Source organism: Perissodus microlepis, chromosome 4, assembly GCF_051167445.1.
Source record: "Perissodus microlepis isolate ML-2025 ecotype Zambia chromosome 4, ASM5116744v1, whole genome shotgun sequence".
Lineage (NCBI taxonomy): Eukaryota > Metazoa > Chordata > Actinopteri > Cichliformes > Cichlidae > Perissodus > Perissodus microlepis.
In genome coordinates this window covers 9,410,262-9,461,736 of record NC_140464.1, presented here as the reverse complement: position 1 = coordinate 9,461,736, position 51,475 = coordinate 9,410,262, and the positions used below count along the sequence as shown (strand labels likewise).

The 51,475-nt window shown below is 37.3% G+C and overlaps 3 protein-coding genes across 10 annotated transcripts; 1 reads left to right on the top strand and 2 right to left on the bottom strand.

Annotated features, from left to right (window-relative positions):
* Window positions 1-891: 891 nt before the first annotated feature.
* On the top strand, window positions 892-11,547 carry mafk (MAF bZIP transcription factor K). Of its 3 annotated transcripts, none has more exons than XM_084925494.1 (3): window positions 892-1,075; window positions 6,946-7,022; window positions 7,102-11,547. In XM_084925494.1, exons 2-3 carry the CDS (start codon window positions 6,978-6,980, stop codon window positions 7,537-7,539), a joined length of 483 nt encoding a protein of 160 aa, XP_084781620.1. In that variant the 5' UTR covers window positions 892-1,075; window positions 6,946-6,977; the 3' UTR covers window positions 7,540-11,547. The 3 variants fall into 3 exon arrangements, with proteins under 3 accessions (XP_084781620.1, XP_084781619.1, XP_084781621.1); XM_084925493.1 differs by having other exon boundaries at window positions 894-1,070; XM_084925495.1 differs by lacking the exon at window positions 892-1,075 and adding an exon at window positions 1,082-6,644.
* A 110-nt stretch (window positions 11,548-11,657) lies between these two features.
* tmem184a (transmembrane protein 184a) lies at window positions 11,658-31,515 on the bottom strand. Of its 5 annotated transcripts, XM_084925491.1 has the most exons (10): window positions 30,320-31,515; window positions 30,156-30,228; window positions 29,738-29,944; window positions 21,963-22,128; window positions 20,963-21,053; window positions 19,263-19,338; window positions 16,257-16,348; window positions 14,865-15,034; window positions 14,577-14,774; window positions 11,658-13,106 (listed from the first exon to the last, which is right to left on the bottom strand). In XM_084925491.1, the coding sequence occupies exons 3-10, from the start codon at window positions 29,942-29,944 to the stop codon at window positions 12,877-12,879; spliced, it is 1,230 nt and encodes a 409-aa protein (XP_084781617.1). In that variant the 5' UTR covers window positions 30,156-30,228; window positions 30,320-31,515; the 3' UTR covers window positions 11,658-12,876. The 5 variants fall into 5 exon arrangements, with proteins under 5 accessions (XP_084781617.1, XP_084781616.1, XP_084781615.1 ...); XM_084925490.1 differs by having other exon boundaries at window positions 30,156-31,515; XM_084925489.1 differs by having other exon boundaries at window positions 29,738-30,228.
* A 2,643-nt stretch (window positions 31,516-34,158) lies between these two features.
* On the bottom strand, window positions 34,159-36,557 carry psmg3 (proteasome (prosome, macropain) assembly chaperone 3). Of its 2 annotated transcripts, none has more exons than XM_084925497.1 (3): window positions 36,385-36,557; window positions 35,316-35,538; window positions 34,159-34,695 (listed from the first exon to the last, which is right to left on the bottom strand). In XM_084925497.1, the coding sequence occupies exons 2-3, from the start codon at window positions 35,526-35,528 to the stop codon at window positions 34,543-34,545; spliced, it is 366 nt and encodes a 121-aa protein (XP_084781623.1). In that variant the 5' UTR covers window positions 35,529-35,538; window positions 36,385-36,557; the 3' UTR covers window positions 34,159-34,542. The 2 variants fall into 2 exon arrangements, with proteins under 2 accessions (XP_084781623.1, XP_084781622.1); XM_084925496.1 differs by having other exon boundaries at window positions 36,416-36,557.
* Between the last annotated feature and the right edge of the window lie 14,918 nt (window positions 36,558-51,475).

The window sequence follows — 51,475 nt, the reverse complement described above, 5'->3', positions numbered from 1 at the left end:
TAAACCAATAAATAACCACAAATGGCTGAGTATGCACTTTAATAAAACCAACCAAAATCTACATATTTGGATGGCTTTGGATCCAGATGTTCACTTTTCCCAGGGTTTTACTGCATTGTTTCTAACAAATGCAACTTAAAAACTTTCTGCTGGTCCAACCAGCAAAAAAAAAAGAAAAGAAAAGAAAAGAAAAGTTTTCAGCAATTTCAGCTGCCCAGCTCAAAGTGTTTTCTAGTGTCAGCACACTGCATCTGACTATAACAGGCACCATAGTTCAGGTCAAAGCTGAGATCTTCTAATATCATATAGCTGCAGAGGAAAAGCCATACAAGTAGAGGCCATAAAAGGCTACTGACTTAACATATTTACATTCAGTACTTAATTACCCAGAATAACCTGTGACGCTATTGGCAGTAGTGCAGTTAAATTAAGAGAAATCCTGGGACTGCTGAGCTACTACACCACATACTTTCCTCAGGAATGGAATGCTGCTGCTGCTCCTCAAGTCTGAGGGAGGAGGTCGCTGTTTTCCCTCACTCAAAGGTATTTTTTGAATACCTTGTAGTGGAGAGCTGACTCAAAAATATAGGAGGAGGAGGAGGAGAGGGAGGAGGGGGTGGTGAGCATAGTTAGAGAGCAACAGGTTTATGACTTCCTTTAGAAATCTGAAGTTTTTCTTGGCTAATGCTGGCAACTGAGCTGACTTTGTGCAGATTAGTTTTGTAAAGTAAGCAAAAGCAGTCGCCAGCAGTATCTGTCTTCTATTTATGGCCTCCCCCAGGCCTCCCCCCTCCCCACCCCACCTCCCCAGACTGACGTCAGCACAAAGTTATTTTCATGAATGGAGGGGGCGGTCACGAGGAATCAGTGACGTGAGTGCTTGCGGAAGCAGAGCGTGGAATGTTGGTACATTGTTGTTGTTTTGTAGTTAATTTAGTACGAGGATACGCCGCTGCCCGTCTGTGCTGGACGCTTTTTACCAACTTTGTCAACTTACTTCACCGGTTGTCGAGGAAACATACTTTGACAGTTTTACACACTCCGGTCCACAGATATCTGCGTCCACAGAGGTGAGGTTGTATTTTTTTTAATTATTTATTTTTTTGGGGAAGATGTTTTGACATTCCTTTCTAAATTACTCGAGTTCTCACGGTGACATAGTGGCGCACGCAAACAGGCTTGTGTTGTGCATCCTCTTCGTAGGATAAGTTTTGATCCCAGTTATGAAAGCTCATGTTGATTTCGTAGATTTGTTTCTTTCGGGCGGACACGTGTTGTGCTGGAGATACATAATACAGTGCTTCAAAAGTGGCGCAGACCTCCGAGCAGTCGCATATAGGAAGTTAGAAATTGTATGAAAATATGTAAAAGGGGGAAACAAACGTGTGTTTTGCCGCTTTCCTGCGATTTGAAATAGTTCTTTGAAAATAACAGCGGTGATTATGACACTGACTGAATGCGGTCCCTTTAAAAAAATTATAGCTAATAAATTTTATAAACTGTATAACGAGCGAGGAGACGTTTTCGACCAGCATTGTGGGAGGGAAGAAAAATAAGACGATAAAAATCACACTATTTCTTCGCACTTCTCATTAAAAGTAAAGCTAAAGTTACATAATGTGTTACAAAATATGTTTATATACTATTACTAAGCACGCCTGAACCTCTAAGGTTTTAGATTATAACTTTTTCTAGAACGAAAAAAACCCAAACCCCCAAAATTGCATTTTTTTTCTCCACATGTGTGTTTATTTATAGCATTTCTGTGACTTGAATGAGATTTTCGGAAAATGGAAGTGAAATAAACTTCCTCACTTTCCTATTGAAACAAATCCATGTACAACATTTTTCACATCCTCCTTAATTTTCGCGCTCTTCCCCAGCTCATGGCAGCGAGGTTGATAGCGGGTGCTATAATGCAGAATACCAGCCTGCTTTTGACATTGGAATCGACACGTGGTCTGCATTTTTAGACATGTGGGACAAAGGGCACGATGTGGAGTGGAGGTAGACCACCAGGGTTGACTAGCCTACAAAGAAGAAACAGCAGAAGGAACCCATATTTCCACAAACGATGAATCACTTTAGAGAGACTTTATCTTATCGCTGTGTTTAGCTATAATTCCTGCTCTGCATAACTCTTAATGAATTGGGTAAAGATAAGAAAACCTTGAATTACAATGACTAATTGAATTTTTGACCATGGCTCCAAAATAGCTCACAATTATCTTCTTTGCAGTCTTGTATGTCCACCTTTCAGTTTGCCCTTTGCCATTTACTTAAGAACTTGTGATTAATATATGGAAAATATTTGTGTCTGAGTAACTTGTTCCGCTTAGATGGTCACAGGTTGATGTCTTGAGGGGGGGGCTTTATGATTCACTGTTGTTTCTGGTGGGTGCACACTGACTTTCAGTCTGAAGCAGTAGGAGCAGGGTGTGCTCCTGTCATGAGGTTAACATGTGGTTCAATCACCAAAGTGATGATATCTTTTTTGGATGGAGAAGTTACAGCAGCTGACTCATCATACCAGTATGGGACAGTGGGGGGGGAGAGAAATTCCCCTGAAGATACAGCATGTTGTCAAATTGTCTTCCCTTTGTTTCTCATTTTGCCGGACAGTGGTGATGGATGAAAGCAGTGCAGAATGCGAGACCGTTTTTGTGGTGGAGTATTGTGAAAGTGAAATGTTTGTGGTTAGCAATGCTATGACTCACAGAGAACACGTTGGCTGTGATGTGTTTTGCTCCTCTTACTGGAAAAAAGATGTCAAGTTTTGATTACTGACTGAGGAAGCCAGTGATTTTTATTTGCAGCCGAACATGCCAGCCAGAGTGGACACAGGCAATAAGAGGCGATTGTTTGAACAGGTCTGCCTTGCATCTGTCAAACGTGACTCCCTGGCAGTTATGTAGCATTTGAGATTGTTCCCTCTGCCACCGGCAGCAACTTGTATCAAGTCTTTTCTGTCAGAAAGACTGGATCTCAAACCACTGCTTTCACCTCATTATGGTCAGAGGTGTGGCAAGTGTCAGAGGTACTCCTGTAATTATATTGCCGGATTGTGTTGCTGGGAATTCTCTGTTGATTCCTGATGGAGCTGGATGCAACTCTCGATTCTGTTGTGATTCAAACTCAAATCAAATCATTCGAAACGTTTGCTCAACCTGTCCTGAAAGAACATTATTGAAATCTTTAGGACTATTATTAGCAGTGACTGAATATTAATATGTCTTATTTTATTCACTAATTATTAGTTATAATTAAAAAAAGGACCGATGTGTCCACTTTTCATTCTTTACATCGTTCTGAAAACCAGTGTCCATGACTGGGAGAATATCTTCTCACAGATATTCGGTGAGATCTCCTCCCTTTCCGCAAGAAAGTTCCGCTGGTCATGCCAACCATTTCTGAAGTTCTCTGTACTTTTCCTTCCTCTCCCTGAAACAACGGGATTTTCCAGGAAATGTCAGATCAGGAGGGTGTGATTCCCTGCTGCTGGTTGTCGCTTTTACCAGTAAACAGCATGACTCACTGCTCAGCTATGCTCTCCATTTCCTTCACATAATATCCCACCAAATGTGCTGCGCTGGAGAAAGAGCAGAGTGCTGCGTGCCTCAGTCTGTGAAGAAATCTCTCCACCCCCCACCCCTTAGAAAAGTGCAAGAAATGCAAGCGCTTTCTCATGAAGACTAAAGTTGAATGTCAAGAGCAGCATTAAGTCTGCTCTGCGCTGAACCCCCTCCCCAACCTACACAAAAAGAGAAGAAAAACAAAGAATCCAGACAAGCCAGCTCTGCATTTATTAGTGAAGTGTGAGCGCATAAGTCTTTGATACGCTGTTTATTTTAGGGGAAGGCTGGGCCCCACAGTTACCTGCTGTAACTGAACAGCAGCCATGAACTTGACCCGATCCCTGACTTCAAAAACAGTAAGCTATACTTTAACCACGAGGTATCGGCGAAGGAAGGGTACATACATTTATTTAACTGGCTTGGTCTCAGATGTGGAGCAAGGTTATAATGGATTTCTTGTCCCACAATTGTTTGCCTAGAGATTTTTTTTTAAATCACTGTTTTCTTGCTTCTGCTCTGGTTTACTTGCTTTTGAACTACTTAAAAATATTCATAACATGCATCTGTACATCTTCAAAGAACACAGTGGGAAACATTGTGCTTTTTGCTCAAATCCCCCAGCAAACAAGCAGAGCCGTGAAATGTTTGTGCTTATAGTGGATAGACAGTGGAGCATTTACTCCAGTGAGCACTTATTTGGTTATCAGTCGTCAGAGGGGTGTCGTTAGGAATAAAACAGTATTGCTTGTTGTATATCAAAATGAGGGAAAGTGAATTTAAAAAAAATGAAGCACTTTGTTTACAATTTGTCCCTCAAAGAAACACAACAATAAGAAAGAAAGACTCCTGACTTCCACACGTAAGCATGCGCAGGCTGTTTTCCATTTATTTGGCCAAGTGACAGATGTGCGATACTTCAAAATTCCAGACATTTTGTGAAATTTGCAGCCATTGTTTTACAAGTGGGTTTGTCTCCACTCCACCCCCGTAGCTGAGCGCATTGCAGGATATATTCAGACTGCATGTTCCCTCTTCAGCGAAGGTTTGCCTGTGTGCATGTGAGGGTTTGCACATGTGTGTTCGCTCAGGAATGTGGTTTTGTTCTTTACCCGCCAACTGTGGCTTTTCTTTGAGGTATTTTCCCAGACTCCTTTCCTTACTGTTATGAAGGAAAAAAAAGCCTAACGTAAGTTGTTTTCTTGACTATGGCGAGAGGACATGTTTTGTCTGTCTTCTCTGTGTGGTTGCTGGGGTTTGTTTTATTCTCTGAGGAAACTTTGGTGTCTTAGTCAAGAAAGCCGTGTCCCTGTGCAAGTTGCAAAAACATAAGCACATGCCTTAAGAATTTCAGGCAAACAATCTGGCATATTGGTTCAGACTGGGGACCTCTTGTATAAAGATCAGAGAGGCCCCAGTCCGCTTTTCCATGATTTTTGCAAGGAACATACCCAGGGACCCCCCTCTGACGCAATACCACTTAAATTAGACCGTTTAGGGCCAGCTTGCTTTTGAGGAATGTTTTATTTTAGTTCATCATCTTTATTTGATGCCTCTAAAATCTCAGTTATGTAATTCTTTGCAGCATGTTTTGCAGATAAATAAAGGACATCAGCGAGCACACCAGATGTTCCTTAAATCTCTAAACCGAAGTTTATGTGGATTCTGTTTGTAGCTGTTTGCTCATTACACACATTTGCCATGTGTTTATTTTCCAAGTTAGGATTCTGACTTGATTTTCTATTTCAGGACAATGACTTAGTAATGTTTAAAAGACAAGAAGAAGAAAAAAAGCATTTGTTTTTCTAAGTTTTCACTGCACTACTGGTCTGAGTTAGAATCCCCTAGAGGCCCTGTATTAACAGAAATATATATATCACACAATGAACAGCCACACCCACAGTATTTTCTTCCATGAATGCTTCAGCTAATAGGTCTGAAGAGAATATTTCCCCTCTTACTGAGGGTATCACTTATCGCATTGCTCCCTTTAAATTGTTTAGTTGGCAGAAATTTGTGTCAGCACTGCGGGCTAAATATATCCACGAGCGTTAAATAAGGGCATAGGGCAGCTCAGGAAAGCCCAGTGTAAGAGGATCCAACCACAGAGAGACGGCACTAAATCGATAGACTACATTGTCTCCCAGCAAAAATACATCAGTGACTATAAAGGAAACTATTTCTCTGTGACACTCTATCTTTAGGAATTTTCCACATGCTGCCCTGTAAAGTTCAGCAGAACTATAAATGTTATACTGATGTGATGATTTGCTTTGATGAGGAGGCAGAATCCTGTAGACTGCTGCTCTGTAAATCCAGAGATGTCAGATCAGAAGATAAATGATGGGACAGAGATTGGATTTAAGAGGAGAATTGAGGATTTTTGTACACAGGTTGCCTTGAAGTTACCAGCACAAGTTAGTGCTGTTCTTTTTTTCTTTTTATTCTTTTGGTCTGTACTATGTATGGGCTGTGTTGCGGTTATGAATGAGACTTGTTTACCCTTTTGGTGACCATGTGACTCACACTCCCACGCCCATTTGCAGGGCGTTTCCATGGTATCTGTTGAGCATGGAACAGTGCACTCGTAGTCAAGCTGGTCTGTAGGTCTTGAAATGGAGCCTTTGGGGGATGTGTGCCTCTCACAGGATCGCAGCTCAGCGCTCTTGCTTTTTTTGGCCATGGCAGCAGTCTGGAAAGCATGTGGCTCACTGTAATGAGTACAGAGAAGCTTTTCTAAATACTGCCCTGGCAAAATCACTGAGGCAGAGAGCTTAAATGCAAAGTTCTGTGAAGAGCAGGAGAGAGGTTGCCTGTTTCTAATTTTGCCTGGTCTAGTGAACTACATTGTCACTGCCCTCTTTTTAATATGTAAAGACAGACAAGCAACAGTGCTGACAATTAATAGAGTCATGCTGCCATCTGCTGGTATTTATGTCACTAACAAACAAACATGAGCACTGACATATGATGTAACCCTGGGATGTGACGTCTGTGCAGTAAACTTCTCGAGTACCACCAGTGGGGGTGTCATTTCTGCTTATCTGTCATATCTGAAATGTCAAATAACATGTAAGTAAAAAATATCAGTATCTCATTTTTAAAATATAGCGCTTGAACTAAAATGCACTGTTTAAAATTCCTGCATGTTAACGCACTCTGCAGCAGAAGTAACCCGAGTAGTATAAACTAATGATATGTGCAAAGTAACACATGCTGTCCAGTCATTCTAGCAGAATAACTTCACTACCCCAATTGCTTCTAAATTGCCAACATAAGTAGCTGAGTACATCTGCTTATTTGTAATTACTTTCGTCCATCAATAATATGTTCTGTTTCACTTACTTGAGGTCGTATTTTTTTTACTTTTCAGTGTCTTCTGTGAGATTCTGGTCATTTGTCTTCATGCAGGGAATGACGACTACTTTTAAGACGAGCAAAGCTTTAAAGGTAAGCATGAGAAGTTTGAAAAATGTTTTAGTGATTCACGCCTGCACACAGTTCTTCATGCACTGCTCGTGTCTTGCAGGTCAAGAAGGAGGTGGGTGAGAATGCCCCTGTGCTCAGCGATGATGAGTTGGTTGCCATGTCTGTGCGGGAGCTCAATCAGCACCTGCGTGGGCTCACCAAGGAGGATGTTGTGCGATTGAAGCAGCGACGGCGGACCCTGAAAAACCGCGGCTATGCCGCGAGCTGCCGCATCAAACGTGTTACCCAAAAGGAGGAGCTGGAGAGACAAAAGACCGAGCTGCAGCAGGAGGTGGACAAGCTGGCACGTGAGAATGCCAGCATGAGATTGGAGTTGGATGCACTGCGAGCCAAGTATGAGGCTTTGCAGTGTTTCGCCCGGACTGTGACCAGAGGGCCTCTCTCACCAGGCAAAGTTGCACCTACCAGCGTCATCACCATCGTCAAATCTACCAGCCAAAACAACTCCAGCCCATCCGCTTTCTCAACACCTTCCTAGTGTTGACAGGACTGGGCTCTCCTTTGCCTGCCTGGTCCTTCCTATTTCTGACCTGGTCTAAACCCACTCATCCCACACTGAGACGAGGCTCGGTAGTTAGACTGAGGGGTGGCCGGGGTGGCAAGCTCTATGTGATGTTATGCTGCATTTACAATTCTGTCTCCCTCTATTTGTCTCTTTTACACAATCTACATTGTCTGTGCACTGTGCAAACCCCCTTCCTGACAGCCAGCACCGGCAGGTTATCGGGCCTCTGTGACCCTACCTCCATGACTAATAGCAGAGATTTGCTTTTACTCAAATTTCAAGTATTTGACACGCCTTAATGTGGCAGCACATGGTCTGGGACACCTCTCATACTTTATGATGTAAAGAATAAAATACGAGAGGTTTAAAGTAACGCATATGAGACAGTATGGATACTTTTAAAGTCTTTGCCAAATCACATTTTCTTTGTATAAATATTAATGAGCCTCTGTCTGTTGCCTTGAACAGTTCTACATGTGATCTATGCAATATCTCACATGTATTTTAACACAGAGGTGATATCTTTCCACTGTGAGGTCAAATGGACACTTCTTCAAGGCCACAGTTATCAGATGCCTTTGAAAGCTAGCCAAACACGGCACCGGAAACTTATATGCTTAGCACTTTTAGGAGGTGCTAAGCAGTAAAGTCACTTGACTAAGTGTTTGAGTAACATGAAATCTTATGTAGAAATGGTTCTGAGGGATCTTTGCGTTATACTGTTGACAACTGACCAATGTTTAGCTAAAAAGCTATACTAGTCTTTTAACCATGATACCTATATAAGTAACTTATTTAGAAAGCAATACCAGTACAGTTCAGAGAAGTTTGAATGATCCAGTAAAGTTGTTCATATACAGCTGAAAGTGATCTAATCTGGCAGTTTTGAAGGAACACCTTAAATTAATGTTTGGAAAGAGTTAAAATCACCCATTACGATAGAATTTGTCTTTGTTGGACTGGACTGTTTCCGTGTACAATATTCTAAAAAGTGCCATTTGTGCCTTCATTCCTCCTACTAGCAACTGAGAAAAGCCATGTCTGAGTACCGTCAGATTTCAGAAGGGGTTCCGACCTCTCTTGTCAACTACATTCTAGTTGACAGATAGCTGAAAAGTACTGTTATGTTATGTTGTCAAAGACAGTGTAGGCAGTTGGAGCTGTTGCATGTGATTGCATTTGTGTGTGGCCCCTTGACTCAGAAGTTTCTTCATATATATTGTAGAAATTTTTTTAAATTCTGTTTAAATGGTAAACTTGGTTAGACTAAATTGTAAAACTGGAAAGTGATTAAGGAACATGCATTTGACAATGGTGTCTTTCATCAAATAGCACTTAGAGAAGACTGTTAAGATACAGTGAGTAGAAAAAAAAATAATCACAGGGCCACTTGTTTAAAGAAGGAAGTTACGCTTGCATTTCTGCAGTTACTGGAGCTTAACTAAGTGAAAACACAATGTGGTCGAACCACTTACAGGAAAGTTGTGCCGAATGTAACTAATGAGGCTGAGGCACTTACTGAGTGGTGTTTAATCTATTTTCTTTGTATGCAACTCTTGGTAGGTAATCCATATTGGATATAATAATAAGAGCAGACCTTTTAAGTATGATGCAATTCAAGTTGCTTACTGTATATTACAGACTAGAGACGGCAAAGCTCCCACTGCTTCTGTTGTCCCTTAGATTGAGAACTCCGTCCAAATAGAAATCATTCCTAATACTGGGTCACAAGAAGTGCTGCTGCCGGTGTTGGTATTTCCGAAACAGTAACCAGCTACTTTTCTTTTGACACGCTCTTCTACAAGAGAACTCCTGACGCCCGTCTCTAGAAACTGTGGTGTCAAGATAACTAAATGCAGTAAAGGCCTTGCTCTCATTGTACATTTTGTAATATTTAAATATGAAATTCACTTGAAATCGAGCTGTTCTTACCGAGAATCCATTCCCAATTTGGAGTGAAGTCAATAGATTGTTCATGTCAGGATTTTCTCTTGGCTAAGAGGACATGACTGTTCTTCCCCTGTTCCATAGCTGCAAAGAACAGTATGGGGAACTTTGCTGCTGTACAACCTGCTGTGATTTATAAGCAGGGGCATTGCTGTGTTCTTACTCTCATTTTGTATTTTTCATTTGGTTTGTGTCAATACAGCCCATGTTCTTTTTTTTCCTGATACTTAGTTTTATAAGCATATACATTATATAAATATACATTATATAGTACATATTTTTCTATATTTATGTCTTTTACTATGCTGGGAGTGGTGTGATTATGTAATCGGTCTTTGAAGTCTAATTATATGGATGCTGAACTTTTCTCTTAAAAAGAAAAAAAAAGGAAAAAAAAAATAGTATTCAAATTTACAACGAGAGAACTATTTTCGTAACTTAAGTCTTGTGAGTATTTATGGCCCAAGAATAGTTCTTCTCAGCACATTCACATTGTATCTAATGCACGACTTGGACAGTAACTAGGGTTACATGCAGGCTGCAGATGACCTTCTGTAGAAGCTATCATATTTTGTCATGTCAAATTTGATCATTTCGAGTGTAACACGAAACACTGCCTAATATCAAAAGTGCCTAATTTCAACCAAGTGTTCAGTTTGCAAAATGGGCTTTTGGGCAGCGTTAACTGAGGAATTATTAAAAATATTGCAAATAGAATATGAGGAAAATTTGCTCTTAAAACAGATCAACCTGCATGCAAACCTAGTCCGCCCCTGCAGCCACTAAACCTGGTATACTTTTCTAAATATGTCAAGTCAGAAATTTCAGTGACAGCAATGCTTTTGTAACTGCTTAACAAAAAACAAAACAAAAAAAGAACCCCAAAGCTCTTTTAGGACTGTTCACCCAGGCCTCTTACAGATAAGGAATGTGTCAAGCCTTGGACAAATGAGTACATATTACCTGTTTACATAACTTATTTCTTGAGCACATTCACCTAAAAGGCTTTGTGGCTAAAAGCATTTTCTGCATAGCATTACAGTGACCTCTTGTGGTTTAGTTTCCAAGCAAAACTAAGCTACATCAGGGCTTCTTTAATTTTAGCACTTATTACTGTATTTGAGTCTGAGGTGAATACTTTTTTATGAGCACACCTAAATAATAATTACCTGAAAGAAAAAAAAACAGTTTCAAATTTTAAAGTATATATTTATGTACAGTGCCTAAATAAGGACAAACCTTCCTCTGGGTGAATTAAGTTCTACATTTCAGTATGACCTAGCAGAGAGTTTATTCATGCTCTTTTCTTAAGCTACCCAAAAAAGTCTAGCAGACACACAAGTTTAAAGAAGGTTAAAGATGTAGATACATTAATGTAGACATGTTTATGGGTGAAAATAAAAAAAAAACCCTCCTGCCATGGGTGAATACAAACCTTGGTTTGATCAGCTTTCTTTCTGCATTGAAGTAAACTGCAGTTAATACCAAGGAGCAGTAATAGAACAGATCTTTTTTAAATCTTTCATACAATAATTATAGCAAATGCATGTACAGAAATGTGCATGCTTGTATATCTTGAGTAAGCATTCGAGGTGATCAGCTGTCTTTAATTAAATAAGCTTCAACACACAAGCTTTGCCAGTCCTACAAGCTATAGTATTTAACTTTAGCCATGTAGAAAGTCAGTTTTAATATTGTAAGAGTGGAGCATGTGTACAGATTAGGTGTGGCTAAAATTATGGATGAAATACATTGAATGTTAGTTTAACAGCAGCAACTTCTGCGTTTGTGAGTTTGAGATAAATGTCTCGAGGCTTAGAGTGACTGTCAAACAGCAGTAAAAAGGCAGCATAAATTGAGTATGTACCATTCATGACTTGTCATTACTCTGCTCATATATTTTATATTTATTTCAATGATTTGTGTAATTTTATTAAAAAGAAAAAACACCTAAATTATTTTTACATTCATTTACATGTTTTCTTAATGAACTACCCTCATGTACAAATAAAATCTATGTTGTTTCTGCTCTTATTTAATGTGTGGTAAATTTATTCCTATAAATAAGGGTCACTCTGTCTGGTTTTGTATTTCCAAATGAGGCTTTTTTTTCTCATTAAAACAAAAAACAAATGTGAGTTAGAGAAGGAAAACTCTTATTTTATTTGGCTGATTAAGAAACAAGAATAAAACAATTTTGAATGTTTTTATACCCAAATGTAAATTAATTTTTGCTTTCCCAGAAAGACAGGTATTATTGGCACAAGAGGGTATAAAAATTCACAAGCATTTGTTAGCCTCTGTTTTAAAACAACTCTCATGTTTGCTAAAGGGGGAAAAAAGAAATGAGCAAAAGTCTTTTTCTCCTAGCACAGGTTTTGGTTTTATCTAGGCCTGAGATACACACAATAAATATTATTAGGATCTTTCAAATTATACTCCAAACAGAACATATCATATCATATCGAACTAATCAAATTCTGTACAGATTTCACAATCCCTGGAACATGGAATCATAATGTAAATAGTGATGTCCACATGTCAGCCTAAAAAACAAAATAAAGTGCCACTAAATGTATTTACAACGCTGCAGGAACTGTGAAAAACGAATCTAGTAAACTGCTGTCTGGTTGCACTGAGTTTCACTCTTTAGCACACTGAGGAAATTAATGAGAATAATGTAACTCCCACACTGTAGGAGGCAGGTTTATCCAGTTTATCCCTGCTACGGTAGACACAAAGCATTGTGAAGTGCCTGCTCCAAAACTAATGTGTCTTTGAACAAATCCTTCCATTTGTCAGGAAACCGTGCTGAGGAATGCTCAGCAAATACTTCAAACAAGCAGATGCGGGAAACGGTCCATGAAGTGCCACTCCCAGCCATCGCTGGCTTCCCTGCTTCCCACCTGGAGTCACACATTAATCATCTCCTCTTTGAAACTGACATGAATCAGAGGGAGCACACTTCAGACGGCCAGAGAGCGAGCAGTGACATAATGACAGAATCAGCATCGGCGACACAGCTGAAAATCCAGCAGCTTAATTTAAATAAAACACAGCGCTCCAGTCTTCTCTGATAGAGTGAAGGCGACATGTCGTTTTCCTGCAATTATTACTGCCGATATGAACTCAGATCAGATATCTGGCTATTAAGCTATTCATTTTAATACGTAATCCATCATGTGGTCAAATTAGCATTGAAACAGGACAGAAGTAGGAAGCTCATCTGAAATACTGGGAAACTGAAAATTAAACACCTGGGTTCAATCCAGCTTTATGCACTATAAGATAAAGCTGTTCCTCCAGGGGCTCAGCAACAGGGGTGGGAAGGGCACAAACACCTGGATCTTGCTGGAAAAATGCCTAGTACTCATCATCAGATGTAATCAGCATGATTTTGTCAGACTTGCGGGAGCTCTTGCTGCCTGTGGCCACTTTTCCATTTGTGGTGGGCAGGGTCACCTCCTGTGTGGATTGCTGGGTGTACTGCTGATAGGCTGGAGAGAAGTTGTGGATGGCATCCTGCACCATGTCTCCCGGGTTTATCGTTTCCTTCAGACCACTGGAAATGCTCTGCATTGGTGGGAGAATTTCTGTAGAAAAGCAGGAACGAGGACAGGGGCACATTAACGATCAGACAAAATGAGACTGCAATATAATTGCTTTAAAAGTTTCACAAAAGTGATCAATTTGGCCATCTGAATGCAAATAAATGTGAAGGATGTGAACATTTATTTTTAAAAATAACTGCATAATACTTTATTAAATCACTGAAAATTTAAAAAGGAGTAGAGTTTTCATGTACTGACAATAATGTCTATCAAAACGTCCCAATTGCAATGCTAGCAATTGGTCACAAAAAGTAATTTCATGTCTTAAAAAACAACAACAAACTAATAAACCCTTAATAATGAATTCCAGTTATTGGTGGGATCAAGTTTTAATAATTTGCTAGTACTTCTAAATGTTCAAAACATCCAAACATCCGCTAATCTGTGCAATCAAGATTGTTTGATCATTGTATTGATTTCATTGTAGAGACAAAATGGTTTTTGATCTGGTTAAGTGACCAAAAATAGGGCTTGTCGCCATCAAGCGACTAAATATTTAATTTGTACTGTCTGTTTATTGTAAGACAACAATAAAAAAAAAATAAAAAAGGGGGTGGGGGGCTGGTAAAAAAAAAACACAGATTTTGGTTTCAGGGTCACTGGCTCAGGCTTACAAAGGTGTGCAACGAGAAGCGTAAGGTGTGGTAGTTAGGCATGGCTGACCAAGGTTTGGTGAAACTGTAAACCAGGGGTGTGGCAACTTCTGAAATAACATATATAAACACCCGAGGAAATATGAATGTTATTGTCCCAAAGTTCAGCTGTATTCTTGAACGGGGTGACTTAAAACTAATCTAATAATGAGGTACTCTCTATAGAGAAACACTGTTCTATCCAAGTGGACCACATTTTAATTCTGAATTCAAAGAAGTTTAAATGAAATTATGCCTTTTCATCAGCATTTCCAGAAATTGTGTATGGTAAGAATTGTAAGGAATGTAGGATTTTCTATATCAGGAAACATTGCAAAATGGCAGAAGACACATCTTTTAGCTTCTATTTGCAATTTTCTTGCAAGCAGCATCGCTCACTTCATCCTTTTTAAAGTACAGTGCCTTTCCCCTCATTTTCCTCTGGTTTGCTCAAAGGCAAATTTTCTCTAACTTATTAGTCAAATTATATGCTCAGCAACTCCTACAGTCACATAGTTCATGTTTGCACTAGATTTAACTCAATTGCAAATGTGTAAATCTATAGCTACACATTTCAGTTTCTATATCGCTTAAATCCGAGGTATTGTGACTCCTCCAAGTTGCTGGTCTAAAGAGGTACAGGGCAATTCAATTACTTTTACTTCTCAGGCTTTCAGGCCAGTGTCACTCCTTATTCTCTAGGGAAGAAGGGCAATTAGCCTGGGAAGACGTCAACAGATTTTCAAGGCGAGGACAAGAGGTAACAATCAATTGTTTGTTGTTTGTTTCCTCTGTTCTCTGTAAAAACGACATCACTCACCTGGCACTTCATTTTTTTTCTCCTGGTAGACAGTGCAGGTGAAGGCGTATCTGAGGGCAATGGCAGCAAAGAACATCTCAATGCAGATGATAAAGTTCTGCCAGCCTGCCGCCACAGTACCGGCGCCAACCTCGTGTCCGTCGATGAAAAGTGCATTGGGAATGACGCCACAGCGCTCCAGGATGGCGAGGACCATTCCTTCAAAAAGACAACATTTTTAAATCAATTTATATAATTCTATAGGCTGGCAAAGAAAAGAAAAAAAGGGGACACGCACACTGAGCTTACCTTGCCAGAAGGATAAGAAGATGACGGATTTAATTGTGAGAAACTTGAGCACCGGTTCGTACGGTCTGAGCAGGTCACTTGTTGCGAAGAAGAAAAGGAATAGAGCGTAGAGGGCCAGGCTGACTGAAATATTGTAGATGATTGTGATATACAGGTATCCTCCATTCACACTGCATGAAAAGAAAGTTGGAAGAACGGCATAGTAAATTTGCAAACATATATAGGATTTTTTTTGATAGTGTCTACTTATTTGGGTTTTGACTTCTTCAGCTCTTCAAGCTGACTGAAAAGAAGTGGCTTAAATTTGAGGACATTTCAGCCATATCGCATCTTTTTGTCCTCTTCTTTTAACAAGAGGTTAAGACTTATATACACACAGCCTTCTTATTTTTAGGATGCATCCAGTAAACAGACATTTTTGATTGTCAGCCTGCCTTTTTACCCTTTTTGCATTCTAGAGAGCCTCTCTGAGGATTCAGCTGTGACTACACTAATTACTCCCATGCAGTATACCGTGCACGGTTGGCTGAAAGCGTATAAGTAAACAATCTGTGAATCATTATAGCCTTACTGCAGAGCCTAAAGAAAGATGTGAAGAAAGACAGTTATTTCTGACTGCAATTTTTCCTGTTGAAGTATATGAAGAAATAATAACTTTAAACTTCTAAAAAGCGGGTGATGATATAAAGCTGATTGGATACTTCTATATAAAGCCCTCATTGAACTCTGTGCTTCGTTTTGAAACAAGTGTTGTCACAGCTGAATCTTCAGAGAGAGACGGTGAATCAAGAGGCACAGAAGAGCACCTGAAAATAAGTCGGGCAGAATTTACGGCCTGCAGATTTTATAGCTTTTGATTATATGCTAAAGCTAATTTTATTGAATATATCACACTCTCCTTGTTCTGTTAAAAACCTTATTGGCACATGTGAAGCACTAAAGAATGCTGTAATTAAATCTTTCTGTCTGCAATTTATCCCCAGCTTTTGACAGACAAAGTAAAAAATGTGAAATGAAGCAATGCTTCTCCTCCAAGCATAACAGAAAAAGAATGAAGGGCTTTCATTTTAAAACACTACATTTCAGGGAAAGTTGCAAAAAGCAATAACTTGACGTTATCAACAATGCCAATGAAGCAGTGAGTGTGGCTACACATGTGACACAACTGGGACAAACGCAGCAGGGCACCTGTGAAGTTTCTATCCATCAGTTTCAGCTTAAAATAAATACTTTTAATTCAACTATTTTCATTATGCCAGCTGTGAAGAGGTGATATAATTATCTCCATTTGCAAATTGTTCCCATGCACATAAACAGCAAACAAGCCTTCTGGCTATCATGTGGAAGCATATGATACATGGAGAAGGAAATGCAAAGAGAGGTGGTGCTCACTTAAAATCTCCATCGTGATATTTGCCAAAGGCCTGCAGGATGATGGTGATGACTGCCATGATGGGTTTGACAACACAGAACTGGAGAGTCGCCTGAAGAAGAAATTGTAATTCAGAATGAGACATCAAGAAACTATGAAGGAGGATGTGAGAATCTGTTTGCACATCTGACAGACGAAAACAGTGTGTTATATCCCCAATCCCTTTAATGTCATCACCAGCCATTTTCCCACCTCACAAGGTATGGTTTTTTACATTATATGTCGTATACACCAATTCAGTTATTGTTTGTATTTAGTACAGCTAATAAATGTATGAGCTTACACAATTGAAGAAAAAAAGAAAGGAAAAAAAAACAATTCCATCTCCTGACATGGTAATAAACGGGTTAAAAGACAAATAACCGTTTTATGGTTTTATGAGGGGTTATGCACTGAACCATTTTTTGGCTCTGAGAAACAACTTCCTGGGATCTCTTCTGTTTGCTAGGCAATTGCTCAAAGGTAAGAAACTGTCCTGTAACATCGTCCCATAAAACAACAAATTGTTTTTAAACATCAGTTTCTGTGCAGATTTATCATATCCAGTCTTTGAACTACGCTAACTGCTCTTAAATCAAGCTGACAGATGCTCTCAGCAACAAAACAAGCAGGCATATTTCATACAACAAATCATTGCTGTAATTATTAAAAGACTTAAAACACCTTATCATTATAAAATATTAATTATTTGGCAAAATTAACCTACAGGATACATGTTTTAATGCTGATCTGGATGGAAGGTGGATGAAACAACAAAGTAGGCAGCGAATTGAGACCTGCATGCATGCATCCCAAGAGTGACAGGTGCTCTCTGTGTTGTGTATTGAAGCCAGAACTAACCAATTTGAAAGAGGTTGCTCTAAACTCCCATCACTGCTGCTACACTTGAAAGCAACAGACCAGGTCTTTTCAACTTGAGGGATTTCCAGTGACGATGGTCAGCTCGGCAAAATGGCATCGATAATCGTTTAGAACAACGATTTACTTTGAAGCTCAAGTACCAGCAGTTTTCACTTACCGTACGCCTATTCGAGTGCAAGCTTGTCACCCAGAATATCCCCAAAGCAAGTAATTTGCATGATACTTCCTGCCATGCTTAAAATTGAAAACAAAATACACGGCCATAGTTTGCAGTGGATTAAAATTCAACCATGGTTTCTGGTTCAAATTAATTCAGTCCAAGCAATCCACAGTCTTCATACACTTAAATACTAATCTCAGATACATGTGAGAGTGCACTGCATGATACATATGTAAGAGGACACTTTAATTCTGCATGTTTTCTCATCTTGACTAACAACTAGTCAGTGAGTCTCTTTGCTGTTTGGTGTTAACCATGTAGATTTCACACTACACACTAGAAGTGCGACAAGAAAGAATCAAAACAGTAAATGAGGACACAAAAATATTGTGAAGCTCTTCAAAGCCCTGGAAAGCTGAAGATGTATGTTATTCCTCTGCCAAGGAGCTGAGATGGAGGTATGTTTTCAGAGCTTTTCGTTTGTCTGTCAGCAGGATTACACAAAAAACTACTAAACTGAGTTTCATGAAACTTGGTTGAGAAGAGGACAGTGGGCAAAAGAAGAATCTTTCATTTTACAAACAGATCCAGACATTTCAAATTCTAAAACAAGGCATAAGCTTTGGTGAAGGATTCGCTCACAGAGGGCGACTTCATGTCAGCCTAATTCAACTTGTGATTACAAATTTGCACGTTTGATAGAATATTAAGTACAGCAACCTATTAAAATGATCAAACTACAACACTTTGTGGTCATACCATGTTTTACTGCACTTTATTTGTTTATTTGGAAGCAAAACAGCCACAATTCACATCCACGGGATTCCCCAAAGCATCTGACAATGAGATAAATGACTTAAAACTGAAATGTCATCGAACAGTTTAGGATGTAAGAGCCGCTTATCCTCTAACCTTATCTTCAAGAAACACCATGACTCCAGGCTGCTTTTTCATATCAGTATTTCATTTGTTAAGCCCCCTTATAATCACAAACTGACGCGTTCTCAAAATGTGCGAAGAATTTTAATGCTCGTTACACCCGTAAATGTAGATCGAGGCCTATCAGATGTCACGTTCTTCCAGTTTAAGTACTTTCTTGTAAAGAAACTCACAGAGAACAGTGTTTTCTTATTCTGAACCACAGCTTTGTGTGATCGATATGAAGTGCTTCAGTGATTTGATTTAGTTCAAATATATTAATATGTATGGCAGCCACTTAAGCTTGTTTGGAGCAACTGTCAATGACTTTGCTTTGGTTTACATAAGCAAAACAGAATTTAATAATTTCTAAGGTGCTAGATTTATAGAAAGCTTAGTATTAAGCCCTTTCTCTAGGCCTACGTTTCACTGATACACAACAAATTACAAAAAAATACTGGAGTATCTGGATCTATCTTCTTCTTCTTGTCTTAATTACCCCCTCGTAGAGAATTATCTTGTTTATATAGCTTTACCTCAAAGAAATTGCAAGATTTTCCTTTTAAAACATTTCATGGAGGACTTGTGCCAGGGCACAACGGGTGTTTATCACTTGCTTCTTATTAAAAAAATGTTAATTTTATGCATTTTCTTTTGAAGACAGTTCTAATATCCATCAGTGTTAGACTGGAAGCTTGTGCAGCGTCCCAAGACACTGGGATGAAGCACTGCGCTGACAGCTCATATCATCGCTCTGTGTTTATTATCAAACTGCTTTCACCTGGCCTCGATTGCTTTTGTTTTCCTTTTTGTAACCAATGGATGTTATCCTCTGAAAAAACACAGAGCCAATTATAACAGCTGTCATTTTTAAGCAGTCTGAAGACTTGAAGTGAATAATAACTCGCAGTGAAGGGTTTTCTTTTCTTTTTTGTGGATGTATCCTTGTTTTCACTTTGTGCGAGTTTATTTCAGAGGCCCGAAGGAGAGTTTTTTGAGCAGAGATAAAAGCATGATTGAAGCTTACCTGTTTGCAGAATCTCAAAAAGCCAATGGAGTAGCTCATTCCAACGAGGCAGCAGGTACCATACAGACAACTTGATCTGTCAAGTCAACAGAACATGAGGAGTTTTTAAGTTGTGTCAACACTGAAATGTCTGATAACAAAATCAAACAAAGTACACAAAAGATATTTTTCAAACAAAAACTTAAGACATCAATTTGTTCAAGCTTTTGTGGAGATTTTACATTTTATCTGGCTATATTTTAGATTACTGTGAACTGAGTATTTTTGGGCTTTGGATCATTGGTTTGACAGAAAAACACATTAGAAGGTATCACCTGGATCATGAGGATCTATACATATCTATATCTACCTATATAGGTATATATCTTTTTTATTTTTAATATTTTTATTTTTAATTTTTCAACTGTTTAACTCAAATATCTAAATCAACCAATGGCATTGCAGCAATCCAATGCATTTAGGCATGTAGACAAGCACGGGATAACCTGTTTAAATTCATCTTCTCTTCTCCATTCAATCATTAGAATGTAAAGAGTAGTGCTTTAAGAGAATTTGAGCTTGGCATGGTTGTTGGTAACAGCAGCTGGACTGAATATTTCAAAAATTGCCCATCTCCTGAGATTTTCCTGCATCTCTACGATTTACAGAGACTGATCCAAAAACAAAAATATCCAATAAGTGTCAATTCTCTGGGTGAAAATGCCTTGTTGATGCCAGGTGAAATGGCCCAACTGCCTGAAGTTGAAAAAGGCAACAACAACTCAAACAACCACTTGTTAAAACCAAGATATGCAGAAGGCTATCTCTGAATGCACAGCACATGTAACCTTGAAGAAGATGGGCTACTGCTGGAAAATAACACACCAGGTGCCACTGCTGTCAGAGGAAAGCATGAAACAAAGCTGCAATTTCACCAGAATTGGAAGATGAGAACTGGTCTGATGAATCTTAGTTCCTACCTTTCGGACAGTAGGGGTGTTGGTGAAAACAACATGAAAGCACCAATTCAACCTGCTTGTATCAATGTTTCAAACTGGTGGTGGTGGTGTAATGGTATTGGGGATTTTTTCTCAGCAGACTTTGGGCCCATTGGAACCAAACTAAAGATCGTTTAAATGTCATACCTTATCCGAGTATTGTTGCTAACAATGTTTTCCTTTTATAGCATGGTCAGCAACCATTTATAGCTTTATATGCAGTGTGTCCATATTCTGATGGCTGCTTCTGATAATGTCACAAAGCTCAAATCAGAGTTTCCATTGAATTCCTAAAGGGTGAATGATCCTTAAACAAGATAAGCATTATACATCTTGTCTCCACCAGCTCTGTCAAGAAATACCATCATTTAACAGAGATCAGCATTAGAGTCTGAACACACTCGAAAAACTGGCCCAGACTAGCTGCCCTATGGCTGAGTCAGCCATAAACACAGCTTATGAAGACTGGGTAAAAGCAGAGAGATAAAGAGAAGCCTCACCTATGAACAACACAGCAGTTTATTGGTAGCACTTCCACTGTGCTGTTCAAACAAAATGCTAATTCAAGAGTAGAAAACGCACTTTGGACCTTTTGGGATCATAAAAAACAACTATAGTTGGTTCCAGGTGAACTAATGTATTTATTACTCCTAGGTCAACGTAATCATTAACACTAAAAAGCTTTCCATCATGTACATGTAACATAGAACTGAGTGCACTCACTGTATAGGCTTCCCTCGGATCTCTGACATGATTGCACTCTCTCCTCTCAAATACTCAAAGGACAGGCTCAGGAAATTGTAAATGACAAAAGCTGTAACAAAAAAGGAAGAGTTATTTGTCTTTTTACCAAATGTCAAACACATTTCACTGAATAATTTAAACTGTAGGATAAATTTCCATCACCTTTAAGTTTAACTTCACCAAAAAGGTCAAATCATTTTAGAGGAAAAAAACTTTCACATGATAAAAAATAATTAGTCCTACATTTTATAACAATAAATGTTTTAGTCCTTACATTAAGAAGCTTCTAAGGGTTCTGTGTCTCGGAAATCCCTTCCTAATCCTTTGTTGCTATTTAAAGAGGGATTAATGAAGCTAATGCAGATGGTGTCCAGTCAAGAGAAGGTTCATTATGTTTTAGCCGTAGCCGCTGGTGGTATTCCAGTCTTCCTGCTTCCTGATGCACCGCACTATCAATCAGCCACAAAATTGGCCTGCAAACTGGAAACTAATCGCTTGAATAATGCATTTCCTATTTTTCTTCTTTCTCAAATTACTTGTAATCCATTTTGCATATGATTCACCTTTGCCACCGGTGAAGTGCTTTAGTCTCAAAACTTCAATTCATAATTATAGGTACACTGTAAAAACTCTACCTAACTGCCACCTAGAGAACAGGGTTTAAATTAGATTTGCATATTGAAAGTTGCTGCAGGATTTTCAATATCAAACCAAAATAAATTACCTTTCCTGAAAGACAGAAACACTGCAAACCAGGGAACAAAACAAATTCACCAAAAAAATTCAACTCACCCTAGAAATGTAACACCTGAAATAATGAGGTCTACGCACATGAGAACAACGACTGCTGTGAAAAACTAGTTTGGCTACTTCCTTGTGTTTCTACTCCTGGCAGCCATATAAAACAAAGGCAGGGAAGTAACAATGACTGCCCATGAAGAACACCATCACCCACAGTACTGGTGCTTGTGATACTTACCTTCATAGCAGTCTCGGACAGAATCAAAGTAGACATAGTACTGGTTGTTGCTGATGAAAAGAAGGCTGAGCCAAGAATCAAAGGCATAAACTGGCACAATAAACAGGATGCGGATGATGTAGCGCTGCTCATTTGGGACGGTGTAGGATCGAAGGTGTGTATAGATCTGCAATGAAAACATAGTTAAAGCAAAGGAGAACAATTAGGAAACAAATAACCCTTTTATTGCCAAGCATTAATACAGAACCACAAAAAAGGGTTATGAATTCAATAACTTCTATAACTATGGAAGTGATGTCTGCCTACATGTGAAAATTGGTTCAGACCTGCCTTTATTGTTCAACGAAAAACTGGTTATAAGAAGTATTACAACCTCAACTTGAAAATAATTGTTTTTTTTTAATTCATTATTTATGAAGTGTCAAAATGACTTGTTACCTGGCCAAAGAAAACACATATTTACATTCATATGAATCAAATACAAAGTAGAAAACCATCTATCTTTCTATGTAAATCAAGAACAGAATATACAGTTTGACATTTATTCCTTTTCACCTTTTGAATTGACTGATAAATTCTTTAACAATTTGTTAACTCTAAATTTAACTTTAAGTTAAAAATATATGAATATATGAAGATGCTGACCAAAAACAGCTTTTGTATATACTGAATCCATCATTTAAATACTAATAGAACACTAGAAAGTGTGCAGACAACTACGCTAATGACATCCACATAAGGAGTGAGGAGTTGGCAAACCGAGAGTACAAAACAGAGACGAACAAACCACTTGCTACTCACAAACAACATCTGTTGATATTTATTAGAATAGTCACTAGACTTTGCATAAACATGAAAAAGGTTAAAGATTAACTACAGGGTTGTTATTAAGTGGAGATGATTTATTGGTATGATTTAGATCATTCAAAACACCAAGTTTTATATGTTAAATGTCAGTATGTTATTAGCTTAAAATCAATATGTTTATGTATATCAGTAGCAGAGATGAAGATCATATCACATTTTATGACCAGGTATTTCAAGAGTCAGGTAATTCAGCCTCCATAAGGCTTAGATTTTTTAATCACTGCATACTGATAATAAACTTAATAAAACTGTAACTCACCATTGTTTAATGTCTTTGGACTTTGAAGTTTTTACTTTATGGTTACTTATCAAGTTTTTCAGCTTATCAGACATCCGTAGTGGAGAATGGTAACATAGTGGTGATAACTAATTCATTTTTTTTTTTTTCTGTAATATACTTATATATCTATATTATTGCTAATATATATTGTAATATATCTATATCATGGCTAAAGCACTTCTGGATGGATGCAAACTGCATTTCGTTGCCCTGTACCTGTGACATGTGCAATGACAATAAAGTTGAATTCTATTCTAATTCTATTTTTCTACAGAGAAGAAACAATATAAACCACAAGAGTGTAAACACTAAAATGCCAGGCTCCCAGGAGCAACCATGTCACCATTTTCTTTTTAATCTGGATGGTATTCCTTGCCACATTGTATCTTGCCCTGACTGTTCTGTCTGCCACAATGAAATACTAGAAGCATGTTGTGTAGAATAAAGAGAAATTACCCAATGCCCATTTTAATGACCTCCCCAAACAAAGTTACTGACCACACCTTACATTGTATAGCTCTTACTTAACAATATGATCGGTAACTGGACTTGGTTTCAATTGAATTATATTTAAAATGTGATGTAGTGTATCTGGCAACACACACATATCACATGGCAGACAACTCAGCTGTAGTTTTTAGACTTTATATAAAAATCATCACCTGACAGGATAGTTTTACAATCAATGAGTCATGTTCAAACAGTGAATCCTTTTTCCAAGCTCCTACTTAAAATGAAGTATGGATAATAAAGTTAAGAAAGTGACTGGGTTTTACTATGTGTTTATGTTATGACAAAATGTTAAATGTAATTGTTCCTTTTGATGCTCTAAAGGTGACGTAATGCAATGCCACCACGGAAGTACTGTCTAGTACCATCAAGATTAAGAAATCCACAGCAAAATGCTGCAACATAAAGCAGTTGGGAAATATGGTGGGGGTTATATCCCAACTGTTTGTATCACTGAAATTTAAATTGATACAGTCTTGTCAAACTTATAATCATAGGAGCAGTTGAACACAACAAAACCCAATGTTTATACTTATATCAGATTAAAATGAGTCTGTTTTGTATAAGAAAAACTTCTTCACAGGTTCTGTGGTAATGTAATGATAACACCTTTAATATGCAGCTAAACAATGGCTGTTAGTACTAATATATAGTAGTGAGAAACAGTTTGGCCCCTCCCTTTCTGATTTTCTATTTTTTTGCTTGTTGTCATATTTAAAATGTTTTAGATCATCAAACAAATTTAAATATTAGACAAAGATTAAAAAAGGTAAACACAAAATACACTTTCTAAATCAAGGCGTTTATTATTAAGGTGGAAAAAAATCCAACCCTATATGGCCCCAGAAAAAGTGATTGCCCTCTAAACCTAATAACTGGTTTGACCACCCTCAGCAGCAACAACTGTTTGATGAGTCTTTGACAACACTGTAGAGGAATTTTGACCTACTCATGTTTTTAATTCTGGTATGACATTCCTTTTCTGAAATGCCGCGTTACTTTTCCGCCAGATGTAATAGGATAAACCTTCCAAAAGATGTAAACTTTTGTCTTGTCAGTGCACAGAATATTTTCAACAAATCTCTGGGATCATCCATTTGTTTTTTGGCAGATGTGAGATGAGCCTGTGCATTCTTTTTGTTCAGCAGTGGTTATATCCTTGGAGTTCTCCAATGGATGCCATTTTTGCCAATTCTCTTATTTGTTGTTGAATCATGAACTCTGACCTTAACTGAGACATGTGAAGCCTGCGGTTCTTTCATGCTGTTCTGGGTTATTCTGTGACCTCCTGGATGAGCTGTCAATGTGCTCTTGGAGCAATTTTGGTAGGCTGGTCATTTCTGGGAAGGTTCATCACTCTTCCAAGTTTTCTCCATTTGTGGATAATGGCTCTCACCATGGTTCACTGGAGTTCCAAAGCCGTAGAAATTGCTTTGTAACCCTTTCCAGACTGATAGATGTCAGTGACTTTGTTTCTCAGGTTTTTCTTTAGATCACAGCATGTTGTGTTGCTTTGCACATATGCAAAACACTAGGAAATCAGGAAGGGGCAAACACTTTATCACGCAACTGTAACTTCAGTAACTGCAATGTAAAGGTTCTTGATTTTCAGTTAACATATTTTTTCAATATCTTGTAACTATAAAAAGTCTATCTAAAGCCATTTTAATTTACAAGCGCATGTAGTGCCATTTTCAAAGTTACTTTTTACCTAGACAACATTAAAAAACAAAACATGCCCAGCTAACCTTACAATTACTGTAATTAATTACCAACAATTTGAAGCAAAAAGGGTTCTCTTGCTTAAATGTATCATTTAAACATTCAAAACGTGTCTAAAGACGTATAATAACACCCAAATTAGCATATCGGAGTGAGGAGCTTGCAAAGTTGGAGTCTAATCAATGAAACAAAATTGTAGGTGTGCATTGGAGCTAAAGAAGAAAAAAAAAAGCCACAAGCAAAGCAAACCATTTGCTACACAGCATCCATTGATATTTCTTGGTCAAAACAGTTACTACACTTATGATCATGAACTATATTTACATAAAAAAGCAAGAGTTAAAATTTACTAATGAGCCCAGTTAGAAAGGTTGTCACTAGGTGGAGACCGTTTAGTTCTGCAGGTACTCAACCGAGAAGTGAGTTCTGGGCTACAAAACCACAAGTATGTGGTTTTTAGTGGTTATTGGCTTAAATGAATTGTGTTTGTCCATATTTGTGACATAGATGAAAATCATGTCACATTTTATGACCAGCTAATTCCATAGGGCTCCCATACTTCTTGTCAGAAGTCATGTATACTGATAACAAACTTAATAAAACTGTAACTCACTTTCTGAAAATGTCTTAAAAAAGGAAGTTAGTGATGTGTAAGTGTCAACTTTAAGCTTATCAGACACTCTTATACCGATAATAACTAATGTTCCTTGTGTTTCTATAGAACAGACAAGACATATCACAAAGAGTGAACACAGACATATCAAACTCCTGAGTGCAACCATGTCATCCTTTTCTTTTTAATCTGTATGGTGTTATTTCTTGCGGCATTTTATCTTGCTGCGACTCTTCTGACTGCCACAATGGAATACAAAAGTACAGAGGCATGTTGTCTAGAATAAAGAAAGATAATCCACCCTCCCACACCCTCCCAGAACATTCCTGCTACTAAATTACAAACCACACCTTACATTGAGGAGCTCCAACTTAAGTATATGTTCGCTAACTGGACTTTGTTTTAACAAACTGGTAAACTGGTAAAAAGTCTTAACTTATTATTTTTACACACATGTGCATACACATACATACACACACAGTTGCCTCTATAAACACGCTTGACGACACGTAAACTAACACATGCACCATATGGCAGACAATTCAGCTATCATTCTTATCAGTGACCTTTAGCTTTTAGACAAAGCTTTACATAAACACGGAACAATTATTACACCAGTGAGTCACATTTATTGATCACTACTGTTATATGTGGTTAAGAAAAGGATTGGCATTTTCCAGTCTAGTCTTAAATAAATAAAATGGAAATAAAACACATATCTGTTAGATAAGTAGTGGAAAGTCTGAGGAAGGTTCTTCCTTTCAGGGCTCTTGGGTAATGCAACGCTAATACGTAACCACAGTGGCTAAGACCGTCAAGATTAACAAATCGACAGTAAAACTGTTGGGAAATATGGAAGAGTTATATCTGTAGTAGTGTCTCTTCAGCTAAAAAATAAAATTTCACTGAAAAATCAGTCAAATTATCTCCTCAGTATTGCTATACTATTGCTGAAAATGGATGCAGTCAAGCACAAAGACCTCTTAAAGTAGAGTGATTATTAAAGAATAAAGAGAGACATCATTTTCTGGTAATAACTTAATATTCATTCTTCATAAAATGACAATTTGAAGAAAAGAAAAAAAAAAGGACTAGCAGTTTAAATTTCCTCCGTAAACGCAGACACTTATGACTCATCAGTCAGCTACCTCTATATGAGAGGTAATCCAATTAATCCCACCAAGCTTAAGTCAATTTAGCCTAAAAATAAAAACATCATTATTTCAAGTCTGACCATACCGCCTCCAATATTTGTATGATTATTTTTGTGGTTATTTCTGGATTGGCTGTAGCTCAGGAGGGGGAGCGGAAGGGTGATGGTTTGTTCCCTGACTCCCCCAGTCTGCATGCCAAATATCCTTGGGCAAGGCACTAACCACAAGTTGTTCTCTGATGCATCCATCGGAATATGAATATATGTGAATGTTAGCTAGAAAGCACTTAAAGGATAGAAAGTTCTTCTGTGAATGGTTGAATGCTGTATAAAGTACTTTGAGTGCTCTGGGAGAGTAGAAAGGCACTATATAAGAATTAATCCATTTAGTCCATTATTTTTGATCTTTTTTAATTGTAAACTGAATAGCTTCAATTTAAAAGGTTACTAAAGACTCTAAAACAAACATTGTTGGACATTAGAAAAGCTGTGTTGAGATTTTTTTAATATAATTTTGGGGTATCTTATCAAGACAAATTGATTCCAGTCACTCAAAAAATAACTGCCACATTAACTGATACAGAAAATAATTACAACTTCACCTTAGACAAGCACACAACTAGTCTGTGGATCACAGAACTTTCTCTACATTGAATGAACTCTAACCTTGTGTAGAGCATAAAGGAGAAATCCTTCAGATATATCATTTTCAGTCATTTTTGTCACAAATTTATGCAAAGCCAAAAAGATGAGTGCTTTGACTGGTGACGGCACTGGTGTTTGTGACAACCCTTCAGTGTACGTGGTAATGGGTGTGTTTAAAAGCATTTTGCAGCGCTGTAGGAAATTGAGAAAATTATTACCAATTTAATTTTTTTTCACATGAATGCAAAAGAATGGCATGAATGGATCTAAAAATCTCACTTATAGCACTTTACTCAGCACATTCCCATTTCAGCCTACACATTAAAGGCTGATTACTGTGAAAACGGTGGCCATCATATAGTGAAGCAGACTGTAGAATGATGCCCTAAATTTGCTTTAAAACACAGAAATATATATCCTTTCTGACTCCGCAGGCAAATCGTAGTTGTGTGATGAAAAATGGCTTCAGCCCACAGTATGGATAAGGGAAAAATGAATACACAAATAAACTAGAACAGGACTGAATCTAAAGTATACGTGGTAGCTAAAGGAGAATGCCTCCTGGAACACATAATACAGTCATAAAACATGACATAAATTCAGTCTGATGTTCTTAATCCCAAATGCTTCACGTTGCAAAGGGACCAATAAGCCCGCCCACCCCACACACACACACACACACACACACACACACACACACACACACACACACACACACACACACACTTCACAGATTGCTACTCCAAAATGCACTGGAAACGTTATAGCAGAGGATCTAAGGTCATCGTCGATATGTGTTTAGTATTCAGAATGTGAGTTTAAGAGTCTATAGCAATCCTCTGGAGCGGAGTCAGATGAAACACCACCAGCATTGCAACACTCCTCCTGCAGACCATTTTATTCCCTCCTGTGCTACACAAAGGATGTCGGTTACAAGCCAGCATCCTCCCTGTGGAACACTTGTTGTTTATTTGTTCAATTATGATGTCTTGCTGGCAAGTGTTTGGCCAAACATGTACTATATTAAAAAGATAGAAAACCAATTGGCTCGATACTGTGTCACAAATCCCTAAACACAGATTGCTTGTGGATCACTGATTGCAACATTTTAATGCTCTCTATGTCGCAAACTTATTTATCTACATAAATAACGTGTCTTTCATTCATCACACTACCTAATATAAATATGACACTGTATACATTTAGTCCAATGATTCTGGATGGGTGCATAATCAGTATTTAGGCTATAAGATCAGTGAACATGAACACAAAATCCTCTTCCTTTATAATGTGGAAAATGTTATTTAAAAAAATCAGTTGGTTTCCCTGCTGATGGTGCACAGCACTCTTTGGCATTCACTATGAGTGAAAAAAACATAATGATCAGCTATCATCTCAGCACAGTGGGCACATCAACCACACATGCGGAAACACTTCTTTGCAGCAGTGATAAAATGGTTTCTGGGTAAAGGTAGTCTGTGGTGAGCCACTCATTCATCGTGGCCATGTTCTTACCCATACAGAGAGGGCTCACTGTGCATTCATTGTCCTGTAATAAGCTTGGGTATTTTTGTCAGTTTTGATCTAGTAGTCAACAACAACTAAAAAGTAAAACAGCGCTCACACTCACAACAAGTGAGGAAGTCCAACCAAGTTAGGGACTTACTTACTTGCTTGCATGGGAATAAAGTAATACCTTTAAATTAGATAAGAAAGTGCCAGGGTGAGAACCAAAACAAATAAACAGTAAAAGCAGGGAAAATGAAGTCACTGCACTAATAAGCCTTTAGGAATAGAATAACTTGTTTCTGTCCTCTGGACAGGGAAGTGCAGCACATCTGTTTCTGTTACACTAAAATGGTGAGCTGAACTCTATGCGTTTGCATCTTTGAGCGTGTGATGCTTTGTAATGCAGTGATTTTAGTTCTTTTCACGTATTTACAGTGATTTACATGAAAACCTTTTGTGAAATGGTGCATACTCACCTGGTGACAAGTTATTAGCAAGGCAGACCAGACGAATATTCCTGAGAGGACCTGGGCAGCCACTGTGTTTAAAAACATCCCATCCTGTATGATTGCTCCGTTGCCTGATACAATAATGGTCATGTTGGACATGCCTGACTTTGATGCATCCAGGGCAGACGAATTATTTTCGGTTAATGAAGCCATGTCTTCCGAAGAAAGGTTCATCTGAAACAGAAAGAAAACACACCAAGTCGGTATAGTTTTTTTTTTTTTACAGACAGTGAGCACACGGCCCCTCTGTGTTTGACTGAGTGACTGTATGCTGCCCATTAGGCACAAGACAAAAAAGGCAATAGTGTTTGCTAAACGGACACAAGAAGTGCCAATTTTAAAGAAAAGAGATGAATGTGGTTCAAATGATCTTATCGACTCGTACCTTCTTTACTGTCAACAAAGAGATCTCCTTGTCCCGGAGAGGGCGGAAGTAGCTTTATCGCGTTTAGAAGTCACTGTCCACGAGCCAAAATTACACGACGAGCTTTAAGGGTGAAATATATTTTCAGAACAGCTAAACGTGACAATTTAGGCCCATTTACTAACCGCTCGTTGACTTCATCCGCGACGCAGTCAACAAACTAGACTTCCTTGTTTGAGGCAGGTGTCTCGCAGAGGTCGAAGTCCACACAGTCGGAGAGCATAAAAAAATGCTTCTATAGAGTATACAGATATTGCGATAGACCCCGAATTTACTGCGAGATGCCACGAAATAACAAATAAAATTATAAACAGCAGAGATTTGAACGTATCCTCGAGTGGCGACTCTGGGAAGCGGCACAAATCAACAGGTTTACAGGTGGAGGGTTCACGTGACCTGGGCTTGACGCCTGTCGTCATCACGTTACTTCAGTGACAGAAAGTGCGGCATATTTCCGCTCACAGGTGCGCTTACACCCGCGGCTAGAGGCAGAGGTTCGCATAGAGTTCAGTGGTTACGTGAAAGGCACATCAGAATCACCCATCATCATCATCTATGACACAGCCAAGGATATGCACCCAGACCCCAAGAATTATTGGTGAACTGGATGATTGCACCGACTGTAGCAGCATTTGCCGGCCTCCTCTCATATTATATACATCATGTATAACAAGACCACTGACTGTTGCTGCAAGATCACATAGACGGTGGCAGGACTTTCTTTAAAGGAGCCTGGACCAACAAACTCAGTGACACCTTGGTGCTGGTTTTGTATAATTAGATAAACATCATCTTATTCTTTACGTTGTCATATTATTGTAAAGTTTTGGTTATTGGCTTTCCGTTTCTATGGGCTCTGCCTTCTGTCCTATTTATGGGGAAAAATCTAAGATAAGATTCAAAGATAAGATGGTATTCTCTGATGGATTTAGATGAATGCTCAAGTGCACTTAAGCTCTACTAGCCTCTCATCAATGAGGAGCGCCCCTATGCAAAGTTACATGAAACAACAGGAAATTGGATGAACGCAGTGCTTTATTATGTTCCATTTCTAGTTCTACATTATTCATTTCTTTAGATGTTTTATTTAATGATGATGCTTTGACAAAAGTTGATAAATTTATAGTTACTTCTTGTCTTCTCTTCAAGGCAGACCCTGGGAGGAATTTGAGGAAGGTTACTTGGCTATGAAGATAATAAAATATGTAAAATATGACCTGGCCTCATTAAGGGAACATCGGGTTATATGACAAAAAGTGCTATTCAGTACCTGTTCATACTATTTTTATGAACTCACAACTTGTGACTGAATATTTAAAAAATGTTGTCTTTGTCTTTTCCTAATAAGTTTTCCTTGACGTTAGTATAAAGAATCATGAGGGCAATAAAAGCTGTGAAAGAAAATAACGCCCAGTGCTCCAAAAATGCTTCTCCTTTATTTTACTTGATAATGTGACAGCGGACATTGTTGATGTGACTCATTTAAACTATGTTGGCTGGAATAAAAGTGGATAACAGTGAAAAATATCATTAATTTAAAAAATAAAACCAAAAAAACGTAACAGGAAAGATTTCAGTTGCTGCTTTGTTTTCAATCTTATACTAACGTTAGTTAATTTATGAATATATTTTGAAACTGCAACAAGTTGTTTAACCCACAGGCAAACTATGAACACAGCACTTTAATAAAATCGGCTGGTAATGATGTTGTTGCCCTGTGAGAAGCACTTTGTATCGTTGATTTAGAAAACTGTCTTGCTATACAAAGATAATTAGCTATAATAAAATGATCAAAGTGAAGAGGGCTGTAGTGTATCTCAATTTGCATTATGGCGTTGCTGAGAAAATGCTAATAATACTTACCCTTAACAAGTGCAAGAGTTAAAATTGATCATCTCTTTAAATGGAAAGCAACCATATTTATTTTAGTTCATTTCGTTTCTAAATTCCAGCCTTGGTAATCAAGTGATATTATATCACCTTTATTTATTTCAGACAAGATAAGTCCCTATTATTATAAAAGGGAAAAAAATTAACAAAAGTACTTTTGTTATATTTATACTGACTGCAGACCTATGAAACAGAACAGTGAGATTACATGGGTTGGGTTTTCTCAGATGGGCTTTTTGTGGTCAGTTTTTATATCGACAATGCAGTTTCAGTATTTCAGTTTGTTTAAATCATATTTTTTGAGGCAAGTTCTTATTGAACGTGAATGAAAACAAAAACATTAGAAAGGCACAAATTGTTTGATTTAGGAGAAACACAAGGAATTCATCACGTTTTAATTTAATACACCATTAAAATGTCTGCTTAATCTTTTGTAAACATGAGAAAGATATTCTTTTGTAAAGCAAGAGCCTGGAATATGTTCAACTCAGAAAACAGGTAGTTAAATGTTTTCTGCCATGAAGAATGTTAAAAATATAAGATGGCATTCCTTTTAGCTTCATTTGATGCACTTACAAATTCACACACTCAGGCACTACTGCTGTGCGAACTGGTTACGTAATGCTAGTCTGTGAGGGTTTTAGTTTCATGTCTTAGGATGAAATTTGGATTAAGATACTAATGTTGAAAATTGGACATAAATATGCAAATTGCTTTATTAAATAAGGTGCATTTATATTTTTGCTACATTGATTTCAACAGAACATGTAAACATTACATTCTTGAAATGTATACTCTGAGTTATAGATTATATACATTTATGTTTTAGGATAATTCAGTATTTTTGTAATTTTCTCTCTCTATGCCACCACAGTTATGTCCCATTCCCATTTCAATCAAACAATCAAGATATGATAGAAGTAGCAGGATGAATTTTGAAACGTATAGAGTTATACTCTCTGCTCAGATCCAGCCAAATGCTGCAAAACTGATCAGACAGTGCTTCACAGTACAAATGGATAATGACCCAAAGAATACTGCAAAAGTAAACTAAGAGTTTTTCAAGGCAAAGTCATGGGATATTCAGCGTGCAAGCCAGTCACCTGATCTCAACCCCATGGAGCATGCTGTTGCGCTACTGAAGACAAAACTGAATGCAAAAAGGCAGTAACTGAATGTAGCTGCAGTAAAAGTTTGGAAGAGCATCTCAAGGTGAGAAACATTTGGTAATGTCTGTGGGTTCAATACTTCAGTCAGTCACTAACTGCATTTTAAGCCTCTGAAAGTGGGAGAGGCACTTTTATCCAAGGCCTAACTCCTAAATAGTTGCAAATCAAAAAGACAGAAAACCAATTGCAAATCATTTCGTAAAACCACTTGAATTAAAGTTGACAGTCTGCACTTCAATCACAATTTCACTGCTTGACTTAAAATGCCTTGTGGGGGTGAAGCGAAAAAAAATGTGTCAGTTTCCAAATATTTATGGACTTGACTATACAACTTCACAAATGTAACAAAAATGTAGTATTTGTATATTACTGTCAGAAAATAAAATAATTTTAGATGGCTATAATAAAATAATCTTTTAAGAAGTCTGGTCATTTTTCTCTGAAATGAAATGAATATTTTCAGGGGTTTGGTCTATAAGTTCAGGATAAGACATCTGAAGGCTTTTCTTACTCCCATCTTATATTTAAACCAAAAAAATTGACCAAGCAATACAAAATTGAACATATCGCCTCTGTCAGTGCGCCCCAGGGTGGCTGTGGCTACAATGTAGCTTGCCATCACCAGTGTGTGAATGTGTGCGTGAATGGGTGGATGACTGGATGTGTAAAGCGCTTTGGGGTCCTTAGGGACTAGTAAAGCGCTATATAAATACAGGCCATTTACCATATTAATTACCTTTAATGCATATAAAAGTTAGCTATTGTTCTGATATCAAAGCTCAAGTAGTGAGATGTTATAGAAACAAACGAATAACAAAATGTACTTGACAAAACCAAAGCTCTTATCTTAACCAAGCTCATATGCATCTTTAAATTCAGTTGAAAAAATACAAATGAATCATATGTTCTATAAAAGGCTTTCTTTCGCAAAAGTACAAAGTTCTGAGGATGATGACAAAAATAATCCAGAGTGTTAATAATGACCAAAATATACAGTGATGACATCATTTTGCAAACCATCACTTAGCACACATTGAGCTTTTGAAAGCAAAACAACATGCAGAAAATCTTTCTTTTTAACAAACAGTTAATTATGCGTTTCATAAATCATGTTTTGTGGAAGACAACCTGCTCTGCACATTTATGTCTTGGAGACATAATTGTTTTAATCAGATTAATTTTTGGAGGAGTTTCATTTTAAAAAAGATGCCGAGATAAAACGTGACAGTGTATCCAGACGAGCTGTATTTTACGCCGCCTACAGGCTTCATGTCTGTTTTAATTACTTCCTACCAGACTTGACAACTTTTGATCATCTCTTTAATTTGTTTTATTGCATCTATGGAGGAATCCTTCAGTGCCAGTCCCAGCAAGACAGGCCGGTTGCCAGATTCCTGCGACACGAACGTTGCCAGGTTTTTGGCACAGACATGTGTCAGAGGCTGGAAAGAGAAAAATCAGGCATTAGATTATCACCAAAGCATTATTTGTTCAGTTCGCTTAAATCACACACATTATGACTACAACTAATTCATTTGTTAAGGTTCCCCTGCAGGGAAATCATACAACACACTTTAATTTTCTGTGTCATGACTGTAAACTTCAAAACACACAGAAAGCCTGTGTAATGACCTCTATGTACTTTCTCACTCGATCTAAAACAGTTGTTCACTTTACAAGAAACAAGCATTGTAAGCATCACCATTTAAAATGGCTAGAGGAGCAAAAATAACAAAAAAGTATTCATAAGCAAGTAAACTTTGTATTAATCCAATAAGACACTGATACTACTTCTCCTGCAATGTATGACTGTGAGAAAATGACATGCTCATGCAGAGATGAAATAGGTTTTCTTGAGTAAATCTTAACAGACCACTGAGCTTCAGGCCTGCACACATCTAATTTTGCCACAATCCGCCTGAGCAGTCTAGAATCAATCTCATTTGCCCTTTAACGGCATGAAATGAGATACCCCGTGTTGCAACAAGTCTGCCTGATGTCCCGTGAACAAGTTTGCATCACACTGACACGATATTTGTGTGAACAATTTCAGCCAGTGTACCTCATCTTTGCCCAGCAGTACTTTTGTAGAGAACGTTGGGGTGCTTAGATCATTAGATCTGGAGTCGGGTGTGACAGAGATCAATGTCCCAATTTTGCCATACTGAGTGAGAATTACAAATATGTAATTACTGAACTCTGTACAGACGACTTCTGTTGGAATTCCACTGACTTCTCTCTGAGCTTGTTTCGATCTGATGACAGACTCAGACATTTTGTTAACCCTGCACAGAAAAAAAAAGACAAAAATATGTACATGGAGTTTACAATGCAAGAGTATTTGCAGATTTTTAAAAATTTTAAACACAATATTTTAAATATTAATTATCTGCCACATGTTGTGGACAGGTTTAGTTTCCCACAGCAAAATTATACATCTGGAACTTTATACACCATGCAACTATGCTTACAATGACTAAGATAAATTCTTCAAATTGCATTTTCTATTACACCTAGAGTTTATTATCTCATATGACAATTAAACTGGCCCTTTCTCTAAAAAGATCACACCACTATTCAAGTATAATAGGTACACATTAATGCTGCTAATCATCCCATAAAATAATCTACCAAAATGTTTCACTCATGTATTTATTTGGTGTGAACTGTGGAGTTCTTCTAGGTTTGTGCAAATGGAAATGCAAAACCCTCTCCAGTCAGCTTCAGGTTTTCTTGATTACTAAAGGGCTTGCTATGTGTTGCATCCTCCCTGTTGTTTTTGTGTGCATGCTCGTTTTTAAACTGCACATCTGGTGGTTTCAAACCAGCGCATTTCTGACCGTGAATATTATCTCATTTATTAGTAAATGACATTTTCAAACTAATAAGCTATCAGACTTTTCAGATACAATGCTGCACTAAGTACAGCTAGAAAAAGCTTGCTTTGAAGAATTATGCCCTTACTAAAAACAACGTATTCAATCACTTGGATCAAAAATTGAGTATATGTGTTATTTTCCTACCCATCATCAACTCCCCACACGGGATGCTGCATGCTCAGAGGCTAACGTTAGCTACACAGCTAGTCTGAGCTCAGACAGTGTATTAACCGATGGAATAAAAATACACACGTTTTCCCCCGTCTGTGAACAAATTCCTCACCCTGTGTCTTCAGCTGTCCACAGTTTAAACTTTACTCTTCACAGAATCGCCTCACTTTAACTCAACTTCAGCCGTGCTCTGTCATTCAGCCTCCACCGTGAAAACAAACCGAAACGAACGTGCCTCGTTTTGTTGAGGAGTACTCTGCGTGATGACGTTTTGACGTCACGCTCATTCCACCTCAGGACAAAGCGAGCAAGGAAGAAGCGCTCGCGGTCAGATTGAATGCAAAATAGATTTGTATATAAGCAACGTTATTATAGTTAACAAAAATTAAACTAAAAACCAAAAATACATGTGGAAAAAATTATTTTGGTTAACTAAAAAAATATTTCGGTTTTTGATAAAACGATTTTATAAATTTCAAAAACTAACTAAAATAAAATAAAAAATGTAGAGGAAATATCCTTAGTTTTAGTATCTGTTAGTTTGGTTAAAAAATATATTACAACTTACCTGATGAGTTATTGAAAGGCATGTATATTAATACTCTGAATGTCTACAATATAACATCTTTCAAAAAATTCATAAAGTCCCAAAATCTTGCCTTCGACACATGCCCTCCATACAATAATATTCAAAAACACTAAAACTAACATTGACACTAATAAAAACTAAAATAAAAACCAAGCATTTTTAAAAAATAAAAGCTTAACTGAAATAAGAAAATCCGCTTGGCAAACCAAAACAAAATAAAAATACAAACTAATTAGAAAACAGAAAACTATAATAACTGCATATAAGTCAGCATAAAGTGCAAAGAACCTTGATTCAAATTCATTTTATGTGTGGTTCAAACTATTTGTTGTTGTGAAATAAGTAGCTAATTGTTAGAGAGCAAACAAATGACATTTACAAGCATCAGGAATAGGCTATATTAAAAGCTTCGTGAAGTTGCACCTGCTGTGACTATGTCTAACATCATGATAAAGTTTTTTTTAGTACAGACTTTTTCTATAAAAATTTTAATAAGTATACTTTTTCCATAGTTATTGGTTTTCCAAGTGTACAGCTGTTATGGTCAATATGATTCATTTTGAAAGTCCTGCAAAAATATATGTTTAAGCAAAATGGGTAGCTGCAGCAAAGTAAATATACATCTCACAATGAAAGTTATTATCAAGCCCTCTTGTTTCTGGTTTGGTTTAGGAGAACAGTGTCCTTTTAGAAAGATTTGCAGGTTACCTTTTCATGCCCTTGGCATTGCTCTCACAAAACAGTTCCTTAGAAAATCCTCACAAACATGTTGTGGACAAGGGAAGTTTAGTTTCCCACAGACTTGAGGAATTAAAACACTTAATGCGTAAAGAGATCTTTGAGTTTTATTTTTCTCATAAATTAAATATTCAAGGTTCTGGCATTGTTCACTTTGCATTATTATACTGAGAATGATTTAGCCAACTTTCATAAAGTATTATCAAAAGGGAATTTGTTTGAGCTTAAATTAAATCGGATCCCCTGGCCTGGTACATTTCAATCAGAGCTTTTCCAAAGCAAGAAATCACAGAAGCAGGATGTTTTTAATTAACTGTCAATGGAGCTTTAAAGAAGCAGATAAAGTTACGCCTTTTATTTTTCAGTTTATTTAATTATTTACTTTTGCTGTGGGTTTCGTTAAAATGTGATATTTCACACTACTGGCTGAACAGTCCCTTTGTTTGATGAGGAGGCTGTAAAAGTCCATGGCACTATAATAGGAGATGAAAACAACAGATAGGGATGGACATTACAGTGTAATAAGTGGTATTTGCACTTCATCATTTTCTTTGTGCCTGACAGACAGTAATAAAATAGCTAACACACATGGGATGAAAACCACCTGCAAATGTATTGCCTCGACATTTAACGTATTCTAGTATTTGTGTGTAGGCCGTGCAAGTACTGTTAAGTCGGCCCTTTACATTTAGACTACAGATTGGCCAACCACGGCAGTCAGATTTGCTAATACAGCTAAAGGAGATACAGGCAGATGAGGAATTTTCACTGTTGGCAAAAATGCTTGCATGACTTTTTTTTTTCAAGTGGATGTGAGGCTTGACTGAAGTTTGTGAGTGCTGCATCAGGCTGATTCGAAAGGAGCCATCCCTATGAACATGACACATTCACAATGTCAAATAGAACAGGCTCAGCAGAATTGCTATGCACTCTGAGTAGGCAGCATTAGCTATGAAATTGGTTGGACCGCTCCCTATACTCCCTGACTGACCATCTGTGTCCTTGACTGATGATTCTGATCTAAACAAAATTGTAATGCAAATATCAATATATAGTATTTCTACATTAATGTATAGAATAAGCTGATCCTTTCTTTTGAATTTGGGTGAGTTAAATATCACTGTTTTATTTCCACAACATGAATAGAAGGCTTAGAGTTTTACACTTTGTGAGCCTTCAAGTGCACCGAGTAGCAAATGGGCACAAGGTTTGGGAAAATTGTGAACATTCCTGTTGGAATAAAGAAGGATAAAGCTGCTTACAAACACAGCTTTCAGCTTTTTGATATCCAGGGAGTACACTATTTTATTTTTACAGATAAATAAAAGATGACAGATGATAAGAAAATAAGACAATTCACGTTAAAGAAATAAAAGAAAGGAAGAAACAGAAATACTAGGATAAGGCATGTTGTATGTACCAGTCATGGTGGGCAGTCTTAACATTTGACTTATGCGATCTTTTAATTTTTGAGTTGTAAGCACATTCTGGGCGTCATAAGAAGAATCAGGTTTTTCATTCTCAACTTGAAAATGGAGACCATATTTTTTTCTTCAAAGTTCTTCAAAGTTGAAGTCATTTTTTCAAAATGTGCATGAGCTGTTAGCAACTTAAGCTTTATGGAAATGTGAATCCTGTGCAAGACCTTAAAATGAATTTGTTGAATATTTGTGTTGCACAAAATGGAAAAACTATTATTTATATAGATTGCCCATTGCCCATCCTAATAAAGGACGCAGAGCTTAAAACTATGGATATCAGTTTTGTACTTTGGAGTTTCTTTCAGCTGTATATAAATCGTGTAAAGCTACACTTTCAAGTTCTTCTTACATTAAAGATCAACACACAAAACAGAGATCTGTGCTAGCTACATGTCCCCTTCACTGAAGGTTCTCATAAAAGTTTTTTCATCCTTTAGTTTTGTCTGTCTTTGTCTTCACCTGAGTTACATCAGTAATATTTCTTTAATCTTTAATCAGTTTGAATATGTCCTCAGGGTCCTTGTTATTTTAATTGCCAACAATTATGACATGAAAACACAGGCATGTGTTGCCAAGCTGTTTCTAAAAAAAAACAGTGGTTTCAACAGGTTTTTGGGATATGGTTTAATGACAGCAAATGTCACTAAGACTTTGAAATGAGTGTGTGTCCGTGTATTATTAAATAGCAAATTACTAAAGGCATTGCTGTAAATAATGAGTTTTAGAGACAATAACGTCTGGTTTTTCCTGGGATTCAAGGGCTCTTGCTGTTTCCAGGTAAATTGAGAAACCATATAGTCATATGCACATGTAGCTCAGGTAGAAGAGCAGGTCGTCTACTAATCACAAGGTCGGTGGTTCAATCCCTCTCTGCTCCAGTTTGCCATAATCCGTGGGCAAGGTAATTACCCCTTTTATAATAAGATTCATGTAAAGACAGCAATATGTGTTTTTGTAATCAATGCTTTGTATTCTTCTCTTCATCTATTTTTATATTTGCTGCTTTTGCCCATGATGTCACTAAAAGTAGCCTTGCACCTGCACTGAATGAATATGCTCTGGAGCGATGCTTTGGAGGTCCTTGAAAGCAAAGCTTTTTGATTTCGAATCACATAAGTGAGGACATTTTATTTTAGTTTCTAGCTGTGTAAATAGATTTGATCTCAAAAGGAAAAGGGAAGTCTGACCACGGTACATTTCTGGAAGAGTTACTGATACTTAAGTGTTCTCAGTTTTATAAACACATCCCATCCTTCTGTCTGTATGAGTAGTCAAGCGTTTTCTCTGTATCACACACAGACGGTCTGTGTCAAAATGTCAACCCATGTAAAAAAATATCTTATTTTGCTGAACGAAGCCACGGCTGTTCCATCACTTCATTTTGATGTTCTGTTTCATTAGATTTGTCTCATCAAATGTCTTCTGAATACACTGAATGCATATAAAGCCTAATGTGTTTCTTTTTACACCCTTTTTTGAATAATAACTACCTTAATATTTAGTCATCAGTACTGACAAACATTTTCCACAAATCTGAAAAGATGAGCAGCAAAGAGCCAAGCCTTCACACCTTAGTGTGAGTTACAAACACACCCATCGTGTATGTGTAAACTTCTACATATCTAAAACCACTCATAAACAACACATACCCTAACAAAAAAACACAAGTCGTGAACCTCAAACAGGCCTTTAAAGGTTTATTCCAAAGTGAAGACCAGCCTGAACCTCACTCACAAACTCTATAAGTTAAACTCAATAGGCTAGCCATAAAAGTATACATGCACACATACACACACACACACACACGCACACACAATTATTACCCTGGTGGCCACTAGAGTGCTGTGCTGTATTACAGATAGAACTCAAAAGCGTCTTTATCATGACATTTTTAAGTTGCACTACTGCTTTCTGGGACTGACCACTGGGGCTACTATCCGCGAAGTGTTTCTGAAACAGAGACAACAACAAGCCACAGTGAGCAGAAATCATATGTGCTGGCAAAATGTCAGACAGCCTGTGATTTACCTCTTCTGTCTTAGAACTACCCAATTACTATAATTTTTTAAATGATTTCATTAGAGTTTATTTAATAAGATGATGGAGAGATGCCAGTGTGAAATTGGTAGTTTGAAAGCTTTGTAAAAGCAGCAGAGGATGACTATAATCTAGGGGGGATAGGAGCTGTAAATTAATAATTAACGATTACATCACAGGCCAGAGTTTCTGGATTTGAAAGATCACTCTCAAATCAAAGCCAAAAAGAAAGAAAATCTCTGCCTGCAAGCTTATGATTGACCAGGGTCCCATCCACTTTCCATTTATATTTAACTTCTCAATAACAGCGGCCAATACACCAAGCAACTGTTCAGACATTTATATATTAAAGCAAAATAATCACTTGCCAAATCCATTTTTGGGGGCTACTGATTTATTTCTCACTTCCTAATCAAAGGCATCATTTATGGAAGTTATGTATAGCAGTTTATATAGTTTGTTCTATGAAAGAAATTAGATTCAAATATTTTTCAAAGGAAAAGAAATGGGAGTTTAATTCATTATAAATATTAAACCTTGTCACAGTGAGCTTCTTACTGTGTTCCAGAATTGCACACATGCAGCTATGACTGAAATGTCTTTCAGTCCCTAATCGTTTCAGGTTTCATGCTGTTCCCCACTCCTGAAATCATATCATGCACAGTTAAGACACAAGAAATTTGCTTGAAAATGATTAGGAACTAGAAAAAGATTTCCAGGAAATGCTGCATACGGACTGATTCAAGCATCTTTGAAGTGCTAGTGTTCATGTGAAGTACACAAAATTTTGGTTGAAGTACTTCAGAAATTTGAAGCAAATGATATAATCTCTCCTTCGCCACCTCCTTGTGATTGGCAGAGAGCAGTAAAGGAGACAGAGGGCAGATACTGTGTCTATACAGATTCAAATCAATAGTTAGCCTATAAAAGGCTTCCCCAAGGCTGATGTACAGCTGCCATTAATGCTTTGGAGGTAATACAAACTCAGCATGGTGAGGAAATTGTTTAATCAAACTGTGGTCTGAGTACGGTATCTGTCTAATAACATGACATTCAGATAAAAATTTCTAACTCACATAATATTTGTGTTCATAGGTTACAAATTAGACCTGTTAAAGGAATAGGTATATTACTTAGCTATCAATGGTATTATTTTAGTTTTAATGCTCTAAACTGATTTTTAATTTGCAGATAATCATAATGTATCACTATTTAAAAGTTATAATGAGTTATAATGAGTATAACAGATGTTTTTTGTCTTTTGATAACTGTTTATATGATTTATATATATAAGAAATTATGTATGCATAAAAAGACAAACTAAATAGATTGCAAAGAACAATGTCAATGGAACCTGCAAATAGTTTTCTTGCCATTATGTGTGTAATATTACCCATACCACATCACATACTAAAAAAATAATCGACTGTTAATGTAACAATAAAATAATTACACCAGGAGAAGCTCATTCAACCATCTTGCCATAAAACTACTGCTAATATTTAATATTTAAAAACAACATAACATGAAAGATGTAAAACAAGGCATGCTGTATCTTACTTTCACAGTTAGTTTGTTTTAATTTCAAATTTCGAATTTATGAAATAGCTTTGTGCCAGAAATGTTTATTTTAATAATTAATAAAAAAAATTTGCTTTGTAAACGAATTATATATTAAATTGTCTTTTTTCTGTTTCAAAAAGTGTTTGTGTGAACTACTTCATGAAATATCCATAATGAAAAGAAGGGTAGAATAAATCAGACCAGAGTGAAGGTGGGAACTTTGTGCAATATTAATATTTCCATCATGTTGAAAGTGAAACATCATCCTTTGGTTGAAAGTCACAAGGGGTTACATAACCGGTAACTGTTCAGCACCATCAGATTCCTCAGTATTCAGCAGTGCATGTATGCTCTACTTGTCCTTGTTAGATTACTCTTACAAACACACTCTCAAGTCTTCTGCATTTTTTTGCAAATGCGTCTTTTTGGAAAGACCCTTCACCTTTTGAGCAAGAAAATTTGAATAATTAGCAGCAAAGAAGGCTTACTTTTAACAAATTGCTCTCATCTCAGGGGTGCTTAACATATTAAGTGCTTCACATTTTCTTTGTTCTCACACATTAAGGCGCTGCATTACGGTCTTCAGTCTTGTATTTGTGAACATTAATCATCACTAATGACCTTCATTAGTACTTAACTTATTCTATCTAAGTCCATGCATGTTTGCTGTGCCAGCTGAGAGCAGACTTGGCCAATTATGTATATATAATAGTTCATACAAGATGGAATTAATGTCACTGAAGTTGGGGATATTGATGGGTTTCAGCAAGACTTTCTAAATAGTTGAGCATATTTGGCTGATGAATTCATTAACGGTAATCAGTTTCAACTGGCTCTTGCCACGTGCATTGAAATGAAACAAAAAAGCCGCGTGCCCTTTAGTGTTGTTTAAATTTTCACGCAAATATATCACCTGATTAATTCAAATAACTTTGTTAATTTGTGCCTCTGATTATCTGCCTTGTCTGTGATATAGCACCTCATTAGAACAGAATAGCCAGAAGGCATTCATAGCACCCCAGCTAAAAAATTAAATATTCTAAACGATTAATATTGATATACAGAGGTATAATGTAAGACAACATAATTAAATGTAGAGTTATTAAATAAATACTGAAACACACTTCTCAAAAGATGAGGATGAGAAGAAAAATACAAGGTGATAATTTAATACTTCACCTGAAGTACTAAAGTGCACTTTACTTTTTCTGAAGGACGATGGAAAAACTGCAGAGGAGAAAGTATAAAAAGTATATCCTGTGTTATTTATTTATTTCAAATTTAATTAATTCATTTTAAACCAATGTTAATGAGGAAGAGTTATTTTTTCCTCAACGCCTCAGGACCTGGACTCAGTGGCATCTATTAGTTTGCTACACTGTTGCTTTTGTGGTCCATGGAGTAATACCCCCACACCTTCAAACTCCACTGAAGCCAAAAAACTCAAGGCCACCTAAAAAAGCACTAGGCACACACACACACACACATGCACACTATTGTGTACATCTTCCAACTCACATCTGCAGTTAAAACGAGCTGCTTACAAGAAGGTCATTCAGATTCTCCAAATTCCCATCAAAGAAGTCAGAAGTCATGTGTAGAAAAAATGTGCCTGCATTAGAATATAGTGGATAAAATCATTTTCACAAACTAATCTTCCACAAATAGTTGTGTAAGTGGTACTTTTGAATAAACAGAATAAACAGTGAAAATTAGTCGAGCTGAGTAAATACCTAAGCGTGAACCCTTCCAAATTTGAATCAGTTAATGTACCTACATATTTTCACAACTGTGACTTTGTTCTTGTTAAAGCTATCATTAATTAATTGAAACAATATTGTATTGCTGTTATTATAGTGTGCCCTCTTTTTAGAAATCAATACCCAGAAGGAAGGAAACATGCATGAAACTCATCATGATTTGCAGATTTGCACATGTTTGAATGATGGAGCAGTGAATAGAACTTTTTTATAACCTTAGTGTCATTTTATATTCATAGTGCAGCCTCATATTTAATCTGCTTCCATTTTTGCTGTCCTCGATTTGGTTGAGACTGTTCTTATTAGTCTCCATTTTCTAAGCATAGGCTCAAAATACCCAAAAGCTATGTATAAATTGTTGTTATTTCTTGTTCTTTTCTGCAAATATTCTTTTAGAACCTTGACAACTATAGCAGTAGTGCTTTGATTTGTGTACACCTAAACAGCAGGCAAATCCAAAGCAGCTCATTTAATTCGGAGCAATACGAAGGCGACTACATATTTAATGACTTCGTCCTTAATTGAACATGCTGTGACATTTCCACTAAAGAGGTAGGAGCTTTAAAATGTGCTGAGGAGTAAAACTCTGAAAGGATAATTTGCTGTGATTAATTTATGCATCTTCTCACAAACAAACAGAAAGCAGAATTATACAAGTTAATGATTTGCATTATATGAGACAGTGTTACCTGTAAGATCTCCCACATCCAAGTGTTGGATGTGGCGTTTCATGCTGGATCAAAACATACAAGATGTGCATATTTTACAGAGCTGAGCGTTGTCAACCATGCAGTGTTAAGAGGCGATTCGCATCCTAATAATACTTGATGTGACAAAGTGATCCCATTTGTGAGTACACATACATCTTCTGCCCAGAGATGCAGCTACCATAAGAGGAGCCTCAAAACAATGAATGAATAAAACAAGACTTGTGGCGACTGTGAGAAAGGGTGCTTTTAATTTTCCTCCCCAGATCAGTGTCTGAGCAGCACTGAATTTTTCAGTAGTCTATCAGTATTGGTGCCTAAGAGGAAGCCTGTCAAACAGAGCTCTGTTGTCTGTCGCTGTTTCTTGTGTATGATGGCAGAGCAACTGAGAAAGGTTTTGTCAGCAGACAAAGAAACCTTTTAATCACAGAAGGGGCCTCAAAAGACAGCCAGGGCAGCAGGTTCTAATTGTGTGGCTCTTCATCTAATATTCCTAAAGGTGGAAAACACTGTGAACAGATTTTAGGCTGAGCCAGGGAAATTAAATCTATAATCTACAGTCTCAAGTAGCATTCTTCATCTCAGGGCAGATCTTGTTTTGGGAGTTGGTTTCAAGTTGTTTTTGACTTGTGTGTTTCACTGCTGCTGTGTGTCATTTCTTATGAGTTCTTTCCTTTGTGATGAGAATAAGAATTGGGTCTGGAGTAGCTTGCTGGAACACAGTTAAAAACAATATTAAAATTAAAAATATTTAAAAAAATAAAAATATTGAAAAAAATATATTTGGAGTCTTCACTAAAAGGCATCTGTGTTTAAAAATTGAAAGCCCTCAGCCTTTTACTAACCTAACATTTGTGATTTCAATAGCAATAATTTGGCTGGTATTCAGTTTGTTGATGAATAACTGAGACCACTGGGTATTGTTTTTCATTCAGACATAATGGGCACAATATGTTACAGTGACATGGCAATGTCTTTGTAGACAGACCATCTTAAATTCATTCATCAATCTGGGTCCTTGTGTTTGATGACTGGTTGGCATTTGGTGAAGACTGAGTGCAGGAATGGTGTCTGGTCTGTGATTCTGCTTTGGCATTATTTAGAACAGCAGAAGGCTCAAAGAGACATTGCACACACGTAAGAAAAGGTCACAGAGAAAAATGGAAAACAGCAGCAAATTGCCTCTCCAGCCCATTACTGGTCTTTCTTACCACAATATGTTACCCAGTTTGGCATGCTGCAGGGCCAATGTGAACTATTGGCTCTGACTTAGGACAAGAACAAGTTAATCTGGTCTGGGTGCTTCCCTCTAGTCAACACAATCTATTTTCTTGTTTATTTGACTTACTCAGGTGAAAAAGGAAAAGAAAAAAAAAAGAAATTACCCTTTTTCGAATATTTGCAGCGTTTAACTTTTGATTATATACTTACCTAAAACCAAGGTGTGAATATACTGATAATGACACTTTGAAGTGTGACATTTAATAATATGAGAAGACTCTAGTGAGCTGAATTTACTCCAGAAAGCCCAAGGTTGTTTTTTCTTCCAGATAAGTTGTTCATTTTTTCCTGTTTGTTTATTTTCGCTCCGAAATAAATGAAAAAGTGTTAGAAATGATTCACAAGAAATTGCAGTCGCTAAAGCTAATGTTCTTTTTCATTCATTCCTGAGGTTTGTGACTAACAGTTGTACATCTGGTCTCTGAATGAGGATGTCATATCGTCATGACAGATTGGATAAACCCACAGAGTTCATGAATGACTGTGGCACTGCAAATGATTTGAATTTCACATTCCTGAAGTCTCATATTTATCAGAATGAAAAAAGCACTGTAATCAAAGACATTTGCATTTATGCAAAATATGTTTACTGAAGGGCACCGTTTTTGCTTCAACTGACCTGTTCATTGTTTCACTCTTACATAATATTGCTATTCTGTCTCAAAATTGCTCATTTGCATCTGTCCAGCCTGCACAAAGAGATGTAATCCTGACATGTTCTTGGGGTCTGGTTTCCCCATTATAAGTGAAATTGGGATATACTCCTTTTTGTCAGTTTCCTTGCAAAATTAAATTACTGGCAGCAACTATTTTGTTCACAGTGAGCCTGTTGTAATCTATAACAACAGTTTCTTTCTTTGAAACTGTTAGGATCCTGTGTTTTGTAGAACATTGGCTTTGCAGTATAAAATGCAGCTTATGTGTACGTTCAATGAGGAGGATCTTTAAATCACTCATTTGCTTGCTTTCCTGTCCTTCTCTACTGCTTGTCCATTCTTTGCATCACTACCACTTTCCCACACTGTCTCAGTACTCACATGATTACTCTAGTCCCTTTCAGACTTTCCTGTTCTCCCTTTCAGACTACCATTCATGCAAACCACTTCCTCCTCATCTTCACTTCACCTGGATCACAGACTCAAGCCTCCAAGCTTCAGTCTTGATCTTCACCACCAGCATCTAGACTACTGGACATTCTGTAGTGCTGAAAACAATTTATTACTTTAAAATGTATCAAAGTGAGAAACCCAATTCTGTAAAAGTTGGGAAACTGTGTAAAAAACTGTGATTACAAATTTCTGTGATTACGAACAATTTCAGAATGTTACTCCAAAGTTCACCATGCCATCCACAAATACAGCTTAAAGCTCTATCATGCAAATAATTCAACTAAATTCAGCTTTATTTATATCACAAAAACAGCTGATTCAAGGCTCTTTATATTGGAAGGTAAAGACCCTACAATGAGACAGAGAAAAAAGACAAAACCCCCAAAATCAGATGACACTCTATGACCAAGCACTCTTGTGACAGTGGGAAGGAAAAACGAATTTTTAACTGGAAGAAACTTCCAGCAAAGCCAGACTTTGTGACTGTGACTGGCCATCTGCTGTGACCACTTGGGGGTAAGGGAGAAAGGCGGGACAAAGACATGCTGTGGAAGAGAGCCAGAGATTTATAATAACTAATGATTAAATGCAGTGTGGTGTATAAACACATAGTGAGTGAAAAAGGTGAGGGAATAAGAAATACTCAGTGCATCATCTGAGCAGCCTAGACCTATTGTAGCGTAACTAAAGAAGGATTCAGGATCACCTGAATCAACCTGAATTATGTTCTTTGTTTTTAACATAATATTAAAAATATAAAATGTGTCTGTCTCCCGAATTCTAATTTAAAATATTTGATGCATCATGACACAAAAATATGGCAGAGATGATCAGGACAGTTCAGTAGCTAAAATCCTACATCAGACAAGAACGGGACACTACTCCTCTCATAAAAGTTCAGCAACTGGTCTCCTCAGTTCCCATACATTTACTGGCTGCTGTTAAACAAAACGTGAATACTACTCAACTATTCTCCCTGTCCCAGCTTTTCTAAGATCTGTTGCTGCTATCAAATCTAGAATGGTATATCTCCTCAGTTTAAACATTTGATATTGTTCTATTGTGAATCATTTTTAAGATTAAAATTTTAACATCTTATATGGTATCCCAACGTTTCTGGATTATATTTTGATTGGAATATTACTTTAAGACACGTTTGCCCAAAGGATGGACCAGAAAGCTTAGTATTTATCTATTCAGGGACTACATTATATTCGATTAAATAAAAAGTGTGTGGGTTGCCTGATACTGTACATGTTGTTGGGTTGGGAGAGCTAAGTGATTTTTCACTCCCTTTGTAGAAAATTACATAAAAGGCTGCTACATCATATTCAGCTTTTTAAACTCACACCTGTTGCTGTTATTTGGGTCTACCAAGTTCAAACAACCTCTTTAAAATGTACCATTAAGAAGCATGGCCACGTCCTTGCAAGTACACATGTTAGGTTTTGTCAGTGTCCATTACATTCTCTAAAGCTCTATTCAAGTAATTTCTTCAATTTTAAAAGAAGAAAAAAAAAATACATGTAACCACAGAAAATTCTGTTAATATGGGCTGTTGGGTTTGAGGCACAGATGCTGGGATGATTTAGAACAAGTTTTACTCACTGCTATTACTGTCTAGAGTAGGTGTTCTGAAACTTATAGTGACAGAAAAAACTAGCATTTTAAATGTTTAATGGCCTGATAAGTTAGTTAACTAACTATCTTTACTGCTTAAGAAAATATATTCCAGTGAGTTCCCAATCACACAGACCCCTTGACAACCTCCAGTCCATGGAGAAAAATCAGTGCTTCCTGATCAGTTGGTGAATGGTTGATGGAGCTTCCTGGCAGTGAAGGTACTCTGTTTGGTGAAATTGGTCACAAAGACGTGTAACATGTAACATGTTGCAATTAAATCTTCCTTGGAATTTCTCTGGTTGCTTGCAGATGATCACATTTGCCTCTTGTTTGCATGGAAAATGCTGACTTGTCTGAAAACACTTCGAAGGCAAACCTTTTCAAATTTACTACTGCTCAGCCAGTTGTTGTGAGTGTTTGAAGACAAGTTGGTTTCAGTGCAAACTACAGCTGCTCATGGCTTTCTGCTACTGACCAAAGCAGGAGGTTTTTGGTGCAGCACCCTCTTTGTGACCAGTTTCACCCAGGGACAGCCAGCAACTGCCACTCACCAACTGGTTGGGAAACACATATTCTTCCTTAGTGGCTGGGGAATGCCAGGGATGTTACTGCCTGATATCTGGGGCTGACTGACTAAAGCTTTGTAACTTACAATTATTGAAATAGTGCACACTTACATGTTATGAATTGAACTGCCTTTATTCTTTAGTAAACACTAACAGATGTGTTATCTGGAAAAATCAAGCTTTCCAACAGCTTGATGTTAAGTTTCCTATATTGCTAAACTAAATCAGCAATATGTCCTGAACCATTTAGAGTGAGTACACCGCTTATCATCACTTAAAACTGCATCTGAGAATCAATGCTGACACGTGTCTTTGAGTGCTGGGGGTGAGGGGGTAGTAGCTGATGAGGTTAGGGAGGTGTGTGGGTCTCTGTGGTATTTGCTTCAGTTTACAATCTGTTTGGAAAAGACTCACAGCACAGGCTCAAATGTTCAAGGCTGTGTTTTTTCGAGTGTATCCAGTGTCCAGGGCTCGTCAGGCATACAGCAAAAATCTGCCAGTTTAATGTGCTCACTGAACAGGAACATTGTGTTTGACTGCTGCTGTTCTTATCTGCCCCTTGGTAGTATCCTACTCACATTCTAATTTACTTTTCACTGAAAGGCATTTTTGTTATTAAATTATTCAAATGAAGACTGCCACAGTATATGAAATAAACTTAAAGAGAATGGGCTTAGATTCCACTTTAGGCAATAATGGCTGCTTGCCATTTTCCAAAAAGAGAATCATTTAAACCAATAACCCTCAAACCATGTAGGAGGGGAAAAGCAATAAAGCCTACTCTGTCATGTGGATACCACACAACAAGAAGTGGTAAATCAAAACCCTCTATGAAGAGCATTTCCTTCTAAGTATCAATGCCAGTTATATTAAGTAGAAGGTATAATTCTGTGCTAATTTAATGCAATTCATGTTGCTTTAGATCATTTTTGTATATCATCTTTGTTTAAAATATATAAAAAGGTAGAAATGTAGGTGGAATCAAAAGGGTGACCTACAGGGTTTAAGTTTATCATATGAAACTAATTCACTATTTCATTAATCTGACCATAACAAATAACACATGGGAAACAAAGTACACTAGCCCCACTTTTTCAGGAGTGTGTTCACTGAAGTGAAGAGCATAGCAGCATTTTTCAGAGCTTTGTAGAAGGTTTCAAGCTGAATTTCCACAAGTAATCTTTCAAGAATTTATTAGCTTAAGCTTTGACACCACAAGGAGATATTTTGAGTGGAGTCTTACTTCCACAAGTGGTGGATTAACCATGTGTTGACAATAAATGTGATATTTATTTCATATCATAAACGACTGTGTGAATATTCTTTTTGCATGATTTAGTACACTAGATCATTGCACTTTGTTTTCTGATTTGGTTAGAGGAAGAAGTTAGAGGGTAATCTCCCTGTTAGCATTTATGATATATTATGGTATTATATTTCAATAAACATCATTATTGTGAAGTTTTTTGGCCATGATAATTGTTTTCTGAAAATCCGATATCTTGGTATCCCTAACTTGGACGTTGTCAGGTATATCATTTGCAGAGACTGATCCATTTAGTTTCAAGCCATATTAAATTGACTAGAAATGTCTGATGTTTGGATGGGACAGCTATGTTAATTTCACTCCTTTGTGGAAAATGACATGAAAGACCATCACATCATATTCACCTTGTTACATTTGTACCTGTTGCTTGCCATTTAGTGCTTCTGAAGTC

Coding starts and splice junctions, on each gene's coding strand:
- mafk (XM_084925494.1), top strand. CDS start 6,978: ATGCAGGGAATGACGACTACTTTTAAGACGAGCAAAGCTTTAAAG. Junction 7,023..7,101: donor AGACGAGCAAAGCTTTAAAG/GTAAGCATGAGA, acceptor CGTGTCTTGCAG/GTCAAGAAGGAGGTGGGTGA.
- tmem184a (XM_084925488.1), bottom strand. CDS start 30,049: ATGGGCAGCATACAGTCACTCAGTCAAACACAGAGGGGCCGTGTGCTC. Junction 16,349..19,262: donor TTTTGAGATTCTGCAAACAG/GTAAGCTTCAAT, acceptor TTTCTTCTTCAG/GCGACTCTCCAGTTCTGTGT. Junction 14,775..14,864: donor CTTCTTATCCTTCTGGCAAG/GTAAGCTCAGTG, acceptor GTCTTTTTGAAG/GAATGGTCCTCGCCATCCTG.
- psmg3 (XM_084925497.1), bottom strand. CDS start 35,528: ATGTCTGAGTCTGTCATCAGATCGAAACAAGCTCAGAGAGAAGTCAGT. Junction 34,696..35,315: donor TACTGCTGGGCAAAGATGAG/GTACACTGGCTG, acceptor TTCTCTTTCCAG/CCTCTGACACATGTCTGTGC.